Source organism: Glycine max, chromosome 5, assembly GCF_000004515.6.
Source record: "Glycine max cultivar Williams 82 chromosome 5, Glycine_max_v4.0, whole genome shotgun sequence".
NCBI lineage: Eukaryota > Viridiplantae > Streptophyta > Magnoliopsida > Fabales > Fabaceae > Glycine > Glycine max.
The window spans coordinates 22344549-22416637 of record NC_038241.2 but is presented as its reverse complement, the minus strand read 5'-3'; the positions used below and the strand labels follow the sequence as shown (position 1 = coordinate 22416637).

Here is a 72089-nt window from a genome sequence, read left to right as displayed (position 1 = left end):
TTGTATGACACTGTCATCTTTTGAACAATCTTCTTAATATTCTTATTCGCAGCCTCTACAGCCCCATTCATCTTTAGCCGATAAGGGGTAGAGTTATGATGCTGGATCTTGAAGTCCTTGCACATTTCCTGCATCATCTTATTGTTCAGATTGGTACCATTGTCAGTAATGATCTTCCTGGGGAGTCCGTATCGACAAATCAGCTCCTTCTTTATGAATCTAACTACCACATTCCTTGTGACATTAGTATAAGAAGCTGCTTCGACCCATTTGGTGAAGTAATCTATCGCCACAAGAATGAAGCGGTGACCATTCGATGCTTTGGGTTCGGTGGCCCCAATGACATTTATTCCCCACATGGAAAAAGGCCAAGGGGCGGACATAACTTTCAGAGGATGTGGCGGAACATTGACATTGTCCGCATATGCCTGACATTTATGACATTTCCTTACATGAGCGCAGCAATCGCTTTCCATGGTGAGCCAATAGTAACCGGCCCTAAGGATTTTTCTGGCCATAGCATGCCCATTGGCATGTGTCCCAAAGGAACCCTCGTGGATCTCCTCAATCATGAAGTTCGCCTCTTTGGCATCTACGCATCGTAGGAGGGTCATGTCGTGGTTTCGTTTGTACAGGATGGTACCGCTTACAAAGAAACCAGTAGCCAATCTCCTCAACGTCCTTTTGTCATTGTCAGAAATCCCTGGTGGGTATTCTTTGTTCTCGACATACTGCTTGATGTCGAAATACCACGGTTTCCCATCCCGCTCTTCCTCTATTGCATAACAATATGCCGGCCTGCCTTGAGATTTGAATTCGATGTATGGTAGATCCCCGTGTGGGGCAAGTTGAAACATGGATGCCAGGGTGGCTAATGCATCAGCCATTTGATTCTCTTCCCGAGGTATGTGGTGGAAGGAAATGTCATCAAAGTACTTGGCTAACCTCAAGATGTGAGTTTGATAGGGTATCAACTTCGGATCCCTAGTGTCCCATTCTCCTTTCAACTGGCGTATCACCAAAGCTGAGTCTCCATACACCTTGAGTAGTTTTACATCAAAATCAATGGCCGCCTGAACCCCGAGGGCGCATGCTTCGTACTCGGCCATATTGTTGGTACAATCAAAACCTAGCCTAGCCGTGAAAGGAATACACTGATCATCCAGGGATACCAGGACTGCCCCTACTCCGTGGCCCAAAGCATTAGATGCCCCATTGAAGCAAACAATCCATTTGTCTATGTCCTCGTGCGTCCGCTTCTCTTCAAACAGGGCCATGATATCTTCATCTGGGAACTCGGGGTGCATCGGCCGATAATCCTGGAGGGGTTGCTAGGCCAAATAATCTGCTAAGGCACTTCCCTTTACCGCTTTTTGGGTGACGTAAATGATATCGAATTCAGATAATAATACCTGCCACCTAGCGATTCGTCCCGTGAGGGCCGGTTTTTCAAAGATGTATTTCACGGGATCCATTTTGGAAATAAGCCACATGGTATGGCTGAGCATATACTGCCTAAGCCGATGTGATGCCCATACCAGAGCACAACACGTCCTTTCCAGCATCGAGTAATTCATCTCACATGCGGTAAACTTCTTGCTCAGATAGTAAATGGCTTGCTCCTTTTTCCCAGAATCATTATGCTGACCCAACACGCACCCCATAGACTCGTCCAACACGGTCATGTACAGGAAAAGAGGTCTTCCTGTTACAGGTGGCATGAGCACCGGGGGATTTGCGAGACTCTGTTTGATCTTCTCGAAGGCCTCTTGACAATCACTGTTCCACAAGACCGCCTGGTTCTTACGTAATAGCTTAAAAATGGGCTCACAGGTAGGGGTGAGTTGCGAGATAAATCTCGCGATATAATTCAACCTGCCCAAAAACCCCAGAACTTGCTTCTCCGTGCGTGGTTCCGGCATTTCAAGGATGGCCTTCACTTTCTCGGGATCTATCTCTATCCCTTTCTGACTTACGATAAATCCTAACAACTTCCCCGACTTCACCCCAAAGGTGCATTTGGTTGGGTTTAGTTTTAATTGGTATTTCCGCAACCTTCCAAACAGCTTATGCAGATTGACAACGTGTTCGGCCTCAGTCCGAGACTTGGCAATCATGTCATCTACGTAGACCTCTATTTCCTTATGCCGCCACCATGGCACGCTGATAGGTTGCCCCAACATTTTTCAGCCCGAAGGCCATCACTTTATAGAAGAATGTTCCCCATAGGGTGACGAAAGTGGTCTTCTCTACATCTTCGGGTGCCATCTTTATTTGATTATACCCCGTGAAACCATCCATAAATGAGAAAAGGGCGAATTGGGCTGTATTATCTACCAATATATCAATGTGTGGCAGGGGAAAATTGTCTTTAGGACTGACTCGGTTCAAGTCCCGGTAGTCTACACACATTCGAACCTTGCCGTCCTTTTTCGGGACTGGGACAATGTTGGCCACCCACTCCGGGTACCGCGCCACAGCTAAGAAACCTGCATCGAACTGCTTCCTTACTTCTTCTTTAATTTTTAAAGACATCTCGGGTTTCATTCTTCGTAACTTTTGCTTAACCGGGGAAGACCCAGGATTCAAAGGCAACTTATGCTGCACAATGTCGGAATCCAGACCGGGCATGTCTTGATATGACCACGCAAAGACATCTTGATACTCTTCAAGAAGGGTTATCAAGCCTTGGTGGATAGGCGCGGTCATACCGGTTCCTACCTTTACTTCTTTCTTTTCCTCCGTGGTCCCCAAGTTTACCAATTCGGTTCCTTCTTGGTGAGGCTTCATTTCACGTTCTTCCTGAGCGACCAACCTCTCCAACTCTGGTGACACGACGTCCTCTTCCTCTTCCTTGTTTATCGTTTCGCTTATATCTCGATTGAAATCGATTGTCAAACCCTCGTTGTTAGGATCCTCAAAGAGTCGACCCTCATATCTATACCAAACAAGACAAAAGAAACAAAAACATGCAAAATGATATGAGAAAAGGTGGTACTGCAAGAACAGATGAAACAAGATCTCTTCGTTTATTTAATAAGGTAGGTTCCACAAAACAAAAGAGAAAGGAAATCTATAGGCTCTAATTACATTGAATCAGCGGTATAGACTTCTGACTGGCTTATCACGCGCCAGTTCCCCACTTGGGAATCGGGGTGGCATGGTTGCACAAAACTTGGCGGGTCTTGAGGGAACTCCTCTTCTATTGCGGCCACCTCCTCCTCGGACACCATTCCAGCGCTGGTGGAACACTGGCTAATACGGCCGGGCCATACCCTATCCGCCTGAAATCTTGACGGCACGTTCCTCTTCCCCGGCATCCCGGGTTCATACCCTAATCCATACTTGTATGGATTTCCCTTGATATCGACCACGTCGGCATTCCCGAGGCAGTCCTTGCCTAGACCCATTCCGGGCTCAAATCCGTTCCTGAGCATAACACGCGCCACCATTATGGCTGCTTTGGAGAGAGAAGGTAGCGACAGACTTGGTTCCACAGAGGCGCAGCTCACCATCTCAAAGGATTGGAAAGCCGTTTCCAATGATTCTTCCGCCGCTTCTACGTACGGTGCGGAGGAGGGGCAGCTCACTAACATATCCTCTTCACCCGACACTATCACTAAAAGTCCATCCACTGTGAACTTCAATTTCTGGTGAAGCGTTGAAGGAACCACTCCCAGGGCATGAATCCAAGGTCTTCCTAAGAGGCAGCTATAGGCGGGATTTATATCCATTACTTGAAACACCACGTTGCAAGTGTGGGGGCCTATCTGAATGGGAATGTCGATTTCCCCCATCACTTCCCGCCGAGTACCATCAAAGGCTCGCACCACCATCGAGCTCGGTTTTAAACGTGACGCACTAAAAGGAAGCTTTTCCAAAGTGGTCTTCAGCATTACATTTAAACTCGATCCATTGTCGATAAGTACCTTTGCGACAACGTGGTCCATACATCTCACCGACACATGTAGAGCCTTGTTGTGTCCTCTCCCCTCAACGGGAATCTCTTCTTCCGCAAACGCGACATAATTGTTGGTGGTTATATGATTAACGATGCCTTCGAAACCCTCCACCGAGATATCATGTGCTACATGGGCATTGTTAAAGACCTTCACCAACAGCGCACGATGAGGCTCGGAGTTTATGAGTAGTTCAAGCAAAGAGATCCTTGCCGGAGTTTTATTCAGCTGCTCGACTACCTTAAACTCGCTTTGTTGGATGAGGCGGAGGAACTCATGGGCTTCTTCCAAAGTCACTGTTTTTCCTTGAAGTCCTTCTTTCTTTTCGGCCCCTCTTACTACTGGAGGATCTACTTCTTTCGAGGGGGTGGCTATGTTTGTGGGCTCTTGGATCATGGGCGCTTTCCCTTTGGAGGGCAATTCCGCCAGGTGAGGGGAAGCGAACACCCGACCACTGCGGGTTACGCCACTGAGGCCGGTGATGTTGGTTACCTTAGCTGATAGGGAGTCAACTTCGGTTGCAACTCTTTCGCTGGACACGGGAGGGGTATACTTCCACGGAACGGCCTTATTACTTTGATATGCAAATGGCGTTGGCTTGGGCGCTGCCCGGGGGTATATGGGTGTGGAGCCGGTCCCTTTTCTAGTAAAACATATCACTAGGGCCTTGGGGGTTAGAGGAACCCTCTTCTCTTCCGACTGCATGAAAATTTGTGGTTCTTCCCTCCCTCCTATGGACACTTCAAGCTGCCCCCAGTCCATGAGCCGTTGAAGCAATTCTTCTACCGTGGGACAGGTTTCCATGTCGTGCGACTCCCCGAGGTGAAACAAACATTCGTCCCTTTCGCCTCCGCCACGGGAGACCATGCATACCGCTTGCAGTGATTGATAGATGAAGCGCCTAGAAGTAGCTACCTCTCCTAATCTCTTTGCCCGCGATGGCCTATCCTCTTCGACGGCGTTCACGCTAGCCCCTCCATGACTAGCTAGCAGGTTGGTTCTAACATTTGGGCCTTCCTCTTGAAACGATAGCCAACCGGCACTGATTAAGTGTCGTACCTTATATTTAAACGGGAGGCAGGAGTCAATGTTGTGTCCGGGAACTCCACTATGGTACGCACACTTGGCACCCGGGTCATACCACTTTGGGTAGGGTGGCTGGAGGACCTTCCCGGGTATGGCCACCACCAAATGATTCTCCAATAATGAAGGCCATAACTCGGAGTATGCCACAGGAATAGGAGGGAAGTTGTCTTTCGGGGGCGTGTGCTGTGCATATCAATAGGTCGCGCCGGGGGCTGTATTATTAACTGGCCGGGGTGCGGCTGGAGCTGTGCGTTGGGCCGGCGCTCTTTCTGCTGCGGGTGGTCCTTTTACTTGAGTCGGGAGGGAATTCCCAGCTCGGATTAAAAAATTTGGGGGATTGGGTTGGTATGAGCTTTGGATATTTTGGGGTGCTTTCATCCACGTCGGGGCGGTGGTGACCGCGTGGGCGTCTCCTTCCTTTTTCCTCGCGCCCCCTACTGGGGCTCTTCTGTTGTTGTTGGGGGCCATATTGGCAGCATATTCGAACTTGCCTTTTCGTAGTCCGGATTCAATCCTTTCTCCGGCGAAGACGAGATCCGCAAAGTTAGCTGGCATGTCGCCTATAAGCTTTTCATAGTAGAACGTGGGTAACGTATCTACCATAATTGTGATCATCTCCCTCTCCGTCATGGGCGACACGACTTGGGCTGCGAGATCTCTCCATCTTTGGGCATATTCCTTAATGGACTCATGCTCTCGCTTAGTCATACCCTGAAGCTGGTTCCGACCGGGAGCCATGTCCGTATTGTATATGTACTGCCTAATGAAGGCAGTTGCCAAGTCCTTCCATGATCGGATCTGGGAAGCTTCCAGATTGGTATACCATGCTACAGTTGCACCGGCCAAGCTGTCTTGAAAGAAATGGACCAACAACTTTTCGTCCGCAGAATACGCCCCCATCTTTCGGCAATACATCCGGAGATGCCCTTTTGGACATGTCGTCCCTTTGTACTTATCAAAGTCTGGTACTTTGAACTTGGGAGGGATGACGATGTTGGGCACGAGACACAAATCCGCCAAATCCGAGAATGGGTAATTGCCAAGGCCCTCGACTGCTTTTAACCTCTCTTCAAGTGCCTTAATCTTTCCCTTATCTTCCGCGAAGGGAACAGATTCTTTTACGGGTGTGGGTGAGGCTGGGATATGGCGGACTATGTTCGGTTGGGGTAGTTCATGTGGGGACGGATCTTTGAGGTGGAGCAGGAGGCCAAGATGGGTATCTCCTTCCTCATCGTCTTGCTCGGGATAGTCGTCATAAGGTGGGAGTTGCCCCTCGAAAGTAGGGGCTTGGCTTAAATCTTCCAGGGTGGCACGGGGGGTGAAGTCCGGAGGCAAGCCATAAGGATAAGCTTGTAGACTATACCTTCGACCAAACACGGATGTGTTTCTGTCTCAGCCCGGATTTAAAGTGGGTTGCAGCACCGGCTCCGCTTCCCTAACTATACTGGAGACGGTTGTCGTGGCTTTATCCTCTATAGTTTTCTGGAATTTTAACATGACCTCCGAGATGGAAGCCATTTGATCTTGTAAAGCCGATAGATCGGCCTTCATCTGTTCCTGCACGCCCTCTTCATTATCCATTTTTCTGGATCGAGTGTTATAGGGGTGCCTTGGTGTTTTCTTAGTTATGATGAAATTCCTAAAGAAATAAACAACGGTGAGTATGCCACCAAAACATGAATATGCAAATGGATGATCGGAGCCCTTGGATCCACCCCAAGGTTTTTAGATAACATGATGAGTTCAGAACTTCTCATTTTATAAAAAGAACAAAGCTTTCATCTAGCCAAGATTATACAAAGGTATTACAAGAGAACCTAACGGTTTCTAATTATGTGGGCCATCAAATCTATCAGGTGTTGACAGTAATTGATTAGCCCATGAATCTCCTCGGGGGCCGTACACACTTCGGCCATGGCTTTTGCTTTGGCTAATAGACGCGGGAGGTCTTGACTTCCATTCAAGGTCAAGGCGAACCTATCCATCCACATAGTCGCTTCTTGATGCAAAGCATCAATCACCCTCCCTCTTGCTTCTTTTTCGGCGTACACTTGTGCAAAATCCTCCACTAGCTTTTGTTCATGGGCCATAGACTGGTTCAATTCTTCCTTGTATTGCCCTATGATAGCTAGCATGCTTTTCTCCGTGGCTTCCAAGTGTTGAGCCGAACTCCTTTTGGACCTCGTGCAGGCAACCAACTCTTTTTTTAAGATCATGCCATGCACCCGTGACCGATCTTTTTCCTCTCTTCGGAGCTTGAGCTCATTGTTGCTACCCCACAATGCTCCTCGGAATTTCTCTCGGCCATATTCCTCCTTGCGGGCCCTTTTGGTTTCTTGTTCAAGGGCTCTTGCAGTGGCCGCGTTTTCCTCTTGTAACTCGGTGCACTCTTTTCGGATATGTGTAGCAGCTGCTTTGAACTTCTCCTTGGCGAGTCTTGCCTTCCCTAGCTCTAATTTTAGAGCTCGGACTTATTCATCTTCCTCCGGAGCTTCGAAGTTTTCCTCATCGATAACTTTCAACTTGGAGAGCCAATCTAACCCTCGCGTGTGAATTCTTAGCTATCCATGATAACCTCCGATGACGCCATTATGGATGCCCCTAAGCTCCTTGTCTTTCCTCAATGGACTCTTCCACGCCTTGTGGATTCTTTGTATAACCTTGAGACCTTGCGCGCCTAAATCTTTCACAAGGAAAGGTGAGAGACTCCCTTCCATTGGCGCTCCCCTCATGGGGTACCCTAGCTGTCTTATGGCGAGCGCGGGATTATAATTAATACACCCCCTAGTCCCTATCAATGGAACATTAGGGTAGTCCCCACACGAGAAAAGAACTCCTTCCTTGCCTTCCTTCCAACGAGGAAACCAATTGATTGCGCTGCCCCCTATCTCCGCCAAATGTTGGTCCCAATCGACTCTTCCTTTTTCGGCGCATGAGCGATAACTTTGAAGCAGACACGGGTGTCTTGTGTCTTGTTGGAATAGGTGTGAAATCAACCACACACAGAGAGAGGGTAAACAACAGACAATCCGTGCACTGTTTTTCTCACACCTCCGGTCAAAGGTGTCAAACAAATCTGCCAAGATAGCCACCACTGGACTTTCCTTGCTGTGGTGATACGCGAGGAAGGCGTCAATGGCGGCTAAGTCCACCAAACCGTCCACGTTCGGAAAGAGGACAACTCCAAAAATCAACAAAGCTAATATATCCGCAAACAGGCCCCACTTCTCTTGGCTCGCCATATCCCTTGCCTTACCTTCCAAGTATTTACGAGGCAGGCCCACTACGCCGTTCCGAGTTTGCTTCATGCAATCCAACTCTTTTTCCGAATCTCCAACCACAGCTGCAATCTTGCTCAAGGAAGGAAGAAAGCCGGAGAAAAGATACGGTTTTCCTCAAACTCTTCAATAGTTGGTACCATTTGGAAGTCCCCAAATGTGAAACATCTCAACGGCTGGTCATAGTATTGGGCGAGGGATACGACAGCTTCCATAAATACCTTCACTGCGGTCAAATCTAGAATCTTCCCGTACACTTTGCGGAAGGCTTGCCTTTGGAGAGGTCCCATTAATCGTCCCAATTCCTTGAGGCTAGTGACATCTAGACTTTTAACCTTGACTTGATAAAACCTTTAGCCGTTTTGATTTGTCCCCATCATTTACCTAAAAAAGGGGTGGATCAAGACTCCGACATGAATGATGCAATGCGTATGCATTAAAAAGAAGGAAAACAACACAAAGGGGTAATTCACACATACGAGACCGCATAGATCCAATTTTAATGCTATGTTTGGGCATGATGGCGCCTCGACGTAGCATTAAAAAGGTTACGTATTACTCTAAAGAAACCAAACACCACTAGCAAAATACTATAAACTAGTGCTATTTATCAAAAGATGCATGAGAACAAATGGCACGGAGCGTGTTTGCTCTTTGCCCCTATTTGGGAACCTATGGGATAATATCTAGGGGTCTCTAATAACTACTTCCCAACAATTTATAACTCACACGGTCGTTCTCTAGAGGTATCATCACTCAAGATAATAATATTGTGGCGGTATGGAATACCAGCGACAACACATTATAAAGAGAGAAAGCTCTAGACGAGGTTTCACTATTATCAAGCAAGTCGGAGACCTAGCATGATGATAGATTCACCTCCACTCCTTAAATTCCCATGAACCCGGGTATAGGGCCCCTTTTTTATTCAAACCCGTGGGTGTTAGAATGCAGTGTAAAGAATGAGAAATAGACAACAGTTATTTACATTTTACACAGTTCAACAAAAGCACACACGAAGTTTCACAAATCCACAATTCCTTAAAATAGGCCTAACTCACAAATTTTCCCCAGTGGAGTCGCCAACTGTCGCAACGTGCCCTTTTGCGGGCGAGCGAGGGCGAGGCTCACGGGTGCGCTTTCCAAAGGAGGAAAGATGCGTGGAGTCGCCACCAACGTTTATTTGTGGAAAACGCCGAAAAAACCGAAGGAAACCGGTCAAAATGAAAAATCTAAGTTCGAGAGTTGTATTTACGCTTGAGGAAGGTATTAGCACCTCTTACGTTTGTCTCGAAGGACAACAGCCTATTTTTAGAATTGTGGAAATTGTGTTATCTTAACTTTTAGTTCTTTTTATTTTTTGAGGTCGACAAAAGCGGGGCTTTTGCTCCTACGTACCCTCCGTCAAAGAGGAAATCAGACCTACGTAGTTCTTCCTTATGCGTGAATCAAGTGATTCTTTTTACTTGAAAGGTGATCATTTTAAGGCGTTGGACCTTAAAAATGATCCATTTTACTTGGTAAGAAACTAAAATGATAAACTTTCAAAACCCTATTTTTGTGGACGAGCTTGACTAGGCGAGTTGATTTTAGCCTTAGTTTCACTTTAGTTATTAGTCAATTCAATTAAGAATGAGAAATCCCAAAGAGAAAACGTTCGATTGATTTTTCGTTTTATTTTACTAAAAGGTATTATTTTTTTATTATTATTATATTATTATTTTACCTCTTTTTTGATTTCCAACGTGGTTACGGCACGACCGAACGTTCGGAATTCATTTTAACCGAAATTAACGGATGATACAATTCAAACGATCGGTGGAAATTTATTTTATTTTTAGATTAGGCGAGAAATGACTTAAATAAATGGCTTAAGCACGTCAAAAGGGGGTATAAAAAGCGAATGAAAATGAGAATAAAAATACATGAAACAAAATATGGACCACCATGGGTACATAGAATGAATTGAAAAGCTCGGTTTGAGGTACTTACCCGTTGAAGACTGAAGAAAACGAAGAACGAACGATGAATGTTGAAGAACGGTCGAGAATCTTCGCGTAATTACTCACGGAAACGTTACGGAAACGTTACGGAAGCGCCTCGGCTTGGATTTTCTTCACGGAAATAATTTTCCTCAGCAATTTCGAGAGAATAAGAAGTGCCAAGAAGGCTGAACCCCTTCTCCCTTCACTCCTCCCCCTATTTATAGCAAAATAGGGGAGGAGCTTGCCACCCAGCTCGCCCAGGCGAGCAAGGTTGCTTCCTCCAGAAGCAACAGCCTTCTGGAGGAAGAATCTGGAAGGCACAAGTGGGCCTGATTGCTATTTGTACCACCCTTTTTACTAAATGCACCCCCCTCTACCTTTTTTGGTAATTCTTTTTCCGTAACGTTACGAAAATTTACGAATTTCGTAACGATACTTATTTTCCTTCCGCAAGGTTACGAGTCCTTACGGATTATGTATTTACTCTTTTTTAGCTTTCGAAGAAGTTACGAAAACTCAGGAATTACGAAAAATTCCTCCTTTCGATCTCCGTCACATCACAGAATTTTCACGGATCGCGTAAGCCTGCTTTCTTTTGATTTTCGACACGTCTCGGGACTTCACATATTGTGCAACAAAGGGTGTCAAACATCTCGAAGCAGCCAATCAATGGTTGTATATCATCAAATTATAATCCCCGGACGAAATTAAGGTATGACACATGGGTAATCGATTACAGGGGTTAAAAATGGAGACAGAATATTAAATGGCTTCTGGTAATCGATTACCAATTATGTGTAATCGATTACACACGGTGATAGGGCACTGGTAATCGATTACCAGTTGGGTGTAATCGATTACACAGTGTTACCTGCTACTAGAAATCGATTACTATTTATGTGTAATCGATTACACAGTGTAATTTTTAGTTTCCAATGTGCAAAGGCCGTGTAATTCGTTTTTGGGCACTGGTAATCGATTACATACTTTGGTAATCGATTACTATTTATGTGTAATCGATTACACAGTGTAATTTTTAGTTTCCAATGTGCAAAGGCCGTGTAATTCGTTTTTGGGCACTGGTAATCGATTACATACTTTGGTAATCGATTACTAGAGAGGAAATCCCTTGAAAAAGACATTCTGACTATGCGTAGCCATTATGGGACGCATTGTATGTTACCTGTGTAGTTAGATTTCTTGTGAAAGAGTCTACCCTCTTTCTTTTATCTCTTGTAGATCGTGATGGCAGCGCAGTTGATCCATGATCACGTGGTGATGGAGTGCCAAGAGGGTGTTTGGGAGACCCTCGAATGCAATGAGAGGTGCCGATTCCGTGGCACAATTCGACTTACTGCTACTTCATTAGTACATCCGGAGGAACCCGCACGCACACTTCAGCAGCCTGTGGAGTGGATATTACCTACACCTACTCCATATTGACTAGTTGAGCCGGTTCAAGTGATAGAGGTGTCATCCTCTGAAGAAGATCTTGAAGAGGACCCAGAGGAGTTACCTTCTGAACCTGCTGTGGATGCCCTTGACTTCCCAGAGGATGATGAGGACCCGCTCCCTGATGTTGATTCTCCAGAGGATGTTAAGTCAGCATCTAAGGCAGACTCTACTGAGGAGAGCAACCCTGGAGGAACAGCAAATAGTGACGACTCTTCATCGTAGCAGTCGGCTCCTTAGACTAGGAGTACATACTTCTTGTGGGTGGGTGTATCTAGTTCAGACTGCTAGGTTTACTCTTTTGATTTTTGGATGGGTAGACCTATTGTATACAAATTTTGATGATTGTATATAATGTGGCTGAAGCCACCACAGTTGTTACCTTTGCTCTGGATGTCGCTATGTTATTTTGCAAACTCCCATATTTTGGACAGTTTTAGATGATAAATATAATTATGTTTAATCTTGTTATTTGAAAAAGAAATGTTAACAAACTTTATTTGAAAAGAGTTTACCGACCGCATTTTATTATCTTTCACGTGACGACCTAAAATGATGGCTGGTATATTTTTTTAAAATGGAAAAATAGTTTGGAAGTTATGGGTGATCAGAAAGAAATGAATCAGAATAGAGTTGTGAACTGGCCATTCAGGACTCTATAGTGATAATTTTCCTTCTGAATTTAATTACCGTGAAATGAATAACAATGCAAAAAAAAGAGAGAGAAAAAGAAAAAAAAATATCCCATGGTTTCTGGTGTTCAATTTATTACTATTAAACCAGTCATTATTTAGGGACGCCACATCTGCGGCCTGAGGTGCATCACCCTGCGCCTGCCTAGGTGTGCAATACTTCTCGATGAAGGCCCGGGTGATCGGCGGTCGGATCACCTTACTACGGGTGACGGGAACCCCAAATGACTGGCAGAGGCCCATGATCAATGCCGGAAACCCCAGGGCCCTGTTAGACTTATCCGGGTCTAGAGGGTGCCTGGTGGGTGGCATACCTGCAAACAAATAGATGGCGTCAGCAATCACCTAGGCCACGTGGACGCTCATCTGTGTCAGGATGGCATACACCAACTGACACTTTGGCAGAGGGAGATCGGAGTTATGATCACTAGGCAAGACATTGCTGAGCAGCAATGTCATCCACGTCTGGGTTAAGGTGGTCATGCTAGTGCACATGATCTGCATCCCTGCAGCGGCCCGGGCAAAATCCTGCCCCAGTGTGCATAACAACTGGGCAATGGCCTCCTCGTCGAACCCGTCGGCCCTGTTCCTCCTCTGACTGAACTCGCATTCCTGGCCTTCCTCCAGCATTAGCGTGTCACCCAGGAACTGGCTGAGGGCATCTGCATCAAAAGGAATCCACTGATCCCTCACCTATGAACGCATGTCTCTCACTCCCTCCTCTGTGGGCCAAGCATTAGCATAAAACTCCAGGAATACCTCAGGGTCAAACTTAGCCATGGGAGTCACCAGCGACGTCCAATGTCTGCGAGCTATCTCCTCCTGAAAATCTGTATACTCATCCTCCCTAAGCTGGACGCGCCTCTCTCTGTGGAACGACCATCCTTTGATGGCCTCGAAGCGCCGCTGGTGCTCGGCACTCCAGAAACGGTGGCTATCAAACTCGGGGGTGGCATTGGACCCTTCAGCCGCGGTGTCTCTCCTAAACCTCTTCGCGGAAAGCTTTTCCGGAGCCATTTCTTGCGAGGACAAACATTTGGAAAGTTAATTTACACGGAAATGTTGTTTTAAAGCAAAAACGAAATACTAATCTTTTCGACTTAGAACAAACTTGCACACACATTTCCCTGAATAAGAACATTTATGAACGTGAATACGTGCAAAATATCCTGCTATCTATATCAATATACAAGGATATTCAAAACATTCTAGCAACTTATATCCCACACATATTCTTTTGAAAAGAATTCATATATGCATGCTCAAGGTATTATGCCAAAATTACATATGTCCGTATTCAAAGTATTTTGCTACCAAAAATTACATACGCACATTCAAGGTATTTTACTACCTAAATTAACATACAAATTAATTCAGTTTTTTTTTTAAGGAAGACATAAGTATATGCTCTCTACGGGTCAGCGTTCGATTACTCAAACCCCCTTTAGGGTAGGTGAGGCACCCGATATTTACTTTAAAGACACAACAGTAATAATTACTGGGAGTTTAAAGGATACTAGGCTATCCCCCAGCTGCGCTCCCCGCTTGTCCAGTGCTGGGCATGAGATGACGATCTATCGATCGTGATCCTAGCCTCTACTCGCGTCCGTCCCTAAGCACCTGAAAGTAGGAAACGACATCGCGCAGCAAATTGTGGCCGCGTAACCGTTTTACCTTGATTGGTTTCTACCATTAGCCCTATCCCAACATTTGACCACTGCCTAAGACGATTTTGCTCCTATCATAAGATAACAAAATATGCATGCGTATGCGTATGCATGAGCGTTTTCAAATACAATAATCCTTTTAGTGGAAGCTGCTCAGGTTCAGTTTTAATTAAACGCTTGGGGCATCGCATGGACCGAGCAAAAAGGCTCAGGTTATCAAATTCTTGACATAGTTTGAAACACAAAGTGAGGACCGGAACCTCAATTGCATATTCTCTTCTTTTAAAAGACTATGATGAGAAATTACAGCGGACATGAATCCCTGGGGGAAACCAAGAAGGACATACACAAAAATAAAAGAACATGTAGTGACTTCCTCCATTTCCCCAGATCCTAAGCATAGTATCGCTTGACAACATCGGAGTTCACGAGTGAAGGTAGCTCCTCGCCATCCACGTTGGTAAGCACCAGGGCCCCTCCGGAAAAAGCCTTTTTTACAACAAAAGGCCCTTCATAGTTCAAGGCCCACTTCCCTCGATTATCTTTAACAGCGTGCGACATCTTTTTCAGCACAAGGTCCCCCCTCATGGAACTTGCGCGAGCGCACCTTCTTGTTGAACGCGTACTTCATTCTTTGTTGATATAGGCGCCCATGGCTCATGGTCTTCAAGAGCTTACCTTCGATAATGTTGAGTTGGCCGTAGCGTGTTTGAGCCCACTCTAATTCTTCTAGGCCTGATTCCGCTAGTATCCTTTGGGAAGGGACCTCTACCTTAAACGGGAGTACCGCTTCCATTCCATAAACCAAGGAGTACGGTGTTGCCCCAGTAGAAGTTCGTACCGAAGTTCGGTATCCATGCAGGGCAAAAGGCAACATCTCATGCCAATCTTTGTACGACACTGTCATCTTCTGAATAATTTTCTTAATATTCTTATTGGCTGCTTCCACGGCTCCGTTCATCTTTGGTCGATAGGGCATGGAATTGTGATGCTGGATTTTGAAATCCACGCACATTTCCTGCATCATTTTGTCATTCAGATTGGTGCCATTGTCAGTAATGATCTCCCTAGGGAATTCGTACCGACAAGCTCCCTCTTTATGAATCTGACCACCACACTCCTCGTGACATTGGTGTAGGAAGCCGCTTCGACCCATTTGGTGAAATAATCTATCGCCACGAGAATGAAGCGATGACCATTCGAAGCCTTGGGTTCAATGGCCCCTATGACGTCTATCCCCCACATGGAAAAAGGCCAAGGGGCGGACATGACATTCAGAGGATGTGGTGGAACATTGACATTGTCCGCGAACGCTTGACATTTATGGCATTTCCTTACATGGGTGCAACAATCGCTTTCCAGGGTGATCCAGTAATAACCTGCTCTAAGGATCTTCCTGGCCATAGCATGCCCATTGGCGTGCGTTCCAAACGAACCCTTGTGGACTTCCTCGATCATGTGGTTCGCCTCTTTGGCATCCATGCATCGCAGGAGGGCCGTGTCATGGTTTCTCTTATATAGTATGCTCCCGCTCATGAAGAAACCGGCCGCCAATCTCCTCAATGTGCTTTTGTCGTTGTCGGAAGCCTCCGATGGGTACTCTTTGCTTTCAACGTATCACTTGATATCGAAATACCAAGGCTTACCGTTCCGTTCCCCTTCCACCTGACAACAATGTGCGGGTCTGCCACGACACCAGAACTCAATGTACGGTAGGTCCCATGCGGTGTTAGCTGGAACAGGGACGCCAAAGTGGCAAGCACATCCGCCATCTGGTTTTCCTCTCGGGGAATGTGATGAAAGGAGATCTCATCAAAGGAACCAGCCAACTCCTTGATATAGGCTTGGTAGGGTATCAATTTGGGGTCTCTAGTTTTCCATTCCCCTCTCAGCTGGTGGATCACCAGTGCTGAGTCCTCGAACACCTTGAGTAGCTTGACATTGGAGTCAATCGCCGCCTGGACGGCCAGGGCACACACTTCATACTCAGCCATATTGTTGGTGCAGTCAAACCCCAGCCTGGCTGTGAAAGGTATACATTGATTGTCTGGAGAGACCAATACTGCTCCAATGCCATGTGTCATACCCTAATTTCGTCTGGGGACCATCTGTTGTTGGGATGCGACTCTCGTTTGACCACTTCGAGGTACTTGGCACCCATCGTTAGGCAATTCGTGAAGTTCCGCGACATGTCGGAAATTAAAAGGAAGTGTTAGTGCACAATCCGTAAAGTTCCGTAACACTTCGAAAGGCAAAAAGGGGATGATTACGTAATCCGTAAGGTTTCGTAACATTACGAAAAGAAAACAAGCATTGTTACGAAATTCGTAAAGTTTCGTAACGTTTCGGAAAAAGAATCACCAAAAAAAAGGTAAGGGGTGTACTTAGTAAAAATAGGGGTGCAAATAGCAACCAGACCCACTTGGGCCTTCCAGAAAATTCCTCCATAAGGCGGTTGCTTCTGGAGGAAGCAACCTAGCTCACCTAGGTGAGCTGGGTGGCAAGCATCTCCCCCATTTTCCTATAAATAGGGGGAGAAGTGAAGAGGAAAATTGTTCAGCCCTCCTGGTAATTCGAGAATCACTTGAAATTAGTAAAAAAAATTGGTTCCGTGAAGAAAATCCAAGCCGAGGCGCTTCCGCAACGTTTCCGTAACATTTCCGTGGGTGATTTTGCGAAGATTTTCTACCGTTCTTCGACGTTCTTGGTCTTCAATCGGTAAGTTCCCGAAATCAAACATTTCAATTCATTCTATGTACCCTTAGTGGTCCTCATTTGTTTTCACGTGCTTTTATTTTCATTTCATTTACTTTCCGTACCCCCTTTTGACGTGCTTTAGTCATTTGCTTAAGTCATTTTCTCGCCTAATCAAAAAATAAAATAAATTTCCACCGATCGTTTGAATTGTAATATCCGTTAATTTCTGTTAAAATGAAATCCGACCATTCGGTCATGCCGTAATCATGTTGGAAACCAAAAAGAGGTAAAATAATAATATAATAATGAAAAATATCTTTTAGTAAAATAAATAAAAAAAATCAATCGGACGTTTCTCTTTGGGATTTTTCTTTCTTAATCGAATCAACTAATAACCAAAGTGAAACTAAGGATAAAATCGATTCATAAACCAAACTTTTGTCATTGCCTAAAAAAGCCATTTTCAAAGGTCCTACGCCTTGAAATGGTCTTTTCCGCTTTTATTAGTTAAGTGTAGATTTCTAAAGGCCTAAAATCAACATGTAACTTTACTACCTCTTTCAAAAATAAAGAGATCATTAATGGTCCAATGCCTTAATATCTTCTCTCTTTTCAAAAGAAATTGGAAGTTTGTTTAATGGTCCAACGCCTTAAATGACCTTTCATTCAATAAAAGCATATCTTGCAAAAAGGATAAAAACAACTTAACCAAACACTTTGTTCACAAAGAACTATGTAGGTCTGATTTCCTTATCGCAATTAAGGAATACGTAGGAGCAAGGGAAACACCCTCGTCGACCGCAAAAGGATAAAAAAATATATAAAAAGAAATAAAGACGTAAAAGGGAACATAAAAATTGAAGTCATGTTTGCACATTTAATTAAAGGCTGTCGTCTCTTGTGACGGACGCGTGGGGTGCTAATACCTTCCTCGTGCGTAAATACAACTCTTGAACCTTTCACTTAAAGTTCGTAGATCACGTCTTTTCCGGTTTTTCCGACATTTTCCTCAAATAAACGTTGGTGGCGACTCCGTGCGTATTCCTTTCTCGCCAATGCACCAGCGAGTCACGCGTCGCCCTCCCGCCAAAGGGTAGGTTGCGACACCATGGCCTAGAACATTTGACGCTCCATCAAACCACACAGTCCACTTGTCCCGGTCCTCGTCTAGCTTTTCCTCAAACAAGGCAATGATGTCCTCATCTGGGAATTCGGGATGCATGGGCTGATAGTCGTTGAGAGGCTGCTGAGCCAAATAATCTGCCAAGGCGCTTCCTTTTATCGCCTTTTGGGTGACGTAGACTATATCGAACTCGGATAGCAAAACTTGCCACCGGGCGATCCGCCCTGTGAGAGCAAGCTTTTCAAAGATGTACTTAACCGGGTCCATCTTGGATATCAACCAGGTGGTATGGCTCAGCATGTATTGTCATAGACGGTGGGACGCCCAGACTAAAGCACAACACATTTAATCGATTACCATTTATGTGTAATCGATTACATAGTGTAACTTTTAGGTTCCAATGTGCAAAGGCTGTTGTAATTCGTTTTTGGGCACTGGTAATAGATTACATACTTTGGTAATCGATTACCAGAGAGGAAATCTCTTGAAAAAGACATTTTGACTATGCGTACCCATTATGGGACGCATTGTATTGTTACATGCGTAGTTAGATTTCTTGTGAAAGAGTCTACCCTCTTTCTTTTATCTCTTGTAGATCGTGATGGCAGCGCAGTTGATCCATGATCGCGCTGTGATGGAATGCCTAGAGGGTGTTTGGGAGACCCTCGAAGGCAATGAGAGGTGCCGATTCCGTGGCACAATTCAACTCACTGCTACTTCGCTAGTACATCCAGAGCAACCCGCACGCACACTTTAGCATCCTGTGGAGTGGATACTACCTACACCTACTCCATATCGACTAGTTGAGCCGTTTCAAGTGATAGAGGTGTCATCCTCTGAAGAGGATCTTGAAGAGGACCTAGAGGAGTTACCTCCTGAACCTGCTATGGATGCCCCTGACTTACCAGAGGATGATGAGGACCAACTCCCTGAAGTTGATTCTCCAGAGGATATTATGTCAGCATCTGAGGCAGACTCTACAGAGGAGAGTGGCCTTGGAGGGACAGTGAATACTGACGACTCTTCATCATAGCAGACGACTCCTTAGATTAGGCATATATACTTTTTGTGGGTGGGTGTATCTAGTTCAGACTGCTAGGTTTACTCTTTTGATTTTTGGGTGGGTAGACCTCTTGTATAGAAATTTTGATGATTGTATATATTGTGGCTGAAGCCACCACAGTTGTTACCTTTGCTCTGGATGTCACTGTGCTATTTTGCAAACTCCCATATTTTGGACAGTTTTTGATGATGAAAACAATTATGTTTTATCTTGTTATTTGAAAAAGAAATGTTCACGAACTTTATTTGAAAAGAGTTTACCGACCGCACCTTATTATTTCTCACGTGACGACCTAAAATGATGGCTGGTATATTTTTTTGAAAGGGAAAATAGTTTGGAGTTTAGAGTTGTGAACTGGCGATTCAGGACTCTATAGTGATAATTTTCCTTCTAAAATTAATTACTGTGAAATGAATAATAGTGCGAAAAAAAAATTTCCCATGGTTTCTGCTACTTAATTTATTACTATTAAACCAGTCATTATTTACGGACGCCACAGCGTCAGGGTCATACCACTTTGGGAAAAGAGGTTGGTAGATCTTCCCGGGAGATATCACGGCCATCTGGTTGGCGATGAGGGACGGCAAGAGGTCTTCGTACGTCATTGGGATCAGGGTGAATTCTGGAATTGGCCTCGGGGGAAAGTTCCTCTTTGCGTTGGAACTGGCGCCAAAGTGGGCATTGCCGGCCGAGCGAGTTGTTGTTGGAGTCGGAGCTTGAGGGACCTCCCTCTAGATGGGGGCGGGCGCTCTAGGCTGTACGGGTGCTGAATTGGAAGAGTTCCCGGCACGAGCTGAGAAGCTCGGGTGATGTTGCGTGTATTAATGGGTACCATAAGAGGTCTGCGATGGCTTGACCCATGCGGGCGCTGAAGTGACGGCATGGGTATCTCCTTCCTTCCTTTTTGCCGCAGTTGCTCCAATCCTCCTAGCATTGGTACTTGTGGAGGAGACATAATTGAACTTCCCTCTCTTCAAACCTACTTCGATTCTCTCCCCAGCAAATACCAAGTCCGTGAAGCTGGAAGTTATATAGCCTACCAACTTCTTATAGTAAAACACCGGTAAGGTGTCTACCATCATGGTAATCATCTCCCTTTCAACCATGGGAGGGACCACTTGTGCTGCCAGGTCTCTCCACCGCTGTGTGTACTCTTTAAAGGTCTCACTTTCCTTCTTAACCATGTTCTGCAGCTGAGTGCGATCAGGAGCCATATCAGAATTGTACTGATATTTCCTAAGGAAGGCAGTAATCAGATCCTTCCAAGTACGGATGTGGGAAGCTTCCAGATTAGTGTACCAAATAACCGCGGCTTCAGCCAAGCTATCTTGGAAAAAGTGCATTAACAACTTTTCATCCCTAGAATGCGCCCCCATCTTGCGACAATACATCTTGAGATGGTTCTTAGGACAAGTCGTCCCTTTGTACTTGTCGAAATCAAGTACCTTGAATTTTGGGGGGATTACGACGTCCAGTACCAAGCAAAGATCCGTCATGTCCGCAAACGGCTAGTCACCAAAGCCTTCAACAGCTCTCAATCTCTCCTCGATGAGATCGAGTTTCCTTCTTTCTTCCGCCGTCGGGGGTGGTCCTTCTGTGGACAAGAATATTGGCTGTGTTGTGAGGTTGTGCTGAGGCAATATGTTGGGCATCGGCCCCTCGACGGGGACTGGGGTGTAGAAATCGACATCCCCTTGGGCATACTCTTGATGATCCTCGTGAACCTCGTCGGGCTGTCGAGGAGGCTCCCCTTCAAGGATGGGGGAAGGGACATGACCCGCGCCATCACACATGACTGGTGGCGTGTAATTAGGTGGTAATCCATAAGGGTAAGCCACCCGGTTGTATCCCAAATGGGGGTTGCTGGTGTGCCCCAGTGTGCTCCTTTCTCATCCTACCGCGTTTGGGAGAGGATGGTGTGCGGTAGCTGGGAGAGTTGGGTCTGCTTTGGCAGCCAAAATAACAGCAGCAACGGTGGCCACGTTATTCTCCATAAGTTGTCTCATTCCTAACATGGCCTCCATCATGGAAGCCATTTGCTCTTTCAAAGCCGACATGTCGGCTTTCATCTGTTCTTGTGTCTCCTCTTGATCACCCATCGTTCTAGATTTGAATCTGGTGCGATAGGGATGCCTTGGGGCGCATTTAGTTATGGCGTTCTTCCCAAAAAACCAAACGTGAGGAGTAGGTAAAGAAAAATGAATGCATGCTAGAGATAAAATGCGGGAGTGATTCAATTCGCAGTGATCTTTGGAATAAAAACATGGGATAAACTCATTTTATTTAGAAAGTTATAACTAGTCAAGATCTGAGTGACAGTACAAACTTCCTAGCGGTTTCTAATTATATGGGCCATTAAGTCTATCATATGCTGACAATAGCTGAGAAGTCCGTGGATCTCCTCGGGGCAGAGTAGGTGTCCGCCATTGCTTTGGCCTTGGCTAGCAATCGGGGAAGCTCTTGACTCCCATTCAAGGTAAGAGCAAATTGGTCCATCAACATTGTTGCCTCTTGATGTAACGCGTCGATCACCCTTCCTCTAGCCTTCTTTTCTGCGTACACTTGGGCATACTCGTCCGCCACTTTGTGCTCATGGGTCGTGGCTAGATTTAGTTCTTCTTGGTACTTGCTGTCGATGGCTAACATGTTGGTCTCTATCTCGCATAAACGCTGAGACAAGTTTCTTTTGGACCTTGAGCAAGCAGCTAACTCCTATTTCAAGACCATGCTATGTGCTCGTGATTGGTCTCTCTCTTCCCTTCGAAGCTTGAGCTCACTGTCGCTGCCCCACAAAGCTCCACGAAATTTGTCACGGCCATGCTCTTCCTTGCGAGCCCTCTTGGTTTCTTGTTCAAGGACTCTTGCGGTAGCTGCATTTTCTTCTCGTAACCCGGCACACTCTTTCCGGACGTCTGTAGCGACCAACTTGAATTTTTCTTTGGCAAGTCTTGCTTTTCCTAGTTCTATTTTTAGAGCTCGGACTTCTTCATCCTCTTCTGGAGCTTCGAAGTTCCCTTCGTTGATAATCTTTAACTTGGAGAGCCAATCTAACCCTCGTGTACAAACTTTCAACCATTCATGATAACCACCGATGATGCCATTACCAATGTCCCTAAGTTCTTTATCTTTCCTTAACGGGATTTCCCACGCCTTATGGACTCTTTGTATAATCTTGAAACTTTGCGCACCGAAATCTCTTACAAGGAAGAGAGAGAGGCTTTCTTCCATCGGTGCTCCCCTCATGGGGTACCCTAACTGTCTTATAGCAAGTGCGGGATTGTAGTTAATGAATCCCCTCGTTCCTATCAACGGGATGTTTGAGTAGTCCCCACACGAGATGAGAACTCCCTCCTTTCCTTCCTTCCATCGAGGAAACCAGTTGATTGTTCTGCCTCCTATCCCAGCCAAGTGTTGGTCCCAATCTACTCTTCTATTTTCGACACACGAGCGATAGCTTTGGAGCGGACATGGATGCCTTATGTCTTGTTGGAATAGGTGCGAAACCAACCATACACAAAGAACAGGTAAACAGCAGATGATCCATGCGCTACTCTTCTCGCACCTTCGGTCAAATGTGTCAAATAAGTCCGCCAAGATAGCTACCACCGGGCTTTCTTTGCTATGCTGATATGCAAGGAAAGCATCAAATGCGGCTAGGTCCACCAAACCATCCATGTTTGGAAAGAGGACAACCCCAAAGATTAGCAATGCTAATACGTCCATAAACGGGACCCACTCCTCTTGATTCTCCATATCCCTTGCTTTGCCTTCGAAGTACTTCCGTGGCAGGCCTACTACGCCGTTTCGAGTTTGCTTTACACGATCCAATCCTCTCGCCGAATCCCTGACCACAACTGCAATCTTGCTCAAGGAGGGAAGAAACCCGGAGAAAAGATACGGTTTCCTTCCCCCAAGAGGACATCCTCGAATCTCCTCAAATTCTTCGACAGTCGGTACTAATTGGAAGTCTCCAAACGTGAAGCATCTCAAAGGCTGATCATAGTATTGGGTGAGTGATACAACGACTTCAGTGGATATCTCTGCTATGGTCAAATCTAAAATCTTTTTGTACGCCTTGCGAAAGACTTGCATTTGGAGAGGTACCATCAACCGCCCCAACTCCTTAATGCTGGTGATATCTAGGCCCTTAATCTTGACTTGATAAAACCTTTTTCCAGTTTGATTTGTTCCCATGGGTGGAATGGATGAATGCATGAAGAAATGCATATGACACAGATGCAATTTATGAATACGGGAGCCCGGGTGTCATACCCTAATTTCGTCCGGGGATTATTACTTGATGACATGCAACCTTTGGTTAGCCGCTTTGAGATACTTGGTGTCCTTTGTTGCACAATAAATGAAGTCCCGAGACGTGTCAGAAATCAAAAGGAAGCGGGCTTGCGCGATCCGTGAAATTCCGTAATGTGGCGGAAATCGAAAGGAGGTGTTTTTCGCAATCCGTGAGTTTTCGTAACTTCTTCGAAAGATAAAAAAGAGTAAATACCAAATCCGTGAAGATTCATAACCTTGCGGAAGGAAAATAAGTATCGTTACGAAATTCGTGAAGTTTCGTAACGTTACGGAAAAAGAATTACCAAAAAAAGTAGAAGTGGGTGCGTTTAGTAAAAAGGGGGGGTACAAATAGCAATCTGGCCCACTTGGGCCTTCCAGATTCTTCCTCCAGAAGGTTGTTGCTTCTGGAGGAAGCAACCTTGCTCGCCTGGGTGAGCTGAGCTCGCCTGGGCGAGCTGGGTGGCAAGCTCCTCCCCTATTTTGCTATAAATAGGGGGAGGAGTGAAGAAGAAAAGGGTTCAACCTTTTTGGCACTTCTTATTCTCTCGAAATTGCTGATGAAAATTATTTCCGTGAAGAAAATCCAAACCGAGGCGCTTCCGTAACGTTTTCGTGAGTAATTACGCGAAGATTCTCAACCGTTCTTCAACATTCATCGTTTGTTCTTCGTTTTCTTCAGTCTTCAACGGGTAAGTACCTCAAACCAAGCTTTTTAATTCATTCTATGTACCCGTGGTGGTCCACATTTTGTTTCATGTATTTTTATTCTCATTTTCATTCACTTTTTATACCCCCTTTTGACGTGCTTAAGTCATTTATTTAAGTCATTTCTCGCCTAATCTAAAAATAAAATAAATTTCCACCGATCGTTTGAATTGTATCATCCGTTAATTTCGGTTAAAATGAATTCCGACCGTTCGGTCGTGCCGTAACCACGTTGGAAATAAAAAAAAAGAGGTAAAATAATAATATAATAATCAAAAAATACCTTTTAGTAAAATAAAGCGAAAAAATCAATCGGACGTTTTCTCTTTGGGATTTCTCATTCTTAATTGAATTGACTAATAACTAAAGTGAAACTAAGGCTAAAATCAATTCGCCTAGTCAAGCTCGTCCACAAAAATAGGGTTTTGAAAGTTTATCATTTCAGTTTCTTACCAAGTAAAATGGATCATTTTTAAGGTCCAACGCCTTAAAATGATCGCTTTTCAAGTAAAAAGAATCACTTGATTCGCGCATAAGAAAGAACTACGTAGGTCTGATTTCCTCTTTGATGGAGGGTACGTAGGAGCAAAAGTCCCACTTTTGTCGACCTCAAAAAATAAAAAGAAATAAAACTTAAGGTAACACAATTTACACAATTCTAAAAAATAGGCTGTTGTCCTTTGAGACAAACGTGAGAGGTGCTAATACCTTCGGTTTGACCGATTTCCTTCGGTTTTTCCGACGTTTTCCACAAATAAACGTTGGTGGCGACTCCGCACATCTTTCCTCCTTTGGAAAGCGCACCCGTGAGCCTCGCCTTCGCTCGCCCGCGAAGGGCACGTTGCGACAGTTGGCGACTCCACTGGGGACTTTTTTTGTGTGAGTTAGGCCTATTTTAAGGAATTGTGGATTTGTGAAACTTCGTGTGTGCATTTGTTGAACTGTGTAAAATGTGAATAATTGTTGTCTATTTCGCATTCTTTACACTGCATTCTAAGCACCCACGGGTTTGAGTAAAAAAAGGGGCCTTGTACCCGGGTTCATGGGAATTTAAGGAGTGGAGGTGAATCTATCATCATGCTAGGTCTCCGACTTGCTTGATAATAGTGAAACCTCATCTAGAGCTTTCTCTCTTTATAATGTGTTGTCGCTGGTATTCCATACCGCCACAATATTATTATCTTGAGTGATGATACCTCTAGAGAACGGCCGTGTGAGTTATAAATTGTTGGGAAGTAGTTATTAGAGACCCCTAGATATTATCCCATAGGTTCCCAAATAGGGGCAAAGAGCAAACACGCTCCGTGCCATTTGTTCTCATGCATCTTTTGATAAATAGCACTAGTTTATATTTTTTTGCTAGTGGTGTTTTGTTTCTTTAGAGTAATACATAACCTTTTTAATGCTACATCGAGGCGCCATCATGCCCAAACATAGCATTAAAATTGGATCTATGCGATCTCGTATGTGTGAATTATCCCTTTGTGTTGTTTTCCTTCTGTTTCATGCATACGCATTGCATCATTCATGTCGGAGTCTTGATCCACCCCTTTTTTAGGTAAATGATGGGGACGAATCAAAATGGCAAAAGGTTTTATCAAGTCAAGGTTAAAAGTCTAGATGTCACTAGCCTCAAGGAATTGGGACGATTGATGGGACCTCTCCAAAGGCAAGCCTTCCGCAAAGTGTACGGGAAAATTCTAGATTTGACCGCAGCGGAGGTATTTACGGAAGCTGTCGTATCCCTCGCCCAATACTATGATCAGCCATTGAGGTGTTTCACGTTTGGGGACTTCCAAATGGTACCAACTATTGAAGAGTTTGAGGAGATATTAGGATGCCCTCTTGGGGGGAGAAAACCGTATCTTTTCTCTCGCTTTCTTCCTTCCTTGAGCAAGATTGCAGCTGTGGTTGGAGATCCGGCAAAAGAGTTGGATTGCATGAAGCAAACTCGGAACGGCGTAGTGGGCCAGCCTCGGAAATACTTGGAAGGTAAGGCAAGGGATATGGCGAGCCAAGGGAAGTGGGGCCCGTTTGCGGATATATTAGCTTTGTTGATTTTTGGAGTTGTCCTCTTTCCGAACGTGGACGGTTTGGTGGACTTAGCCGCCATTGGTGCCTTCCTCACGTATCACCACAGCAAGGAGAGTCCAGTGGTGGCTATCTTGGCAGATTTGTTTGATACCTTTGATCGGAGATGTGAGAAAAACAGTGCACGGATTGTCTGTTGTTTACCCGTTCTCTGTGTGTGGTTGGTTTCACACCTATTCCAACAAGGCACAAGACACCCGTGTCCGCTTCAAAGCTATCGCTCATGCACCGAAAAAGGAAGAGTTGATTGGGACCAACATTTGGTTGGGATAGGGGGCAGCGCAATCAATTGGTTTCCTCGTTGGAAGGAAGGCAAGGAAGGAGTTCTTTTCTCGTGTGGGGACTACCCTAATGTTCCATTGATAGGGACTAGGGGTTGTATTAATTATAATCCCGCACTCGCCATATGACAGCTAGGGTATCCCATGAGGGGAGCGCCAATCGAAGAAAGTCTCTCGCCTTTCCTTGTGAGGGGTCTAGGCGCGCAAAGTCTCAAGGCAATACAAAGAGTCCACAAGGCGTGGATAAGTCCGTTGAAGAAAGACAAGGAGCTTAGAGGCATCCGAAATGGCGTCATCGGAGGTTATCATGGATGGCTAAGAATTCACACGCGAGGGTTAGATTGGCTCTCCAAATTGAAAGTTATCGAGGAGGAGAACTTCGAAGCTCCGGAGGAAGATGAAGAAGTCCAAGCTCTCAAATTGGAGCTAGGGAAGGCAAGACTCGCCAAGGAGAAGTTCAAATCAGCTACTACACACATCCGGAAAGAGTGCACCGAGATACAAGAGGAAAACGCGGCCACTGCAAGAGCCCTTGAACAAGAAACCAAAAGGGCCCGCAAGGAGGAGTATGGCCGAGAGAAATTCCGAGGAGCATTGTGGGGTAGCAACAATGAGCTCAAACTCCGAAGAGAGGAGAGAGATTGGTCACGGGTGCATGGCATGATCTTAAAAGAAGAGTTAGTTGCTTGTGCGAGGTCCAAAAGGAGTTTGGCTCAACACTTGGAAGCCACGGAGCAAAGCATGCTAGCTATCATAGGGCAATACAAGGAAGAGTTGAACCAGTCTGTGGCCCATGAACAAAAGCTAGTGGAGGATTTTGCACAAGTATACGCCGAAAAAGAAGCAAGAGGGAGGGTGATTGATGCATTGCATCAAGAAGCGACTATGTGGATGGATAGGTTCGCCTTGACCTTGAATGGAAGTCAAGACCTCCCGCGTCTATTAGCCAAAGCAAAAGCCATGGCCGAAGTGTGTATGGCCCCCGAGGAGATTCATGGGCTAATCAATTACTGTCAACACATGATAGATTTGATGGCCCATATAATTAGAAATCGTTAGGTTCTCTTGTAACACCTTTGTATAATCTTGGCTAGATGAAAGCTTTGTTCTTTTTATAAAATGAGAAGTTCTGGACTTATCACGTTACCTAAAAACCTTTGGGTGGATCCAAGTGCTCCGATCATTCATTTGCATATTCATGTTTTGGTGGCATACTCACCTTTGTTTATTTCTTTAGGAATTTCATCATAACTAAGAAAACACCAAGGCACCCCTATAACACTCGATCCAGAAAAATGGATAATGAAGAGGGCGTGCAGGAACAGATGAAGGCCGATCTATCGGCCTTAAAAGATCAAATGGCTTCCATCTCGGAGGTCATGTTAAAACTCCAGAAAACTATAGAGGATAAAGCCACGGCAACCGCCTCCAGTACAGTTAGGGAAGCGGAGCCGGTGCTGCAGTCCGCCTTAAATCCGGGCCGAGATAGAAACACGGCAATGTTTGGTCGAAGGTATAGTCTGCAAGCTTACCCCTATGGCTTGCCTCCGGACTTCACTCCCCGCGCCGCCCCGGAAGATTTAAGCCAAGCCCCTACTTTCGAGGGGCAACTCCCCCCTTATGACGACTATCCCGGGCAAGACTATGAGGAAGGAGATACCCATCTTGGCCCCCTGCTCCACCTCAAAGATCCGTCCCCCCATGAACTACCCCAACCGAACATAGTCTGCCATATCCCGGCTTCACCCACACCCGTAAAAGAATCTGTTCCCTTCGCGAAAGATAAGGGAAAGATTGAGGCGCTTGAAGAGAGGTTAAGAGCAGTCGAGGGCCTTGGCAATTACCCATTCTCGGATTTAGCGGATTTATGTCTCGTGCCCAATATCGTCATTCCTCCCAAGTTCAAAGTACCGGACTTTGATAAGTACAAAGGGACAACATGTCCGAAAGGGCATCTTCGGATGTATTGCCGAAAGATGGGGGCGTATTCTGCGGACGAAAAATTGTTGGTCCATTTCTTTCAAGACAGCTTGGCCGGGGAAGCTGTAGCATGGTATACCAATCTGGAAGCTTCCCAGATCCGATCATGGAAGGACTTGGCAACTGCCTTCATTAGGCAGTACCAGTACAATACGGATATGGCTCCCAATCGGAACCAGCTTCAGAGTATGACTAAGTGAGAGCATGAGTCCATTAAGGAATATGCCCAAAGATGGAGAGATCTCGCAGCCCAAGTCGTACTGCCCATGACGGAAAGGGAGATGATCACAATTATGGTAGATACGTTACCCACGTTCTACTATGAAAAGTTGATAGGCTACATGCCAGCTAACTTTGCGGATCTCGTCTTCGTCGGAGAAAGGATTGAATCTGGACTAGGCAAGTTCGAATATGCTTCCAATGTGGCCCCCAACAACAACAGAAGAGCCCCAGTAGTGGGCGCGAGGAAAAAGGAAGGAGACGCCCACGCGGTCACCACCGCCCCGACGTGGATGAAAGCACCCCAAAATATCCAAAGCTCATACCAGCGCAATCCCCCAAATTTTTTAATCCGAGCCGGGAATTCCCTCCCGACTCAAGTAAAAGGACCACCCGCAGCAGAAAGACCGCCGGCCCAACGCACAGCTCCAGCCGCTCCCCGGCCAGTTAATAATACAGCCCCCGGCGCGAGCTATAAATATGCACAGCACCCGCCCTTGAAAGATAACTTCTCCCCTATTCCCATGGTATACTCTGAGTTATGGCCTTCATTATTGGAGAATCATTTGGTGGTGGCCATACCCGGGAAGGTCTTCCAGCCACCCTACCCCAAGTGGTATGACCCGGGTGCCAAGTGTGTGTACCATAGTGGAGCTCCCGGACACAATATTGACTCCTGCATCCCGTTTAAGTATAAAGTGAAGCACTTGATTAGTGCCGGCTAGCTAGCGTTTCAGGAGGAAGGCCCAAATGTTAAAACCAACCCGCTAGCTAGTCATGGAGGGGCTAGCGTGAACGCCGTCGAAAAGGATGGGCCATCATGGGCAAAGAGGTTAGGAGAGGTGGTTACTTCTAGACGCTTCATCTATCAATCACTGCAAGCGGCATGCATGGTCTCCCGAGGTGGAGACGAAAGGGATGAATGTTTGTTTCACCTCGGGGAGTCGCATGATATGGAAACCTGTCCCGTGGTGGAAGAATTGCTTCAGCGGCTCATGGATTACGGGCAGCTTGAAGTGTCCATAGGAGAGAGGGAACAACCACAAATTTGCATGCAGTCGGAAGAGAAGAAGGTTCCTCTAACCCCCAAGGCCCTAGTGATATGTTTTACTAGGAAAGGGACCGGCTCCCCACCCATATACCCCCGAACGGCACCCAAGCCAACACCATTTGCATATCAAAGTAATAAGGCTGTTCCGTGGAAGTATACCCCTCCCGCGTCTAGCGAAAGAGTTGCAACCGAAGTTGACTCCCTATCAGCTAAGGTAACCAACATCACCGGCCTCAGTGGTGTAACCCGCAGTGGTCGGGTGTTCGCTTACCCTCACCCGGCAGAATTGCCCTCCAAAGGGAAAGCGCCCATGGTCCAAGAGCCCACAGACATAGCCACCCCCTCGAAAGAAGTAGATCCTCCAGTGGTAAGAGGGGCCGAAAAGAAAGAAGGACTTCAAGGAAAAACAGTGACTTTGGAAGAGGCCCATGAGTTCCTCCGCCTCATCCAGCAAAGCGAGTTTAAGGTAGTCGAGCAACTGAATAAAACTCCAGCAAGGATCTCTTTGCTTGAACTACTCATAAACTCCGAGCCTCATCGTGCGCTGTTGATGAAGGTCCTTAACGATGCCCATGTAGCACATGATATCTCAGTTGAGGGTTTCGAAGGCATCGTTAATCATATAACCACCAACAATTATATCGCGTTTGCGGAAGAAGAGATTCCCGTTGAGGGGAGAGGACACAACAAGGCTCTACATGTGTCGGTTAGATGTATGGACCACGTTGTCGTAAAGGTACTTATCGACAATGGATCGAGTTTAAATGTAATGTCGAAGACCACTTTGGAAAAGCTTCCTTTTAGTGCGTCACGTTTAAAACCGAGCTCGATGGTGGTGCGAGCCTTTGATGGTACTCGGCGGGAAGTGATGGGGGAAATCGACATTCCCATTCAGATAGGCCCCCACACTTGCAATGTGGTGTTTCAAGTAATGGATATAAATCCCGCCTATAGCTGCCTCTTGGGAAGACCTTGGATTCATGCCCTGGGAGTGGTCCCTTCAACGCTTCACCAAAAATTGAAGTTCACAGTGGGTGGACTTTTAGTGATAGTGTCGGGTGAAGAGGATATGTTAGTGAGTTTCCCCTCCTCCTCACCGTACGTAGAAGCGGCGGAAGAATCATTGGAAACGGCTCTCCAATCCTTTGAGGTGGTGAGCTGTGCCTCTGTGGAACCAAGTCCGTCGCTACCTTCTCTCTCCAAAGCGGCCATAATGGTGGCGCGTGTTATGCTCAGGAATGGATTTGAGCCTGGAATGGGTCTAGGCAAGGACTGCCTCGGGAATGCCGACGTGGTCGATATCAAGGGAAATCCATACAAGTATGGATTAGGGTATGAACCCGGGATGCCGGGGAGGAGGAACATGCCGTCAAGATTTCGGGCGGATAGGGTATGGCCCGGCCGTATTAGCCAGTGTTTCACCAGCGCTGGAATGGTGTCCGAGGAGGAGGTGGCCGCAATAGATGAGGAGTTCCCTCAAGACCCACCAAGTTTTGTGCAACCATGCCACCCAGATCCCCAAGTGGGGAATTGGCGCGTGATAAGCCAGTCAGAAGTCTATACCGCTGATTCAATGTAATTAGAGCCTATAGATTTCCTTTCTCTTTTGTTTTGCAAAACCTACCTTATTAAATAAACAAAGAGATCTTGTTTCATCTGTTCTTGCGGCTCCACCTTTTCTCATATCATTTTGCATGTTTTTGTTTCTTTTGTCTTGTTTGGTATAGATATGAGGGTCGATTCTTTGAGGATCCTAACAACGAGGGTTTGACAATCGATTTCGATCGAGATATAAGCCAAACAATAAACGAGGGAGAGGAAGAGGACATCCTGTCGCCAGAGTTGGAGAGGTTGGTCGCTCAGGAAGAACGTGAAATGAAGCCTCACCAAGAAGAAACCGAATTAGTAAACTTGGGGACCACAGAGGAAAAGAAAGAAGTAAAGGTAGAAACCGGTATGACCGCGCCTATCCGTCAAGGCTTGATAACCCTTCTTGAAGAGTATCAAGATGTCTTTGTGTGGTCATATCAAGACATGCCCGGTCTGGATTCTGACATTGTGCAGCATAAGTTGCCTTTGAATCCTGGGTCTTCCCCGGTTAAGCAAAAGTTACGAAGAATGAAACCAGAGATGTCTTTAAAAATTAAAGAAGAAGTAAGGAAGCAGTTCGATGCAGGTTTCTTAGTTGTGGCGCGGAACCCGGAGTGGGTGGCCAATGTTGTCCCATTCCCGAAAAAGGACGGCAAGGTTTGAATGTGTGTAGACTACCGGGACTTGAACCGAGCCAGCCCTAAAGACAATTTTCCCCTGCCACACATTGATATATTGGTAGATAATACAACCAAATTCGCCCTTTTCTCATTTATGGATGGTTTCTCGGGGTATAATCAAATAAAGATGGCACCCGAGGATGTAGAGAAGAACACTTTCATCACCCTATGGGGAACATTCTGCTATAAAGTGATGGCCTTCGGGCTGATAGAGGAAATAGAGGTCTACGTAGATGACATGATTGCCAAGTCTCAGACTGAGGACGAACACCTTGTCAATCTGCGTAAGCTGTTTGGAAGGTTGCGGAAATACCAATTAAAACTAAACCCAACCAAGTGCACCTTTGGGGTGAAGTCGGGGAAGCTGTTAGGATTTATCGTAAGTCAGAAAGGGATAGAGATAGATCCCGAGAAAGTGAAGGCCATCCTTGAAATGCCGGAACCACACACGGAGAAGTAGGTTCGGGGGTTTTTGGGCAGGTTGAATTATATCGCGAGATTTATCTCGCAACTCACCCCTACCTGTGAGCCCATTTTTAAGCTATTACGTAAGAACCAGGCGGTCCTGTGGAACAGTGACTGCCAAGAGGCCTTCTAGAAGATCAAACAGAGTCTCGCAAATCCCCTAGTGCTCATGCCACCTGTAACAGGAAGACCTCTTTTCCTGTACATGACCGTGTTGGACGAGTCTGTGGGGTGCGTGTTGGGTCAGCATGATGATTCTGGGAAAAAGGAGCAAGCCATTTACTATCTGAGCAAGAAGTTTACCGCATGTGAGATGAATTACTCAATGCTGGAAAGGACGTGTTGTGCTCTGGTATGGGCATCACATCGGCTTAGGCAGTATATGCTCAGCCATACCACGTGGCTTATTTCCAAAATGGATCCCGTGAAATACATCTTTGAAAAACCGGCCCTCACGAGACGAATCGCTAGGTGGCAGGTATTATTATCTGAATTCGATATCGTTTACGTCACCCAAAAAGCGGTAAAGGGAAGTGCCTTAGCAGATTATTTGGCCCAGCAACCCCTCCAGGATTATCGGCCGATGCACCCCGAGTTCCCAGATGAAGATATCGTGGCTCTGTTTGAAGAGAAGCGGACGCACAAGGACATAGACAAATGGATTGTTTGCTTCGATGGGGCATCTAATGCTTTGGGCTACAGAGTAGGGGCAGTCCTTGTATCCCCGGATGATCAGTGTATTCCTTTCATGGCTAGGCTAGGTTTTGATTGTACCAACAACATGGCCGAGTACGAAGCATGCGCCCTCGGGGTTCAGGCGGCCATTGATTTTGATGTAAAACTACTCAAGGTGTATGGAGACTCAGCTTTGGTGATACGCCAGTTGAAAGGAGAATGGGAAACTAGGGATCCGAAGTAGATACCCTTTCAAACTCACATCTTGAGGTTAGCCAAGTACTTTGACGACATTTCCTTCCACCACATACCTCGGGAAGAGAATCAAATGGCTGATGCATTAGCCACCCTGGCATCCATGTTTCAACTTGCCCCACACGGGGATCTGCCGTACATCGAATTCAAATCTCAAGGAAGGCCGGCATATTGTTATGCAATAGAGGAAGAGTGGGATGGGAAACCGTGGTATTTCGATATCAAGCAGTATGTCGAGAACAAAGAATACCCACCAGGGATTTCTGACAATGACAAAAGGACGTTGAGGAGATTGGCTACTGGTTTCTTTGTAAGCGGTACCATCCTGTACAAACGAAACCACGACATGACCCTCTTACGATGCGTAGATGCCAAAGAGGCGAACTTCATGATTAAGGAGATCCACGAGGGTTCCTTTGGGACACATGCCAATGGGCATGCTATGGCCAGAAAAATCCTTAGGGCCGGTTACTATTGGCTCACCATGGAAAGCGATTGCTACGCTCATGTAAGGAAATGTCATAAATGTCAGGCATACGCGAACAATGTCAATGTTCTGCCACATCCTCTGAAAGTTATGTCCGCCCCTTGGCCTTTTTCCATGTGGGGAATAGATGTCATTGGGGCCATCGAACCCAAAGCATTGAATGGTCACCGCTTCATTCTTGTAGCGATAGATTACTTCACCAAATGGGTCGAAGCAGCTTCTTATACTAATGTCACAAGGAATGTGGTAGTTAGATTCATAAAGAAGGAGCTGATTTGTCGATACGGACTCCCCAGGAAGATCATTACTGACAATGGTACGAATCTGAACAATAAGATGATGCAGGAAATGTGCGAGGACTTCAAGATCCAGCATCATAACTCTACCCCTTATCGGCCAAAGATGAATGGGGCTGTAGAGGCTGCGAATAAGAATATTAAGAAGATTGTTCAAAAGATGACAGTGTCATACAAAGATTGGCATGAGATGTTACCTTTCGCCCTGCACGGATACAGAACCTCGGTGCGAACTTCTACTGGGGCAACGCCGTATTCCTTGGTTTATGGGATGGAGGCGGTACTCCCATTTGAGGTAGAAGTTCCTTCTCAGAGGATAATAGCAGAATCCGGCCTAGAAGAGTCGGAATGGGCTCAAGCACGCTACGACCAACTCAACCTCATTGAAGGTAAGCGTTTGACAGCCATGAGCCATGGGTGTCTGTATCAACGAAGAGTAAAGAACACATTCGACAAGAAGGTACGTCCGCGCAAGTTCAACGAGGGGGACCTCGTGCTGAAAAAGATGTCCCACGCTGTTAAGGATAGTCGAGGCAAGTGGGCCCTGAATTATGAAGGACCTTTCGTGGTGAAAAGAGCTTTTTCTGGGGTGCTCTGATACTCACCAACATGGATGACGAGGAGCTACCCTCGCCCGTGAACTCTGAAGTAGTTAAACGATATTACGCTTGAAGTCTGGGGCAATCAAGAGGACCACTGCATGTTTTTATTTCTGAGTTTTTCTCGTTCTTCTTGGTTTCCTCTAGGGATTCCCATCCACTGTATTTGTCTCGCTTCTTTGAAAAGAAAAGATGGGCGAGGTTTCAGTCCTCCCTTTGGTTTCAAACCTTGTGTTTTAGATTTGTTATAACTTGAGCCCTCTTCGCTCAGTGTATGGGGTGCCCCAAACGCTTATCTAAAATTGAATCTAACCAGCCTTCACTAAGAAAGTTATCGCATAAGGAACATTCATACATGCACATACACATGCATATTAGATAAATAACAGGGGCAGGGCCTTCTTAGGTCATGGCCAGAAGTCAAGACAAGTCAATAGCAGAAATCGACCAAGGTAAGACGATGACCAGTCACGATTGGCCGCATATTGTTTGTCTCCTACTTGCAGGTACTTAGGAAGGGAGGCGAATGGAGGATAGGATCGCGACCGACCAATCGTCACCCATTCCCGGCGTTGGGTCAGCAGAGAATGTCGCTGCAAGGCAGCCCAGTATCCTTTGAATTCGCAGTATTTTACTACTATTGTTTGTTTTTTTAGTAATCAACGCCTAATTCTAACTTAAGTAGGTTCAAGTAGGAAAAACGCTAACCCATAAGAGGGGGTGGGGGGGCGCGTGGTTAATGCACCCTTAAAAAAAAAAAAAAAACTGGCAGGTTAGCTCGCCTAGGCGAGCAACCCCTGCACTCAAAATATAAAAACGAGGGAGGGGAACGTTTTTGTATCCAAAAACTTCCCCCCTCTCATTCAAAAGAGTGGACTCACGAAGGCTTGCGGTTTTTGCTCCCCTAAGCCACTTTTGGGTGCATTTTGCTTTCATTTTTGGTGTTTCTACTCACTCCAACAAGTAAGTATTCAATCCTTGAGTTTTTAGCTTCCTGTTGATGTGTTTTCTTCATCTTTTGGTGCTCTAAATTGTGAGAACGTGCCTATATTTGTGAGGCAGTTTTGGGTTGCTTTGATGCTTGTTTTCTTGAGTTGAGGATTTGAATGAGAAGGCCTTAGGCCTAGGTTGTATTCTGAAGCAATGGGGCATGCCACATTGCTCCCATTCTCTTGCAATTTATGTCCCAATGTGTGCCCACCGAGTGTTCGGTGAAATGCCCCAATGATATATGGGTATGATTTTGCAAAATTGGGATGTTGGGACTGTTATATATATATAGAGACAGCATAGGAGAGTCGAAATAGGTGCCCAAATGCAATTCCAAGTTTAGGAACCCAAACTTTCTAGCTTCAATACAAGAAGACATATTCATGGCTAGGAATCCAAAATTTGGTTTTAGAATTAGAAAGGCATGAAAATTAGGACTTGCTTGTGAGAGTTTTTGTCTGAATTTGGTCTGCCCCATATGTGATACCTTGCACCTAAGTAATACGAAAAATACCTTGCAATAGTACGTATATATAGGTAAATAAAAGGGGCATGAAATTCTTTGCAAAGGGTGAATGAATATTGAGGTCGTTTCCTAAATGAATGTATGATAGCACGGGATTCCCTTTTGAATGCAAGTATGTGCATAATGTAAATAGCTTGCCAATATGTGTAAGTGTGAGTGAAACAATGAAAATTTGTATGATATATATTTCAAACATATGTAGGTAGTTTGTAAATAGAAAATGTTTAGGATATAAATTAAGTGTGAGTTTTGACGCAATGCCTTAGGCGTGAGAATGCATGTTCTTTTCAAATGCATATATGCACGACAATTAAAATGTGGTGGATGGCCCCTATGTTGATATAAATAGTAGGATGTTCCACACATTCGTGTTTCAGCTGTTTTTGGGTGAGGGGTCAGTTCGTTCTAAAATCAGAGAGATTAGCATGACATTTTTTGCGTTAAGATAAGCATTATCTTGTAAAACTAACTTCCAAATGTTTGTTCTTGCAGGAAATGGCCCCGAGGAAACTTGCCTCAAAGAGATCCAGGAAGGATAAAGCGGCCGAAGGAACCAGTTCCGCCCCCAAGTATGATAGTCACCGCTTTAGGAGCGTTGAACACCAGCAGCGCTTCGAGGCCATCAAGGGATGGTCATTTCTCCGGGAGCGACGCGTCCAGCTCAGGGACGATGAGTATACCGATTTCCAGAAGGAGATAGTTCGCCGGCGGTGGGCATCACTGGTCACCCCCATGGCCAAGTTTGATACAGACATAGTCCTCGAATTTTATGCCAATGCTTGGCCTACAGAGGAGGGCGTGCGAGATATGAGGTCCTGGGTGAGGGGTCAGTGGATCCCGTTTGATGCAGATGCTATCGGCCAGCTCCTGGGATATCCTTTAGTGCTGGAAGAGGGTCAGGAGTGTGAGTATGGCCAGAGGAGGAACCGGTCCGATGGGTTCGATGAGGAGGCCATCGCCCATTTGCTATGTATACCGGGGCAGGATTTTGCCCGGACTACTGCCGGGAGACGGGTGCGGATCATGCGCACCAACATGACCACCCTGACTCAGATCTGGATGACTTTGCTGCTCAGCAACATCCAGCCCAGCGACCATAATTCCGACCTCCCCTTGCCGAAGTGTCAGCTGGTGTACGCCATCCTGACGCAGATGAGCATTCACGTGGCTCAGTTAATCGCTGATGTCATCTATCTATTCGCAGGTATGGCGCCTACCAGGCACCCTCTGGACCCGGATAAGTCCAATAGGGCCCTGGGATTTCCCGCCTTGATCACAAGACTCTGCCACTCGTTCGGAGTCCCGGTCGCACCTAGTAAGGTGATTCGGCCGCCCATCACCCGAGCTTTTATTGAGAAGTATTGCACACAGAGACAGGCCCAGGGGATGCTCCGTAGGCCGCAGATGCGCCGCCACCTCATCAGGCTGGTCCAGCCGGATCATTTGATACGGAGCAGTATTTGCGGCATTTGGTTCGCCAGCAGGCGGCCAACCACCGGGCACATGTACAGACCCATGATTGTCTTTACTAGTTGAGCCTCAGCTTGTAGAGCCAGGGTTTTACTTCTTTTCCGTGCCCTACTCCGGACCAATTCAGGGCAGAGGTCGCATGGCCTGGAGATTGGCCTAAGGCCCGAGTAGGAGAGGCACCAGTAGAGGCTCCCGACGAGGCAGATGAGGCCCGCGAGGACGAGGAAATGACCGATTTACTTGATTTCTTAGGAGGAAGCGGGGCCACATGATTGGGAGATCCCTTGATCCATATTTCTTTTTGTTTCTATTTTTTCTGTTATATATTTTTGTTTGACTAAGGGACTAACGTTTGTTTCATGTTTTGACTTTTGTTTTGTACATACATATCATTTGATTTGTTACGTCGGTACTTGTTTCGTTGTTGTCAATAATGTTTGTTGAAATTCCGGAACCGTGTAGAGTTTTTCGTTTAGGAACGTCATCCTAAAAAATAAAATGAACCAAAAATCCTAATAAAAAGAGAGAAGCGTTGTGAATAAAAGTCATGTTCGTAAAGAAAAGAAAAGGTTTTTATTTATATATGTGTGTAAAAGGAAAGTGTGTATAAAAGGATTCTTGTGTGTAAATGATGCACGGAAAGGAATTATTATGTGTGTGAGCAACGAGTGTATATGAAGAAACTTTTGTATGAACCATAAGTGTGTGTTGAGAAAAATGGAAAATCTTTGAATGTAAATAGGGTTTGTATATAGGCCGTGTGACGTAAAGAGAAAGAGTTCTAATGCGTGTACAGAAAAAGTTTGTCATGCATAAGAATGTAGATGTACAAAGAAAAGTTTTCCTCATAAAGGACCACAGGTGTATAATTTTAGTGAATATATATAAAAATAAAACAAAAAGGAAAAAGAAAGAAAGACCGTGAAGGTCGACATGTTATAGTTAAGAAGTATAAATCATTCGTAAAGAGCAAATGTATCTTCTGGAAACAAGGGACTGATGCTAAGAGTTTATTTTCCGGAATGAACCGAGATAAGGATGGATGAATTCATTGAACTGATGAAAGAACATAACTTGGAAACGTTGGGTTTGTCTGTGTAAATTCCCCAACCGTAGTATCACAAAGCCATAAACGGGATGCTTGAGGGCCCACCTGGCTATAGCCATGACTAATTTTGCACGTTGTTTTCAAATCATCATTGTCACGCGTGCCTTATGGAATAATATGGAAGTTCGGCCCGAAATCGACACCTTGACACCCAAATTTGTTTCGCCCCAGATATCAAGATTGGGGTTCCCACGATAAAACACCTGATGCAATCCTATCCCGCAAGGGCATTGGGTAGAAGACTCCAAGTAGATTGGGCTAGAGATCCAAGGGTAGGCCCTAGGGTTCTCATGAGCCTTAGGGTAGATTTCGAGCCCATGGGCTAAGTATGAGCCCGCTTATCTTTGTAAATATTAGAATAGGTTTTTCCTTCGTTTGGGCCTTGTATTTTGGCCATTCTAGTAGTATAGGGTTTTAGCCTTGTATTTCGGGGCATTTTGAGTAGTCTTTGTAGTAAGGACTTTTTTTTCGTATTTTCATGTTTTTTTTGTCAAGGAGGTGAGCTTAGTTATGAGAGGGGTGTGTGTAGCTAAGCTCTAGCTTCTCAAGGAAGTTTTCTCAAAGAAGCTTCTCAAGGAAGTTTTCTCAAGAAAGCTTCTCAAGGAAGCTTCCTAGTCTATAAATAGAAGCATGTGTAACACTTGTTGTAACTTTGATGAATGAGAGTCTTGTGAGACACACTTCAAAGTTCCACTTCTCTCCCTCTTTTATTCCTTCAATTTCGTGCTCCCCCCTCTCTCTTTCTCTCCCTCTTTCTTTTCCTCCATTGAAGCATCCTTTCAAGCTTCTTATCCAAGGCTTATCTTGGTGGTGAAGCTCCTTCTTCCATGGCTTATTCCCTAGTGGATGGCGCCTCCTCTCACCTCTTCTCCTTTGTCTTCCGCTGCATCTCCATGGTGGAAAATCACCATTAAAGGACCTCATTGAAGCTCAAAGATCCAGCCTCCATAGAAGCCCCACAAGCAAGCTTCCATCAAGTGGTAATCAGAGCACAAGAGCTTCAAGTAGGTGTTCCTTAAACCTCCATTATTTTTTTTCTTTACCTTCTCTTCCATTGTTGTTTCTCCATTTTTCTCCATGTATCTCCTCACATGTCTTGTTCTAAATGTTGTTAACATGATTCTTTAGAGTTTCCACCGATTAAACTTGCTATAGAAACTAGATTTGATTTTCTATGGTTCAAATTTCTTGTTCTTGTTCTTGAACCATGAATTGTGTTGAGTTTAGGTTCCTTTGAGTTTTGTCTTGTTATTTTTTGTGGCTGAAACCTAAACCATAAAATTCTTACAAAAATATTAAAGTAGAAGAAAACCTCAAAAATCTAGAGTGACTTGTTCACCTATTGTAGTTTTGTCATAGAAGTCATGTCTAGTCATGAAACTTGTCACATAAGATTTCTTATGTTGTGCTGAATTTTATTTTCTTGTTTCTTTGTCTAACTCATTTGTTCATGAGTGTATGAAATTCTTTTAGCCAATTGATTTGAGTCAAATCTTTCGTGTTAATTAGTCCTTAACATGTTCATGCAAAATTCTTAGAGAGTCTTTGATTGTGAACCTTTTCTTGAACTTTTAGGTTTCCTTATGATTGTGTCTATTGCGAATTTGAGTTTTGGTGATTGAATTGCTGGCTGAAATGTTGATCCTAAGTGAATATTGAACTCCTAAAAACTGTGGTAAACAATCCTAGTGAGTTCAACATACATAGGAAGGTTGAACGTAAGCCCAAGGCAATCATTATACCATGCTTAAAGAAACAAATCGCTGGTGCTGGCAGCTTGGACATACAAACTTGTAAAAATGACTGAGAATTGGTTACTTCGAATTTTGAGCAGAAATTTTTACTTAATTTTCTAGACATCTGGAAAAAAGTTATAAAAAAAGAAACAAGTAATTTGGATAAAAGGAAAAAATACTAAAAATCACACAAGTTGGCAGGAAAATCAGTATCCAGAAAAAAAGAAGGTGAAAGGGAAGTGTGCTTGTGGTTTTGGCTCAAAATTTATTCTATAATTGGAAATTTCAATTGAAAATTAGTGTGAAGACAAGTGCCAAAGCTAGAGGTTTGTTGAGTCTTTTTTTCAGTTTTTTTACTCTACTCTAGAGCCATTCTAAGTTTCTCTTTGCGTCCTAGCTTGCTTCTATGTCCTTTTAATTGCTTTAATTGTTGAATAATCCTTGAAAAATTGTCTTGTTAAAACTCCATTGGTTTAGCTTTCATTTAATTTTTTTTGGTCTTTGGTTATTGCTTGTCTCTTTGTTTCCTTGTTTGTGGGTTGCCATATAGGGAATTGGAAGGAGGATTGGTGCCATCCCTTGAAGAATTTGAGTCCAGAAGCAAGGGGCCAATCACCTTAAGAGCTATTGGACTAAGAAGCACTCCAAATTGAGTGAATCACCAAAGAGAGAACAACCACCAAAATTGAGGACCATTTTGTAATTTTGTAATTTGCAATTTACTTACCTTCATTGCTTTCAAGTTTTGTAACAAAAAGGCCTTTCATTGGAAGTGTGTTGGGAGCCTCCAATAGGTTACCAAACTTCCATTTGTGTATAATAATTTTAGGCAATTTTTCCTTAGGATAGTGAGTGTTTTGTTGGGAACCTTGAATGTGGTCATCCAAACACTCTTAGGATTTGCCTAGTTTACATTTCTTGCTTACTTTCATAACTTATTTCCTTTACCTTCCATTGTCAAACCGCCTAGATAGCTTTCCTTTTACCAATTAGTTTTTTTACCTTATCTTTCACACCTCTTTTAGTGTTATTTGGCTAGTTTCAACCATAGTTTCTTTTACCTTTTGTTTTCAAACCTCCAACAAGAAAGAACCACAACTTAGGAACCAACATGAGTCATCATTCATCTAGTGTTAATGGCAAGGGTACTAGTCATAAAGACCCTTTATCTAGAATCTTAGATGAGTTGAGTTCCCTTAAGTTATGGAAAGAAAAACAAGAGAGAAAAGAAAAAGGAAAAAAAAGAGTGGAAGAAATAATTCAAGATGAAAGAAAGAAAATAAGAGAGGAAGAAAGAAGAAAAATAATGAAAGAAATGAAAAGAGAAAAATATGCCTCCTATAGTAGTCATAACTCTTGCAAGAGCCTAAGTGAAGAACTTCGTGACTATTACGAAGGAAGGCATAGGTCACATCTTAGACCTCACTCCCATAGAAGAGAAAAGGAAAGAAAGCCTCAAGAGGCTAACATTAACCTCTCATACTTCCATGGGAAGGACAATGTAGAGGCTAACTTAGATTGGGAAATAAGGGTAGAGCAACAACTTAAAAAGAAGTCTACTTCAAAATCTTATGGCTCTCTCTCTTATCCAAAGAAAGACCAAGGTCAAGGCATCTTAGGGGTGATACCTTCTAATCCCAAATATGATAAGGGGAAGGCAATAGAAAAGCAAGCCCCTAAGGCTAGTATGTAAGAGAAAACTAGCTCTATAAAGTGCTTTAAATGTCTTGGAAGAGGACACATTACTTCTCAATGCCCCACCACAAAAACCATGATTATGAGGGGCCAAGACATTTATAGTAGCCAAGATGAGGCTACTACTTCACCTTCCTCTAGTGAAAGTGAAGAAGAAAAAGGGGAAGAATTTAGTGAAGAAATCTACCCCCAAGAAGATGGACAACCATTAGTGGTTAAAGAGAAGTGTAAGGAGGTAAGTGTCTCCTCCAAGAGTTTAGCTAAGAAGGAAACTCATTTTACAATAAAGACAAACATTAAAGAAACTTTCCCTCTTAGACAACCTCCACATTTTCTCTTTTGTAAAAAGGCACTTGCTAGCATTGCCACACCTCTTGGGCTTGAGTTTATTCCTCAAGTAAAGAAGTTGTTGGATGAGGGTTTGGTTTGCAAGAGCTTAAATCCTTGTGCTTTATTGGTGCCCAAAATAGGTATTATTAGGCACCAAGTCCCTAAAATAGGTGGTATGATGAATGTTTTGAGTGGTGCAACCCTCTTTTGTAAAATCACTCGTACACCTAACATCTTCATGGTGTGTATACATAGGGACCCATTAGGTAGGTTTGTTCTTATTTTTAGTTTCAATACAAACTTAGGTACTCATATAGGACACCTTAGGTTTGTCATACTTTTTGGTAGGAATAATCAATATGAAAATACAGAAAAAGGTATGTTTTATTGCGTTACTTTTCTTAATTTTTCAAATAGTGATCAAGGGGTTCCCATGAACCCTAAGAGAATAAAGGTCATTCCTGAGTGGCCCACTCCACCAAGTATAAGAAAAATTTGGGGCTTCCATGACTTAACAACTTTTTACAAAAGGTTTGTCCCATATTTTTCTATACTTGTAGCACCACTCATTGAGTTGGTGAGAAACCATGTTCCTTCATGGGAAGATGCCCAGGAAATGGGTTTTCAGACCTTACCTTACTTCAATATACCAAACACCACTAATACATATGTTTTTGTTCTTTTTACAGGTGTTGAGGGAAGGAGCCCAGAGTATGAAGAACCTCGGGATTTGAGGTCAAATCCTTTCCGAGGTGGAGGGAATGATGCAATCCTATCCCGCAAGGGCATTGGGTAGAAGACTCCAAGTAGATTGGGCTAGAGATCCAAGGGTAGGCCCTAGGGTTCTCATGAGCCTTAGGGTAGATTTCGAGCCCATCGGCTAAGTATGAGCCCGCTTATCTTTGTAAATATTAGAATAGGTTTTTCCTTCGTTTGGGCCTTGTATTTTGGCCATTCTAGTAGTATAGGGTTTTAGCCTTGTATTTCGGGGCATTTTGAGTAGTCTTTGTAGTAAGGACTTTTTTTTTCGTATTTTCATGTTTTTTTTGTCATGGGGGTGAGCTTAGCTATTATAGGGGGTGTATAGCTAAGTTCTAGCTTCTCATCTCAAGGAGGTGAGCTTAGCTATTAGAGAGGTATGTGTAGCTAAGCTCTAGCTTCTTTAGGAATCTTCTTAAGGAAGCTTCTCAAGGAGGTGAGCTTAGTTATGAGAGGGGTGTGTGTAGCTAAGCTCTAGCTTCTCAAGGAAGTTTTCTCAAAGAACCTCTCAAGGAAGTTTTCTCAAGAAAGCTTCTCAAGGAAGCTTCCTAGTCTATAAATAGAAGCATGTGTAACACTTGTTGTAACTTTGATGAATGAGAGTCTTGTGAGACACACTTCAAAGTTCCACTTCTCTCCCTCTTTTATTCCTTCAATTTCGTGCTCCCCCCTCTCTCTTTCTCTCCCTCTTTCTTTTCCTCCATTGAAGCATCCTTTCAAGCTTCTTATCCAAGGCTTATCTTGGTGGTGAAGCTCCTTCTTCCATGGCTTATTCCCTAGTGGATGGCGCCTCCTCTCACCTCTTCTCCTTTGTCTTCCGCTGCATCTCCATGGTGGAAAATCACCATTAAAGGACCTCATTGAAGCTCAAAGATCCAGCCTCCATAGAAGCCCCACAAGCAAGCTTCCATCAACACCCCATTGAGACACAACCTTAGACCTTTTTGAACCTTGGCCTATAAAAAAGGAATCCTCATCCTTTCCCCCGAAGCAAAGGACAGCGGAATCTCCTCAAGGGAGAGCAAATAGAATGCTAAAACCCGATTTCCCAAAGAAAGGGATGGGGAAGGAAAAGTGAAAAGGAAGAAATGGAAAGAAAGAAAAAAGAAAAAAGAGATGAAAATAAAGAAAAGGAAGAAATGGAAAGAAAGAAAAAAGAAAAAAGAGATGAAAATAAAGAAAAGAACAGAAGGAAGGAAAGAAGGATTCCCGATCAAAGATCAAAAAGAAGTGAAAAGGGAAAAGAAGCAATTCTCGATCAATGAAAGAAAAAGGACAAAAATTCTTCAAGCCAGATTGCCACTCAAAATCATTCTCGACTGGAAATATCCCATCCCACATGAACAAAGAGGAAAAGACCGAAACACCCAGCTTCCTCTCCAAAAACACTAACCTCGAGAAAATCCTATTGGTCCGTGATCGTACGTTTGATCTTTGATTCGATAGGAAGTCGTGTAAAAAATAGAGTCATGGTGCAGTTATGGTTTGGGAATATGATAAAACACTTGCCTGTGTGAGTTTTATACACTATGAGTGATTTATTTTCATCTTAGCCCGATGTTTCTCCTGCATGTTCATTTAAAAGCTAAAAGTTGACATCCTGCCCTTCATTCTCGGTTACAAGGAAGATTACCCTTGGCACAAGTATATTGTTTCTCTAAGATGTGGTGCTCTCGCGAATGATTTATTTTTCTTTGCAAAAAGCATGTTTTCCTTTTAGGTGCAAAAACCCGGTGGACCGTTCGGTCCTGCCCACCCTTTTTCGGAGCCCCATGAATTGCGTTTTCGTTCATGCGTCCTCCACCCACAAGTTTAGAGCTATGCTTCATGATTGACTAGTGAGGACCCTCTAGTGCGATCCTCCATTCTCCAGAGTTTTTCATTGTGAAGGGCGGATCCTCTTGACTGGGAAATGTGATCTTTGTTTATTTTCCCGATTGGTTGTTTTCCCAAATGTGTATATGTATATTATTTATTTATTGTTCTTGTTGTTGTTTGTATTTTGTTTTGTGTTGTGCAGAAAAAAAAAGAAGGAGTAGGGACGAGAATTAGCATAGACTAATCACGGAAAGGGCAAGACGGACGAAATCAGTGTCTTACTTTGCTTTCCTCTTATCTCCGATAAAAGGTAAGTAAAGAGGGGCAACTATCATACCCTAATTTCGTCCGGGGATTATTACTTGATGACATGCAACCTTTGGTTAGCCGCTTTGAGACACTTGGCGTCCTTTGTTGCACAATAAATGAAGTCCCGAGACGTGTCAGAAATCAAAAGGAAGCGGGCTTGCGCAATCCGTGAAATTCCGTAATGTGGCGGAAATCGAAAGGAGGTGTTTTTCGCAATCCGTGAGTTTTCGTAACTTCTTCGAAAGATAAAAAAGAGTAAATACCAAATCCGTGAAGATTCATAACCTTGCGGAAGAAAAATAAGTATCGTTATGAAATTCGTGAAGTTTCGTAACATTACGGAAAAAGAATTACCAAAAAAAGTAGAAGGGGGTGCATTTAGTAAAAAAGGGGTACAAATAGCAATCTGGCCCACTTGGGCCTTCCAGATTCTTCCTCCAGAAGGCTGTTGCTTCTGGAGGAAGCAACCTTGCTCGCCTGGGCGAGCTGGGTGGCAAGCTCCTCCCCTATTTTGCCATAAATAGGGGGAGGAGTGAAGAAGAAAAGGGTTCAGCCTTCTTGGCACTTATTCTCTCGAAATTGCTGAGGAAAATTATTTCCGTAAAGAAAATCCAAGCCGAGGCGCTTCTGTAACGTTTCCGTGAGTAATTACGCGAAGATTCTTGACCGTTCTTCAACATTCATCGTTCGTTCTTCGTTTTCTTCAGTCTTCAACGGGTAAGTACCTCAAACCGAGCTTTTTAATTCATTCTATGTTCCCGTGGTGGTCCACATTTTGTTTCATGTATTTTTATTCTCGTTTTCATTCGCTTTTTATACCCCCTTTTGACGTGCTTAAGTCATTTATTTAAGTCATTTCTCGCCTAATCTAAAAATAAAATAAATTTCCACCGATCGTTTGAATTGTATCATCCGTTAATTTCGGTTAAAATGAATTCCGACCGTTCGGTCGTGCCGTAACCACGTTGGAAATCAAAAAAGAGGTAAAATAATAATATAATAATCAAAAAATACCTTTTAGTAAAATAAAGCGAAAAAATCAATCGGACGTTTTCTCTTTGAGATTTCTCATTCTTAATTGAATTGACTAATAACTAAAGTGAAACTAAGGCTAAAATCAATTTGCCTAGTCAAGCTCGTCCACAAAAATAGGGTTTTGAAAATTTATCATTTCAGTTTCTTACCAAGTAAAATGGATCATTTTTAAGGTCCAACGCCTTAAAATGATCGCTTTTCAAGTTAAAAGAATCACTTGATTCGCGCATAAGAAAGAACTACGTAGGTCTGATTTCCTCTTTGATGGAGGGTACGTAGGAGCAAAAGTCCCACTTTTGTCGACCTCAAAAAATAAAAAGAAATAAAAGTTAAGGTAACACAATTTCCACAATTCTAAAAAATAGGTTGTTGTCCTTTGAGACAAACGTGAGAGGTGCTAATACCTTCCTCAAGCGTAAATACAACTCCCGAACTTAGAATTTTCATTTTGACCGGTTTCCTTCGGTTTTTCCGACGTTTTCCACAAATAAACGTTGGTGGCGACTCCGCGCATCTTTCCTCCTTTGGAAAGCACACCCGTGAGCCTCGCCTTCGCTCGCCCGCGAAGGGCACGTTGCGACACCGGGAAATTGTCTCCTTCTTAGATACAACGTCTTAGGGGTAGCACGGTGCCCGACGTATGTATTTAAGAAGGTGACACGGACCCTCCGTTGGTTTGCCAAAGAGAGGGGATCACGACGGAACCCGTGCATGATGCATATGCGAAAGGCACAACACGGGGATGTACATAGTACGACAATATTCACAAACAAATATAAGCAAAAGTGGTACATGACACTTAGGACTACATGCATGGTAGTGTGAAAAGTGGCACGCAGCGTGTTTTCTCCATGCCCCTATTTTAGGGACCTACATGGGAGGGAGCTAAAAGGGCTTTTTAGTGATAATTCCCAAGGTGGTCATATCTCCCTTGATGGCCTCTAGAGGTATCATCCCCTTCGAAGAACATATTGCAGCAGTAGGGACTACTAGCAACAATATGCTATCAAAGAGAAAAACTCTAGATGAGGGTTCACTGCAATCAAGCAAGTCGGAGACCTAGCATGATCATAGATTCACCTCCACTCTTTATGTTCCCACGAACCCGGGTATAGGGCCCCTTTTTCAACTCACCTTGTGTGCAAATAGTGTTGGTGTTTGTGTGCATCAAATGAATAAATATTCACCTCATGCATACATTTTAAAACACACTAAAAGCATCAAAAGAGTTTATATACACAAGAACATAAGAAAAAGAAAAAGAACAAAAGGGAAGTCATAGTAAAGAAAGCACACCGATTGATTGGCCTAACTCACTAACAATCGTCCCCAGCGGAGTCGCCAACTATCGCAACCTACCCTTCGGCGGGAGGCGACACGAGGCTCACGGGTGCGTCTTCCAAGAAAGGAATACGTGCGGAGTCGCCACCAACGTTTATTTGAGGAAAACGTCAGAAAAACCAGAAAAGACGTGGTCTACGAACTTTAAGTGAAAGGTTCGGGAGTTGTATTTACGCACGGGGAAGGTATTAGCACCCCACGCGTCCGTCACAAAGGATGGCAGCCTTTAATCAAGTGTGCGAATATGACTTCAATTTGTGTTATCTTCCCCTTTTTTACGTTCTTATGTCTTTTTATGCCTTTTTATATTTTTATCTTTTTGTGGTCGACAAGGGTGTTTCCCTTGCTCCTACGTATTCCTCAATTGTGATAAGGAAATCATACCTACGTAGTTCTTTGAGAAGTAAACGTTGGTTAAATTATTTTTATCCTTTTTTGCAAGATATATTTTGATTGAATGAAAGGTCATTTAAGGCGTTGAACCATTAAACAATCTTTCGATTCTTTTGAAAGGAGAGAAAACATTAAGGCATTGGACCATTAATGATCTCTTGTTTTTTGAAAGAGGTAACAAAGCTACGTGTTGATTTTAGGCTTTAGAAATCCATGTTTAACCAATAAAAGCGGAAAGGATCATTTCAAGGCGTTGGACCTTAAAAATGGCTTTTTAAGTGATGACAAAAGTTTGATTTATGAATTGATTTTAATCTTAGTTTCACTTTGGTTATTAGTCAAATTGATTAAGAAAAATCCCAAAGAAAAACGTCCGATTTATTTTTTTTGGTTATTTTATTAAAAGATATTTTTTGATTATTATATTATTATTTTGCCTCTTTTTTGGTTTTAAACGTGGTTACGGCATGACCGAACGGTCGGATTTCATTTTAACAGAAATTAAAAGATGATACAATTCAAATGATCGGTGGAAATTTATTTTATTTTTTGATTAGGCGAGAAAATGACTTAAATAAATGACTAAAACGCGTCAAAAAGGGGTACGGAAAGTAAATGAAATAAAAATAAAAGCACGCGAAACAAGTGGGGACCACTAAGGGTACATAGAATGAAATGAAAAGTTCGATTTTGGGGAACTTACCGGTTGAAGACCGAAGAACGACGAAGAACGAACGAAGAACGATGAAGAACGGTGGAAAATCTTCGCGAAATCGCCAACGGAAACGTCTCGGAAGCATTACGGAAGCGCCTCGGCTTGGATTTTCTTCACGGAAACAATTTTTCTCACTAATTTTAAGTGATTCTCATGTACCAGGAGGGTTGAACATTTTTGTTCTGCCCCTCTCCCCCTATTTATAGGGGAAAAGAGGGAGGTGGTTGCCACCCAGCTCGCCTAGGCGAGCTGGGTTGCTTCCACTACAAGGCACCACCTTTTGTTGGAAGATGGCCCAGCGAGCTGGGTTGCTTCCACCAGAAGGCACCGCCTTCTGTTGGAAGATGGCCCAAGTGGGCCTGATTGCTATTTGTACCCCCCTGTTTACTAATTACACCCCTACCCTTTTTTTACTGATTCTTTTTCCGTAACGTTACAGAATTTTATGAATTACATAACGATACTTGTTTTCTTTCCATAATGTCACGAAACCTTACGGATTACACAATCATCCCTTCTTTGGCTTCTGGAATGTTATAGAACTTTACGGATTGCGCCTTAACACGTTCTTTCAACTCCTGACTTGTCGTGAAACTTCACGAATTGCCTAACGATGGGCGCCAAGTACCTCGAAGTGATTAAGCGAGGGTCGCATCCCAACAAACAGATGATCCCTGGACGTAATTAGGGTATGACACTATGCCTAATTTTGCAAAATCATTTGAAATTGAGTGTGATGCGTCAAATGTGGGTATTGGGGTTGTTTTGTTTCAAGAGGGACATCCGATAGCTTATTTTAGTGAAAAGTTAAGAGCCGCTGCCCTTAACTATTCAACTTATGATAAGGAATTGTATGCTTTGGTTAGAGCTTTACAAACTTGGCAGCATTACTTATTACCTAAAGAGTTGGTCATCCATAGTGATCACGAGTCCTTAAAATACTTAAAAGGCCAAGGAAAGCTTAATAAGAGGCATGCTAAGTGGGTAGAGTTTTAGAGCAATTTCCATATGTCATCAAACATAAAAAGGGGAAAGGGAATGTAGTGGCTGATGCGCTGTCTAGGAGACATGCTTTACTTGCTATGCTTGAAACTAAACTGTTTGGTCTCGAGTCTTTGAAAGACATGTATGTGCATGATGTGGACTTTGCTGAAATTTTTCCTGCATGTGAAAAGTTTTCTGAAAATGGTTACTATAGGCATAATGGATTCTTATTTAAAGCAAATAAATTGTGTGTGCCTAAGTGTTTCATTAGAGAGTTGCTTGTGAGTGAATCACATGAGGGGGGGTTGATGGGACACTTTGGGATTCAAAAGACCCTGGAAATTCTGCAAGAGCATTTCTTTTGGCCTCATATGAGGTGTGATGTGCATAAGTTTTGTGGTCATTGCATTGTGTGTAAACAAGCTAAATCTAAGGTTAAACCTCATGGATTGTATACTCTTTTGCATGTTCCTAAATATCCTTGGACTGCCATATCTATGGACTTTGTTTTGGGGCTGCCCAAAACCAAGAATGGAAAGGATTATGTGTTTGTTTTTGTTGAAAGGTTTTCTAAGATGGCACACTTCATCCCTTGCAAGAAAGTGGATGACGCTTGTCATGTGGCTGATTTGTTTTTCAAAGAAATAGTGCGGCTTCATGGATTACCGAGGAGCATTGTCAGTGATAGGGATGCAAAATTCCTTAGTCACTTTTGGAGGACCTTGTGGGGTAAGATTGGTACTAAATTGTTGTTTTCTACTACTTGTCACCCACAAACTGATGGTCAAACTGAGGTAGTCAATAGGACTTTAGGCACACTGCTTAGGACTGTTTTAAAGAAAAATCTTAAATCTTGGGAAGCATGTTTGCCTCATGTTGAGGTTGCTTATAATCGGGTTGTCCATAGCACAACTAATTATTCACCATTTGAGATAGTGTATGGATTTAATCCTTTGACTCCTCTTGATTTGTTGTCTATGCCTAACATTGCTATGTTTAAGCATAAGGACGCACAGGCTAAAGCTGAGTATGTGAAGAAGCTTCATGAGCAAGTGAAGGCTCAAATTGAAAAGAAAAATGCGAGCTATGCAAGGCAAGCCAACAAAAGCAGAAATAAAGTCGTGCTTGAACCAGGTGATTGGGTTTGGGTACACCTGAGGAAAGAGAGGTTCCCAGAACACAGGAAGTCCAAGCTTCAACCTAGAGGAGACGAACCATTCCAAGTGTTGGAGAAGATCAACGACAATGCCTACAAGATTGACTTGCCTAGTGAGTATAATGTAAGTGCCACTTTCAATGTGTCTAATCTATCTCTTTTTGATGCAGATGGAGGAGCCTTGGATTTGAGGACAAATCCTTTTCAAGAAGGAGGGAGTGATGAGAACACAACTAAGGGCAAGGACCATGAAGCACTTGAAGGGCCCATGACCAGAGGCAGACTTCAACAGGCCCAACACAGTGATGAGGACACAACAAAGGGCAAGGACCATGAAGCACTTGAAGGGCCCGTGACCAGAGGCAGACTTAAACAGGCCCAACACATCGTAGAGACAAGGTTGGCCATTTGTATAGCTGCCATTGATGATGATTGAAGGCCCAAGTGGAGAAAGATGAAGGCCCAGAGGCAGAGGCACTACCAAGACTATTAATTGTTGTTGAAGGCCCAAACTAATTTGAAGGCCCAAGTTAAATATGTTTTTAGTTATAATTTTTATTTATTGTAATTTTGGCCCAAACTGTTTAGAAGGCCCATGTCTATTTTTATCTTTTGGTTCATATACATTATAAGTATTGGTTTTTGTTTTCAATAAAGGAACTTTTGGCATTTTCATAAAATTTGGGGAGAGCTTCTCTCTGGGTTCCTTGTTGAACCAATCTCAGACTTATCAAGGTAATCCTTGTGGCGTCTACTCTGACTTATCTTCCTTTACTGGAAGTGGCGTCATCCAAAACTCCGTAGCCTGTATCAAACGATCCACTCCTAGTCAAGTTCACATCATTTACCCTCATTCCTTGTATGGTATATTTCCTCATTTGTGGATTTGTTCTTGTAATTTATCTCTCTATTCAAAACACATACATCTCTCTCATGTTTGCCTTTGTGTTTCTTTGTGTATGTCACCTTTGGCATAAGATTGTATTGTTACCTATAGATTGTAGTCAATGGATCTTATACCAAATTTTTAATAAAAAAAAGTCATGTGATTTGAAAAAATCATGACTCTAATCATTACTTGTTAGGAATGATTTAGATAAGCAAAAATTGTAGTATAGTTATTTTGAGTCTCCATAAATTTCAGTAATGATTCCTTTTTGAGTTTGCATTCTGTTCATAATTCCATATGCTTGTAAATGAATTCTTGATGCATTCATTGCATTGTCTATTGTATTTGACATATGGAATTTGTTGTCTCTACCCAATGCATTGTTTGGTTATCCTGTGTGATTTTTGTGTTCTTTTAGCATGCTATGGCATTTTGTGCCTCTTATTTGAATTTGAAACTAGGTTTAAAATATTTTCATAACATTCATTTCAAGTAATTGGTTCTTTTGAAAAAAAAATATAGCTTTTTGGTCCTTTTCAATTTTAGGGGGCATTAGCTTCATAGAGTGAGCTTTATTTTTGTGGATAATGGATATATGATAGCACATCAGAAAAGTTGTTGCCATTGTTGTTTTTTATTTGTATGTTTTAAGACATCTATGACTTTTTATTGTTAATGTCATGAATTTTGAGTTTTTTTTATCATTTCTCTGAATTTATATGTATGTAGTATTCATTTAATAAACTATATAAAAATCTTCAGAACAACAACTATCTGCTATCTTGCTGCAGTGTTTTTGGGATCAGCTGCTATGTGCCGCTATTTGGCATTTAAAACACTACTTACATCTTTCAAATGACAAACAGAATTATTCAGGAAGTGGGAAAAGTATCTTGTGTAGAATCAAGCTAAAACCAATGAATGATGGTATGAGTTCCTGTATTTGTCTTTGCTTAAACTAAGGAAAAGTATCTGATGCATCTTATTAGGAAATTAGACATGTGCAGTAAACTTAGGAAGGATGGTACGAGTTCCTGAATTTTAGACGAAGCTAGCAGATTCCAACTAAGACTTATTCCTTTCAAATTATGCATACATTTTACAATTACATCTAAATCACACTCATTTTCTCGATTTTCTGTTGTTATAAGATCATAAAGTTATTTCAACTGCCTGACTATTGACAAGTATTTTCTTAAAACAACAGTTGTTCCTTCTTGAATTTGTCTTTTCTTTGCTTGGTCTTCTAGACTGGATCCATCTGTTTCTTTACTTTTGTCTTGTGCTTCTGTGGCTTATTGCCTTAGAGTCTTGGTTTTTATGATATTTTGACGTTCATGTCAATCGTAATGATCATGATGAAGGAGAATTAATTAACATCGTCTAACGTAATTTTCTAATATAGTATTTCATTTCAGTACATTCATTTACATAACTCATATAGTACTTTTTGATAATATTAACTAACTCAACTTTTTCTCTTTAAAGGACCATGGCTACTCCACCTGCCTCGCCTCCTCCTCCTCTTCCTCCTCCTCCTGCAGATGCATCAGCGTCTTCGTCTATGTTGAAGCAGACACACAAGGCGACATGGCTACGATCGTTGGTCACTAGACCACCTGGGGCAGAAAGACCTGTGGTCAACATTGATCTTGCTACCGGCAAGGCCAACGGTCCCCACAAGAAGAAATTAAGAACATATTTAGGGATTGTCACTCGTGATAAGGTCGACGTGACATACGAGACCTTGAAGGAAGTCCCTGCTGCTCAGAAGGATTTGATATGGGAGGATATTCAGGTATTTTAGTTTTCTTCTTTGATTTTCTTTAGTAGCCTAAATTAGTTATTTACTTACAATAAAACCTAATTTATTATTTGTCAAGCGGAATTTGAAATCCCTGAAGCTTCTGACAGTAGGACAAAGAAGAAAACTCTTCAGACTGTCGGCGAGCGGTGGAGGCAGCTTAAATCTGACTTGACTAGGAAATGGGCACTTGCAGTCAACAAGGACGGTGTGGATGACATTGTCTGTGAAAAATACGACATTAGCAAGGAGAAATGGGCCCAGTTTTGTTAGACCCGCAGAGACCCCTCGTGGGAGGTATGTACTTTGTCATTTTACTTGTTTTCCACAAAAAAATCACTTCTTATAATTCATTGTAGTAATCATTTTCATTAATGTTCGATTTTTGCAGGATGTGCGGAAAAAGGCACAGGCCATCCAGAAGCAAAACACTGCCCCCAATGTGTTGTCTCGTGGGGGTTATGAATATTTAGAACAAAAGCTCATGGCTGAGAAGACAAAGAAAAGACTGGAAGAAGCTGCCTAGTCCGGAAGCACTGAGGGCGTCTGATCGAGGCCGTACCCGAATCAAATAAACATGAAAATGCAGTAACTAGGAAGTGATCCTAGGTCGTTTCCCAACGAGCAGTGACACACCAAATGTTCATAATATACTTGCAGTAACAGTAACGATTGGGGGGGTTTGTTTGTTTTGTGATTACAGAGCAGAACAAGTAAACTAGAATACGAAACTACTAATATTAAAAACGGGTTGTTTCCTTTGATTCAGAAGCCATTCTCTTATCCTGGGTTATGGAGAATTCGTTCCTTACATTCAACCACTTAATCCAACCCTATTTCAATTTACTAAGCGAAAATCAACTTAGGGTTGTCAATACGTGATTAGGCACCACATACACCAGTTAGCCCTTCGTCCATTAAGCATGAACGCAAGTTAGGCTCAGAGGCAATTAATCGAACACGAAGTGTGCACTGATTAATATTCACGAATTTGGGATAACTGGTGAAGGGAAAACTGCCAGGAAACCACATTACAAGCGAAACCTCAAAGAGAGTTGGGCTTCGTCCTCAAAAGGAAACAACACCAGAAAATCTAGCCTTCCATGGATTCAAACAGAAAACGCAAATGAAACATGAAGCAGAAACGTAAATGAACTGAAACGTAAATGAGACAGAAACGTAAATGAAAGTAGAAGAAGAAGCAAGAATGAACTCGTAATTAGAAGCAGAAAACGGAAATTTGCATTAAGAACGAAAACCGTAACAAGGGAACAGAAAAACGTGAAAACCTAAAACCAAAGTTCTGAATAAAGAAAATAGCATAACTGAATAGCCTTCCACGAATCCCAAGGCAGCTATTTAAAAAGAGTCACTCAAAGTCACTGGGCCCTATTACAATACTCTGGCCCAAAACGAAATAAACACTGAACAACATAAAATAAAATTGCGAAATTTCCTAATTAGAAATTAATTAAGGTAAGCGCTGCTTTATTTGCCCTCTTCAAGTCCATAACCAAAATCCGGATTAAGCCCAAATAATAAAACTGCCTAATTAATAGACAATTAAGACCAATCAGTAATTAAAATGGTGCAAAAAGGGTTTAGAAAATAGAAGAAAATGATGGCACATCAAACCCCCCATACTTAGCCTTTTGCACTCTTGGGCAAAATGAAACAAAGAACAAAATCCAAGGATATCAAAGAGAGACAAACAAAAACATTCACATATTTCTCAATGAACATCAAGGAATGAAAGGAATGGGTAACATCTAACATAAGGAGATCCAAAAAGTCAAGACATTCATGAAAATCATCCAAGCAACCCAATCATGGCAAAATAGTTAATCAGCTCAAGAATGAAAAGTGATAAAGCCTCACAAGATATACACTCTATCTCTCAAGTGTCTAGGCTACTATTTACCCTCAAAGCACCCATGAAAGCAAACACCACATAAACTTGGCAAGATTCTAAAATTGACAATCAACCCATAAACACAAGCACATGAGGATCAAAAGGTCTTTTAAGGTTGTAATGGGGCCAAGGACAAGGTATGGAAAAATATGGAATAAGTGGCTAAATCCCAAACGAATAGAGGAGCAATGGGGAATAAGTGCATAATAAGAAAAAATAAGAAAATAAAAGAAGTAAAGATAAAATTTAAACATAAAGAGTAGAACCAAGAGTCTCATCATTCTTTTGCCATTTAAGATCTTATTCACTCAACTTTATTGCTTTTCTTTTTCATTTTCGATTTTTTTTTCTTTTTTTCTTTTTTTCTTTTTTTTTTTTACTCTATATCCTTTGAGAAACAGCATTTCATTCAGCATGTCCAACATTTAACCAATATACAATGTACATCAAGTATGGCCCAAAATACATCTTGAAGTACAGCCAACAAAACAAGTTATCCAATGAAAGAAAAACCCCCCCACACTTATTCCCAAAACAATTCCAAAGCTCCAAAATTCCTTAAGGATATGGTGATATCATGGTTTTTCACTTAAGGCTTGTAGTGAGCTTCAAAACAAGGAAAGGGAAACAAGGCTCAAAAGGGCTATCAAAGGAATTAATTCAAGGTAAGTCCATTTGGCTAGAAGCATATAAGAACAAAATTGCCTCAATCATTTCCAAATATGCATGTGAATTAGGACGCATCAACAAGAATCAAGCCAAGGCTATTGTGCAAGCAATCCATGGGGCAAAACACACCAAATGATTATGATGATGGATGGCTCAAATTCTCACAAAGGTAAACTCATCACTTTCAAATTGAGCTTTCAAAACTATCATGACATGTAGAGGAGAATCAAGGATTTCAAGTCACAAAATGCCAAAAACTTTTATTTTCAAAACAATTACCCATTTCTTGAACATATCCTATAATTCAAAGAAAAACATGCAAAGTCGTACATGCACACAAAATTGACCCAAAATATTAGACTAACAATCCGACGAAACTAACAACATTAACAAATTAACACAACTAACAAATTAACAAAACCAACAAAACTAGCAAAACCAAAGAACACTCCCCCCCCCCCCCATACTTAAACAACAAATTGTCCTCAATGTAGCACAATTAAAAGATTAAAAACAATTAAATCATCAAAGAGAATCGGACAAGTGTAATAAAAGCAAAGAAGGAGATAGGAAAAGAAAAACTCCCTAAGTCATGGTGGAGGAAGAGTAGGGTGGAGTAAGGAAGTCTCTTCCACCACTACGTCCACTAAAGAAGGGTTCGTGAGGAATGGCTTAAGTCGATGTCCATTGACCTTGAAGCTCTTGTTTGTGGAGTTGCTTTTGATCTCAACTGTACCATAAGGAAAAACATTAGTAACAACAAAAGGACCAATCCACTTAGACCTCAACTTACCACTCATGAGTCCAAGCCTAGAATTATACAATAACACTTTTTGCCCAACCATGAAGTCCTTTTTAACTATCATGCTATCATGGAACTTCTTGGTCTTTTCTTTGTAGAACTTGGCATTCTCGTAGGCTTCTAGGCGGATTTCATCTAACTCACTCAGTTGCAACTTTCTTTCCTCACCAGCTTGATCCATAGAGAAGTTGCAAGTCTTCACTGCCCAGTAAGCTTTGTGCTCAATTTCCACTGGAATATGACATGCCTTTCCAAAGACAACCCGATAAGGAGACATTCCTATGGGTGCTTTGTAGGCAGTCCGATGTGCCCAGAGAGCATCATCAAGCCTGGTACTCCAATCTTTCCTGCTTGGCTGCACAATCTTCTCTAAAATTCGCTTGATTTCCCGGTTAGAAATTTATGCCTGTCCATTGGTCTGGGGGTGGTATGGTGTGGATACCCTGTGTACCACCCCGTACTTTTTAAGCATGGCATGCATTGTCCTGTTGCAAAAATGGGTTCCTTGATCACTAACAATTGCTTTAGGTACTCCAAACCTGCAAAACAGATTAGACCTGACAAAGTCTGCAACAACTTTAGCATCATTAGTTCTAGTGGGCTTGGCTTCCACCCATTTTGAAACATAGTCAGCTGGAAGGAGAATGTAAACATAACCAAAAGAGACAGGAAAAGGGCCCATGAAATCTATACCCCAAACATCAAACACCTCACAGAATAGCATAGGTTGCTGAGGCATTTGTTGTCGCCATGTAAGTGTATTTCCTGCTCTCTGACACTGCTCACAAGTGCTGCAGATCTTCCACGCATCTTTAAAGATGGTGGGCAAATAAAAACCACAATCAAGCACTTTGTGAGCTGTCCTTTGAACACCCAGATGACCTCTCGGTGCGGAAGAATGACAGAACTGCAGGACTGAGTCAGTCTCATGATCTGGAATGCATCGTCTAATTACCTGATCACTGCACAATTTCCACAAGTAAGGGTCATCCCAAATAAAATGCTTAGCATCACTTTTAATTTTATCTTTTTGGGCCTTAGATGCTAAGGGAGGAAACACAGAGGCAACTAAATAATTGACAATGTTAGCAAACCAAGGAGTAGAAAGAGAGTCAGAAATACTATACAGTATATACAAATGATCATCCGGGAAATCATCCCGAATGGGTGAATCCGCATCTGATACACGTTCGATCCGACTCAAATAATCAGCAACTAGATTTTGTGCTCCGCTCCTATCACGGATCTCCAAGTCAAACTCTTGGAGCCAGAGCATCCATCGGATCAACCTAGGCTTAGAATCAGCCTTCTTCAACAAGTACTTTAGAGCTGCATGGTCAGTGTAAACAATAATGCGGGTACCAAGCAAATAAGATCGAAATTTTTCAAGAGCAAAAACTATGGCTAGAAGCTCTTTCTCAGTAGTAGTATAATTCGCTTGGGCAGCATCTAAATTCCTAGAAGCATAATATATCACCCTGGGCAATTTATCAATTTTCTGAGCAAGGACAGCCCCCAATGCATAATTTGATGCATCACACATAAGCTCAAAAGGGGTTGTCCAATCGGGTGCCTGGATGATGGGGGTGGTAGTCAACGCTCTTTTGAGGCAATCAAAAGCCTCTTTGCATTTGTCATTAAAATCAAACTCCACCTCCTTTTGCAACAAGTTGGACAATGGAAGGGCTACTTTGCTAAAATCCCTTATAAAGCGCCTGTAAAATCCTGCATGACCAAGAAAAGATCGCACCTCTCGCACACAAGAGGGGTAAGGCAATTGTGAAATAACAGAAATTTTCGCAGGATCTACTTCAATACCCTTATTAGAAATAATGTGCCCTAAAACTATACCTTGCTCGACCATAAAATGACATTTTTCAAAATTTAGAACAAGATTAGTTTCGATGCATCTATTCAAAACTTTTTCCAAACTATCGAAACAACCATCAAAAGAGGATCCATATACAGTGAAATCATCCATAAACACCTCTATGCAATTTTCTAAGAAATCACTGAAAAATACTAATCATGCACCGCTGGAAGGTACCAGGGGCATTGCACAGGCCGAAAGGCATCCTCCTATAGGCAAAAGTGTCGAAGGGGCAGGTGAATGTGGTCTTCTCCTGATCCTCAGGAGCAATAGTAATTTGCATATAACCAGAAAAACCATCAAGGAAACAGTAGTGGGATTTACCTGCCAGGCGTTCAAGCATCTGGTCAATGAATGGCAGGGGAAAATGGTCCTTTTTGGTAACCTGGTTCAGCCTCCTATAGTCAATGCAGACTCTCCAACTGTTCTGCACCCGAGTAGGAATCAGCTCCTCCTTCTCATTTTTTATCACTGTGAGGCCGGTCTTCTTCGGGACTACCTAGATGGGACTCACCCATTGGCTGTCTGAGATAGGATAAATGATACCAGCTTGCAAAAGCTTGATTATCTCCTTCTTCACTACATCAAGAATCACCGGGTTGAGTCTCCTCTGTGGCTGTCTTACTGGTTTAGCTCCATCCTCTAAATTTATTCGATGCATACATATGGATCGGCTAATACCAGGAATGTCCGCCAGGGTCCAGCCTATAGCTTTCTTATGCTTCTTGAGAAACGACAACAACTTCTCCTCTTGCTCATCAGCAAGGGAGGCAAATATAATCACTGGAAAACTCTTGCTATCATCCAAGTAAGCGTATTTTAAATTTGATGGCAGAGGCTTCAATTCTGGTGTGGTCGGCTGGACAGTGGTAGAAGGAGATGGTTTCTCAGCCTTTACCTCATAAAGAAAGTCAGAGGTATGTGTACTTCCTGAAACATGGTTAGCCCTATCTGACTCTATAAAATCAATCTCGAGAGGTAAAACACCACCACCAGACATGCAATCAATATCACTCTCAGATTCACTCTCAGCATCAAATTCGGACATATGATCAAGTACAATTTCAGACTCAATGTATGAAGAGTGAGAGGCATGCAGATTAGAATAAAGATCAGTCATGTATTCATCAACAACATGGTCAATTATTTCAGCACGAAATACAGAAAGATCTTCAGATGGGTATTTCATAGCATCCAGAATATTAAAATGAACAGTTATATCACCAAACTCCATGGACAGTGTGCCTGCATAAACATCTATCTTAGTTCTAGCAGTTTTCATAAAGGGTCTGCCTAGAATGATGGGAACTGATCCTTGAGAAAATCCATCTTCCATATTCAAAATATAAAAATCAACAGGGAAAATCAGTTCACCAACTCTAACTAAGACATCTTCTATGAAACCAACAGGATAGGCAACACTTCTATTAGCTAAATGAATTACCACATCAGTTGACTGCAAGGGACCTAGAGATAGAGAATTAAAAATAGACAGAGGCATAACACTAACACAGGCTCCTAAATCTAGCATGGCATTGTCAAACTTACTATTCCCTATAATACAAGGTATGGTGAATGTACCTGGATCTTTGCATTTTTCAGGAATTTGAGGAACAGATTTACCAATCAATGCGGAGACATTTCTGCCCATGCTAATTCGCTCACTTCCTTTAAGCTTCCGCTTATTAGTGCACAACTCCTTCAAGAATTTAGCATATCTTGGAATTTGCTTTATTGCATCCAACAGAGGTATGTTTACCTCTACTTTTCTAAACGTTTCCAAGATCTCTTTCTCTGCCTCTTCCATTTTTTTGTTGGAAACTGCTCTTGGGCCAGCAGCATTTTGGAAGGAAGGAGCAGGTTGTTGTTGTTGTTGCTGAGGCCTGGACCATCTGAGATTAGGGTGATTCCTCCATCCAGGGTTGTATCTGTTGCTGGAGAGGTCATAATTGTTCTACTGTGGTTGATTTTGCTGCTGAGGTTGAGGAGGTCTATTGTAAATATTTGCAGCATAGGCTTCAGGCTGCTCAATTGCTCCAAGTTGCTACATGGAAGGGCAAAGGTCTGTATGGTGGTCAGCAGAGGAGCACAAACCACAAACCCTTGCGACAGGTACATATTTCTGATTCAAGGCCAGCTGGGTTACCAAGTTAACCAATGCATCCAGTTTGCCTTCAAGGTTCTTAGTCTCAGATGATGCAGCTGAGTTTGTAGCTACCTCATGCACTCCTCTAATGACTATGGCATCATTTCTGGCGCTAAACTGCTGGGAGTTGGAAGCCATCTTCTCAATTAAATTCCTGGCTTCAGCAGGAGTCATGTCTCCAAGGGCTCCACCACTGGCAGCATCTATCATACTTCTCTCCATATTACTGAGTCCTTCATAAAAATATTGGAGAAGAAGTTGCTCCGAAATCTGATGGTGAGGGCAACTGGCACATAGTTTCTTAAATCGCTCCAAGTACTCATACAGGCTCTCTCCACTGAGTTGTCTAATACCTTAGATATCTTTCTTGATGGTTGTGGTCCTGGAAGCAGGGAAAAATTTTTCTAAAAATACTCTCTTAAGGTCATCCCAGCTCGTGATGGACCTTGGAGCAAGGTAATACAGCCAGTCCTTTGCCACTCCCTCTAATGAATGAGGAAAAGCCTTCAGAAATATGTGATCCTCTTAGACATCTGGGGGTTTCATGGTGGAGCAGACAATGTGAAATTCTTTCAAATGTTTATGCGGGTCTTCACCTGCAAGGCCATGAAACTTTGGAAGCAAATGAATCAGCCCAGTTTTAAGAACATATGGGACATCCTCATCAGGGTATTGGATGCACAAGCTTTCGTAGGTGAAATCAGGTGCAGCCATTTCCCTTAGAGTCCTCTCACGGGGTGGAGGTTGTGCCATGTTCTCAGAATGTGCAAAATCAGAATGCTCAAAATTATAATGCTCAAGATCAGGATGTTCAAAATCACCAATAACAGAATGCACAGATTCACCAGTAATGGAATGCTCAGAATGATCAAAAGGTATAAAATGATGCCTAACTAATCTATGAAATGTCCTATCTATCTCAGGATCAAAGGGTTGTAAGTCAGATGGATTGCCTCTAGTCATACACTACATTCAGCATGCACACAACTAGTTGCCTTGTCATGTAAATAAAGGTGTAGGTTTGAACTACAGCTACCCTCAAATGATATCCAAATGACTTGAAATTTTGTGAGCAACCTTATAAAATGATGAGAAGATAGCACAAAAACTTTCAGACAAAAATTCAAATTCTAACTATGGAAGCTAAAAATGGTAGGTTAAGAAAAATAAGTGAATAAAACTTGAAAAATAAAAAACTTTTGACAGAATCTCTATTTTTGGACGAAGGAGACCTCAGCCGGCCTATGTCCGGCTACCATGGTGTAGGAAATTTTTTTCTACCCCAAATGCATATATAATAATTGCAATTCTGATAACCGGAGCAAAAGTTATGGTCGTTTGAAGTTTTGACAAATACAAAATTTGCTACTTTTTTGGAACTTTGAAATCTGACCAAACTAAAGGCTCTAGCTATTTTTCTTACAAAATATGGATTAAAAGAAGTGACCACAAAAAAATTCAGCCAAAAATAACAACCCTAGCTACTAAAACAAAAAATCACAAATAATTCAGCATGGGTGGTCGCTAAAATCCGTCGCTAAGGGATTTCTACTACTACTCTGGTTTGCCGCAAGCAGAAATGGTCGCTAAGTCCGTCGCAAAACACTATTCACAGCAAAACACCCAAAACTGAAACAGGGGAAGCGCTTAGCAGGAAAACTGAAATAGAACACACACTAAACAAAATACCAAGATACAAAACAAACACTAACACACATACTAACACAATACTAACAATTAAACATAAAACACGAAAGAATTAAACACACGACGCGCTAGCTATTATGAACCTTTGGACACTGCTCCCCGGCAACGGCGCCAAATTTGATCGAGGCCATACCCGAATCAAATAAACATGAAAATGCAGTAACTAGGAAGTGATCCTAGGTCGTTTCCCAACGAGCAGTGACACACCAAATGTTCATAATATACTTGCAGTAACAATAACGATTGGGGGGGGGGGGTTTGTTTGTTTTGTGATTAAAGAGCAGAACAAGTAAACTGGAATACGAAACTACTAATATTAAAAATGGGTTGTTTCCTTTGATTCAGAAGCCATTCTCTTATCCTGGGTTATGGAGAATTCGTCCCTTACAGTCAACCACTTAATCCAACCCTATTTCAATTTACTAAGCGAAAATCAACTTAGGGTTGTCAATACGTGATTAGGCACCACATACACCAGTTAGCCCTTCGTCCATTAAGTATGAACGCAAGTTAGGCTCAGAGGCAATTAATCGAACACGAAGCGTGCACTGATTAATATTCACGAATTTGGGATAACTGGTGAAGGGAAAACTGCCAGGAAATCACATTACAAGCGAAACCTCAAAGAGAGTTGGGCTTCGTCCTCAAAAGGAAACAACACCAGAAAATCTAGCCTTCCATGGATTCAAACAGAAAACGCAAATGAAACATGAAGCAGAAACGTAAATGAACAGAAACGTAAATGAGATGGAAACATAAATGAAAGTAGAAGAAGAAGCAAGAATGAACTCGTAATTAGAAGCAGAAAACGGAAATTTGCATTAAGAACGAAAATCGTAAGAAGGGAACAGAAAAACGTGAAAACCTAAAACCAAAGTTCTGAATAATGAAAATAGCATAACTGAATAGCCTTCCACGAATCCCAAGGCAGCTATTTAAAAAGAGTCACTCAAAGTCACTGGGCCCTATTACAATACTCTGGCCCAAAACGAAATAAACACTGAACAACATAAAATAAAATTGCGAAATTTCCTAATTAGAAATTAATTAAGGTAAGCGCTGCTTTATTTGCCCTCTTCAAGTCCATAACCAAAATCCGGATTAAGCCCAATGTTTGATTAATTCCTGAAATTAGATTAAAAACATCAAATTAGCTAAATGAGCCCAAATAATAAAACTGCCTGATTAATTGAAAATTAAGACCAATCAGTAATTAAAATGGTGCAAAAAGGGTTTAGAAAATAGAAGAAAATGATGGCACATCAGCGTCATTGACCCTCCATCTCCTATCAGACACCACGTGAAGTGAAAGATGGCCCGCACCAAGAAAGCCGGGCAGATGATGTCTGAGGCAGCAAAGGAAATAGTTGAGAAGATTGTAAGTCATTTTTAATTAATAATTGTAATTATCTTTGTGTATTCTGTGAATGCCTTGGACAAATATATGTGTTCTATACATGATTCTTTGGAAGAGCAGACGTCACAGGGATCGTTCGTCCCCCATGGACGTCAGGATGTCCTGACTGCTGCCATTGGGCGACCAGAGCACCCTAGTCGTGTCCGTGCTGCTGGAGCCAGTGTCACCATAAAGCAATACTTCAGATTGGCTCCACGAACATCCTGCAGTTCTTCCTCCATGCCTCCTGAAGACCTACAATAGCTGACCCAACAAATCAGAGACCAATTGGAGGAGTCGATCACAGAAAAAGTGACTTGATAGCTGATGGCATCCTTCAGCCAGATGCAGTCCCAGTTTTAGTCTCAGATGCAATCACAGGGACTTGCACTGCCTCCGGAGCCAGAGGTTGGTCCCTCAGGTCCTCGTGTCAGCACAAAGGAGAGTTATGTTGCTCCCTCGGGGAACGATCCAGAGACAGGTGACTCAGACAAATGCGGGCTATACATTGAAGAAAATCCTTCCCGCCTGGTTGCCCTAGGAAGACTTTATGAGGGATCCACAGCAGTACACAACATCCCTTTGTTGCATGGCTAAGTCAAGGTTGGTGTTGAGGAGGTTAAAGATGCAGAGGCTCTCGTTCCTATACCCACTAACGAGGTTACCTTAGTGGGGCAGGCACTTAACACCTTCCTTGCTTGGGCGACACATCTTGTGAAGCGTTTATCAGAACAGATATTTTACTCTGATTATTTGTTTCTTTTTTTCAATTGATTTGTTCACTGTAATCAAGGTGTTTAATTAACTATGTTTGATCAACAGGCAGCTGTGTCTCCAGCAAAACCTCCTGAAAGCCCGGATCATGAGGTCGATGATCCCCTGTACCTGACAACATTGACCATCCCGCAACTGTTTTTGAAGCCTCTCCAGGTTATGTGGGATGCTACCATGTTCGGGGTGTTTAATCAAAACTTCCCGTTGTACATAAAGCACGAAGATCTCTCTGAAATTGCACATGGTGGTCAATGTCTCAGCATATTTGTTATACAATTGTGGATTCTGTAAGTCAATTTAGATTATTGTTAATTACCAAAGTAATTGTTTTAAATTCATACATAATTAACTTTGTATTAACAACATAGGCATCTGACTAAGACAAGTCTGTGAGCAGGGAATTCCGATGTGTATGGATTCCTCGAGCCACAGCCCATTCAGAGATCTGGGCAATCACAATTTGAATCGGAAAGTTACATCAAGAGTTGGATGCAGAGTTCAAAAAGAGATGTCTACCTTGGAGCCTACCTGAATGGGTAAGTCAAACATAATAACTGAATTTAAATAATCTATACTACTACAATAACCATATTCGTCTCTACTGCAATGGACACTGGCAAATGGTCATCATTCTGCCTAAGGAAAACCTAGTTGTTTGGTTTTGTTCTTTACATAACAGGCCAGACAACTACCTTAAGGGAATAATTAACAGGTCAGTGTTGTTTTCAATACATTTGCATTAGCATAACTCAACAACATCAATATTTTAATGTTCCTCGTATTCAACAGTGCTTTGAAAGGACTTGATGATACTCCACAACCTAAATCCAAGGCTGCTACTAGGTGGATTGTTGTTGAGGTACGTGCTTTAATTTATTCTACTTATATATACTGCTTATGTGTGTGTACACTAATTGTTGTTAACGTTTAATTAATATTCAAATTTCATTATGTATTTAGTGTAATAGACAAAAAGGAAACATTGAGTGCGATTATTACGTCATGCACTGGATGTCCACGATAATCTTAGGATCTTTCAGGAATAATTGGGAAACGATAATTGTTTATTTCAAACAAAGTTGGTTTTCTTATCATTATTATTACATTATTAATTTATTTTTTATTTGATCATGCAGTATTTTAATGAAGTTAGACCATTGGAAGCAGAGAGATTCAAGGCACTTCACATCCAGTGCGCACAGTATTATCTAAAAGTTAGAAATCAAACATAGGATGTTAGGGAACTATGTAACTTTAGGTTACTTAATTAGTTTACCATACTTTGTGTTACATTTTTTACAATTGCTGTTCCATTTTAACATTGAACCTTTGTTGATAGTTATTCATAGTTATCAATTGATTTTTTTCAATTAATAGTTTACTACCTAGTTTTCTGCTAAAACCTATTTGAAAGCAGAATGCAAATGATATATGTTGTGTGTTGTGTGGTCTCATTTTAAATTTACAGGTTAAATTTTGGTTTTTTTGTAAAAACAGAGACTATTTAAAAAAAAATTCTTGAAAACAACATCGGTTTTTTTAAAAAACCGATGTTAACTGTCAACATTAACACATTCGTTAACATCGGTTTTTTTATAGAAAACCGATGTTAACGTGTTAACATCGGTTTTTTTGTAAAAAAACCGATTTAACTGTCAACATTAATACATTTTTTAAAGTGTAATTCATATTATCAACATCGGTTATTTATATAGCCAATGTTGTAAATTTTACGTTAACATTGGTTTTTTTAAAACCAATGTTAACGATAATACTTTCAACATCGGTTTGTCATAAATAACCAATGTAGAAAGCATATTTTCTAATAGTGGATGATGACATTAAGGATGTGACGACGAAGACGATGAGAAGAGAGGGCTGGCGATAGCGACGATATGTGAGGGTTCGAAAGAGGTTTGGGCACAAAGAGAGACAATGAGATCTTGGGCGCAAGAGCTCGAGTGAAAGTGAATTTTTAAGATTTAAGATCAAGCACAACATTGGTTTTGACTAATAACCATTGTTATTAGGGGTGGGTAAGCGGGTCAGCCCGCCTCGCGTAAGGCCCGCCCGCATAAGCCCGCATTGGTAGCGGACCGGTCCAATCCGCCCCGTTTCTTACACGGACCAAATAAATTGGTCCGCCCCCGCCCCGCGGACCCCACGGGTCAAACGGCTGCGGGCCTAGTTTTAAAAGAATTTTAATTTTAATAAAAATATAATACAATCAAATTAAATTCAATACAAATATAAATAAAATCTCAATAATTAGTCAATTACATCAATAAAACAAATAATGTCTTAACAAAAGAAAATTCAAGCAATAAATCTAAAATATGAAATTTAAACATCTCCAACAACAAATGATTTCATATTTGAAGTAGCTTGAGTCTTCTCCATCTCCATATCTTTATCTTCTTTTCCTAAAACTCGAAATAATAATAAATATTAGAATAAAATCAAGTTAAGTGATTAAAAGACAATAATTATTACATATTATTTACCCTGCATATCAAATACTAATAACCAATTTTTAGTATATATTGTCAACAAGAAGCCTAGTTCGATATTTGTTAAGCACACGTGAGGAGAAAAAATGTTCTTAGCCTACTACAACTACTAAATATGATGTGAGCTATTTTTTATAATAAAAATATATTGAAATATCTTTAAAAATATTTATTTAACAATTATTTTTGGCTTAAATGATAAGAATTGATATTTTTATTATTTATGACTTTCAGATATGAAAATGATAGATTAAAAGAGAAAAAAAATCGAAAAAATATCAAAAAAGAATATTTTTAGCATGTTATCACTTATCTTTTTTATCTTAATCTTTTATTTTTCTTATCTTATCCTTTTTTATCTTTATCATCTTTTTAATTTAAATCTTTTATTTTTATCTTTATATCTTTATCTTATATAATATATTTCTTTTTCTGTTATTTAAAAAAAAAAATTTAAAGTGAAAAAGAGAAAATCAAACCTAATATAATTGGGTCAGGATCACACAAATTAAACCTAATGCGGGCTGCGGGCAACCCGCGGACCCCGCTGGCCAAACCCGCATAGTCCGCGGGTTAAGCGGGACGGACTCAAAAATATGACATAACCATGGACCGTTTAAAAAAATTGGTTCGTAACCTGCGCGGACCACGGGCCCCGCGGGTCAGTCCATGGACCTAGGCCCGTTTACCCACCCCTAGTTGTTATCATGTGAGGCTCAATATCGATTCTATATAAAATCAATGTTGACGATAATTATTTATAAAAAATATCACCGTATATTTGTCAATATTAGTTTTTATATAAATCAATATTAATTGGACCATGTAAATTGTATATTTCTAGTAGCCATATGAGCATATAAACTGTTATTTATATATAGTAAGATTATTAATTTTTATAATAACTATTTTGAATTTATATCAATGATAATATTTAATCATTTAATATATAGTGTAATAATTTCCTAAAAAAGTCGTCATGTCCTCTTTTTTTTCCGTAAACGGTTCGGCGTAGTAGTAAAATTGAATCTTATGATGTTTTGATTTTGAACTGCAAAGATCTTGACCATGCGAGCAGAGGACACATGTTACCTAAACATGCAAGTTTACTCCTTACCGAAATTTGATACAGGATATCAAGCGACCTTCATCATAGATAATATTACCTAAAAATGTTTATATTCCTCTTATTATTTTGTACTAATTTTAAATTTTGTCCACTATTCATATTTTTTTCTGCAATTCTTTCTACACCATCTGTTATAAGAAAATGATGACAGATATAATTTTGCAAGATTGATTAATTATTTTTTTGGAATGAAGAGTGCAATTCGAATTATAAATTTTTTTCGTTCTTTTGGGAATTTTTCTCACGACTAAAGAATGGTGATGTGTTTCAAATTAAATCATCTATACTAATTCCCAAAAGGATTCACAATGAACTTGTGTGCATAATTTACAACATCATGATTAAAGGACGACAATAGAAATCTGGAATATTGCACTTACTGTCAAGGGGTGAGGGACTTACATGCTGACCGGTTGTAGTTGGAATATGATTATGTTTTATTAGGTGGGTTGGTATCGGGATTTTGATTTTGGTATTGTCGCAACTTAGGTCATGATGGGACGGTGAAAGAGGATAAAAACATGATTTCGTTCCTAAGAAGGAAAACAAGAGGGAGTCGCTACCAATATTTATTTAAGTGAAACGTTAGAAAAACCAAAAAGAAAAGGTCTGTGAATTTTGAAAAGAAGGGGTTCGGGAGTTTTTTACGCATAGGGAAGGTGCTAGCACCCCACGTGCTCGTCACAAAGAACGGTAGCTTTTAATCGAGTGTGTGATAAAAATAATGTGACTTCAAAATTATTTATCTTCCTAAGAGCGATATATTTTTTTGTATTATTTTTTTCTTCTTCTTTTTCCGAATCGACAAGGGTGTTGCTCTTGCTCCTACGTATCCCCAGGTGCAATAAGGAAATCAGACCTACGTAGTTCTTTAAGTAAGAATGTTTGTGTGTTGAATTGATTTTATGTTTTTAAAAGATTTATTTTCATTGCAAACAATGGGTCATTAAGGCCTTGGACCTTGAAACAACGTTTGAAAAGCACAGGGAGTCGATAAGACGCTGGACCTCAAAACAATCTCAAGTGATATTTGACGAAAAGAAGTTTGGTTGTGAATTGATTTTTTTTATTTAGTTTTGTTTATTAGTCGGATATCCTTCATATCCACCTATTACAAATAGGAAGAATATCCTAAAGCACATGAGGCGAGTTCGGGACCTAGCATCGTGCACTACGGAAACAAAGTGCCCTAGGAGAATTACTAGGCAGGTTCGAGACTTAACGTAGCTATCCCCAGCAATGATACCAGAAACTTGAGAAGGAAATACGAAAATTGTGATAGTAAAGTAAAAGAAATAGTAAAAATACGGAGAATAACAGAATCACGGGGACAACAGAAAATACGTAAATTACGAAATCATGGAAAATACAAAAATATTGGAGTTTAGTGTGTCGGAAATACGTAAATTATGAAAACGACTTAAATTTATAAAAAAAAAAAAAAGAACATAGGATTGGATTTCATTGCTCATACCCTTAGTATCCTAATAAGATTAACATATAAAATTGTTTTCTAACATTACTGATGCATAAATGATTAGAAAATATTAACACGTATATAATATCAAGAGGGATACATAAGGGTACAAAGATTACACCCGATCCTTAAGAAAAACTAACCGATCATTCCGCAGAGCACGAGACTAATAAGAGAAATGACGAAGGAAGTGATTCACGGTCACAACTTTCCAACGTCTCGGCTCCACTTTTCCTTTTCTCCTTGTTCTTCTGCATTTTCTTTGGTGTTTTCAAAGCTCTGGACCTCTTTTCCCCCTTCCCCTGCATGGTTATTTATAGAAAAAGCCATTTAGTGCAACGGAAACTCGCCCAAGCGAGCTGCTTGCTTAGGGTTGAAGGTATCAACTTACCCAGGCGAGTGGCTTGCTTAGGGCTGAACCTTTCTCTTAGCCCAAGCAAGCTAGATTCTAGCCTAGGCGAATTTAGGGTCAGAAATCTTCATGAAAAGACCATTTGACCCTTCCTTTTGGCTTTATTTTTGGATCTAACAAACAACCATCAAAACCCTGAGTGACCACTTGGCCTTGCGCTATAACTGGTGCCAAACACCGCAATTCGATTGACAATGATAAAAACATTATACATGGATGATAAAAGCATTATACCCAGATGAAATTAGGGTCTGACAGTTGTCCCTCTTTAGACAATGACAATATTTTCATTCGAGCGATCTTGCTATTCAATGCCACACGACGGAGAAAACAAAATAGTGAACCTGATAAACAGAAGGACATTGAAGTTTTACAACATAAAAATAGAAGACCTTGAGGTCCTATAAAAATGTAAAATGTAGGACATTGAAGTCTTATAGGGCATTGACATTGAAGTCTCGTAAAGCATAAAAAACAGAAGACATAAAGTATTGTAAGGCATAAAAAAATAGAAGACATTGAAGTCTTGTAAAGTGTAAAATAGAAGACATTAAAGTCTTGTAAAGCATAAAAATATAAGACATTGAAGTCTTTGTAAAGCGTAAAAATAGAAGACATTGAAATCTTATAAAGCATAAAAATAGAAGACATTGAAGTCTTTGTAAAACATAAAAATAGAAGACATCGATGTCATGTAAAGCGTAAAAACAGAAGACATCAAAGTCTTGTAAAGCATAAAAACGGAAGACGTTGAAGTCTTGTAAAGCGTAAAAACATAAGACATTGAAGTCTAGGAAACATAAAGACAGAAAACATTGAGTCTTGGGAAACATAAAGACAGAGGACATTGAGTCCTAGGAAATATAAAGACAGAGGAGGTTGAGTCCTATGAAACATAAAGACAAAGGACGTTGAGTCCTAGGAAACATAAAGACAGAGGTTGTTGAGTCCTATGGAAACATAAAGGTAGAGGACGTTGAGTCTTATGAAACATGTCAATAGGTACTAGTACCCAAGGGCTCAACCTTATAAGAAAGAAAGAGGTTGACTCTTTAAGAGGTCCTCTCATCCTAAACTCAAAAGATAGGACATTGGATTTGGGAAATTGGTATACAAAGAGAAATCTATGCACTTATAGCCTGATATGAACATGAGTTTTGGAATGCATAAGCATGCAACCTTCGTCTTGAAATGCAGTAAATATAGGATTTGTATCTAGCAATGCAAAAGGTTTTGAATCATGAAAATTGTGCAATGCTCATGACATTCTTTCCTCTTTTTGTGATTTTTTTTTGTTTTTTTATGTGAAAAACACAGATTGGCTATCTCTTTTTGAAAGATATGATAACTCATGCAACCTCATCCTATCTTTTGCAAATCTCTTCGGGGACTCCCTCAAAGTGTATGTTTGATTTAATCACTTGACAATTTTTGGGTGACGGCAGTGGAACAGTTTGACATTTAATCAATCAACTGAAATATTGATCCTAGGGTTCGTCCCTTTCTTTTTGTTTAAAAACTTTGATTATTCTGCACAACAAGAAAATATAAGGCT

The 72089-nt window shown here is 42.1% G+C and overlaps 1 non-coding gene across 1 annotated transcript; it reads left to right on the top strand.

Annotated features, from left to right (window-relative positions):
- The first annotated feature begins 61397 nt into the window (after positions 1–61397).
- Positions 61398–61504, top strand: LOC113001720 (small nucleolar RNA R71). The gene has a single exon (XR_003267208.1). It is a non-coding gene; the product is annotated as a small nucleolar RNA R71 (small nucleolar RNA).
- Positions 61505–72089: the final 10585 nt, after the last annotated feature.